This window comes from Cicer arietinum, chromosome 1, assembly GCF_000331145.2.
Source record: "Cicer arietinum cultivar CDC Frontier isolate Library 1 chromosome 1, Cicar.CDCFrontier_v2.0, whole genome shotgun sequence".
In the NCBI taxonomy this organism is placed as follows: Eukaryota; Viridiplantae; Streptophyta; class Magnoliopsida; order Fabales; family Fabaceae; genus Cicer; species Cicer arietinum.
The window spans coordinates 1,178,610-1,247,400 of NC_021160.2; the positions used below are offsets into that span (position 1 = coordinate 1,178,610).

Genomic DNA, 68,791 nt, shown 5'->3' on the forward strand with positions numbered 1-68,791 from the left:
TTATGGTGTGTCATATTCATTAATAATGTGAAAATATTTGATGATATTGCATCACTGATTTACATAAAAAACCCGGATACAACTTTTTTTTTTTTAATTTAATTAATCAAATGTAAACCTGTTTTTTTAAATCCATTAATTTTAGATCAAATTAGCAATGCAATAATTCTACATCATTAATGAATATATATATCATAAAATAAAAACCATGTGGGGAAATAAACCCACTAGAAACATAAGACGGAGAATTTGGTTTCATAAAAAAAACACCATATGGGAAAATAAACTTACTAGAAACATAAGGCAGAAGATTTAATTTAATAAAAATAACTGTAGCTTATTATATTACAAATGGAATAATAAACACAAGGAATTCATGGAGGGTTTGGTTTCATAAAAAAGTGAGGTCTAAACTCTAAAAACATCATAAGTAGTAATAAGATTCAACATAAACATAACTCCTTGAATTAAGGTTGCAACTTACATATCCCATATTCCCACACTAGGCCTCCACTTCACCTACCCCATCTCCTTATTTGTAGAATGGGTCTGCATCTATCCTTTCCCCATTTGTAACACATGACTTAATATATCTTCTCCCATATCTATATTTGGTTTATACATCTCTTTTATTTCTAGACTGGGGTCTGCTAGGTGACCCTTCCCTTAGTTCAAATGCAACCCACACACATACTGAGGTAGCATCCTTTGGATTAAAATTTATTTAATGGCCATGTCACTACTTGTAAAATATGGGAAATTTATTTATGAGTAAATTGTTTATTACGTTAAAATTACAAATAGTGTAATATATACTCTATTTTAGTAAAGAATAATACAAAAAGATACATAAAATATTCTACGGTGCAAAACTTAAACGTACTGCAATACAAAAACACAACATTACAACATGAGCCAAAAATAAATTACATAGTAGCATTAAAGTATTTCATCGAATTTTGTCAAATCATAATTAAAATCTTTTACTTTAATTTTGATCTTATAAAAAAGAATATTTTGACATGTTCCAATATCTACAAACCAAATAACTTCAAAAAAATTCACTTTTACATTATTCAGATTATTGTTAACAACATCGTGTTAACTGTTACCATAATTTTTCAAATGAAGAGTTTTATTATCATAAAAATCTTCAAGAAAAGTACGAAAGGACTACAAAGTTGAAATTAGGTGGATAATGGCATACTTAAAGTGTTAGTAGGTTTTTTTATACGTAATCTAATTTGTTTTTACAAAATCTATTTGTAAAGTGATGATTGTCTATACGGTTAAATACATTTTCATGTCATATTACATTCAATATAAGACTCTTGACATTCTTGATGTCTAGAACTGAATATCTATATTTGAAACTTGATCAAAATATTATAATATCGACGAATTAATAGTAGATGACTCAATATATTTTGACACCACTTTAAGATTTGAATTGAGTCTAACTCAATTCCTACAAAAATCAGCTTGTACGATAATAATTATACTCACTTTTAAACATATTTTAAAACCATATTATATTATATTCAATATGAGACTTTTTAACTCTTTAACCCACAATGATTTCTTATTTTTGGAGAGAAATAGGACTATTAGTTCATTTCCAATCAAAAGTATGAGAACAAGCAAAGTTGTGGCTATCGGTGCAAATAAATGAGTTACCATAATGACTTGTCTCTTTTACAAAACCAAATTAATTGTTGAAAATAAGGGTCTAAGTCTTGCATAGACTTATCAATAATAACACCATACCTCAGACTCAAAAACTCTAACGTTATGAATGTTATCCACCACACTATCTTTGCATCAAGTTCGAAGGCAAAATTGTACACATTCATTTCGTTCATCCACATGTGCAACCTTCTTTATTTCCCTACGATATTTGCCTACGCCCTACATACCTAAATGTGTATATGCAATGCAATGGCAGTCCTCGGCATGTAGGGTATGCGGCTCCAAATTTTTAAAGGTATTAACTTTTTGTTTTTATTTTTTATATACAATATAAAAAATTACATAATAAAAAAAAATTGAAATTGATAGATTATTTTTACTCATGTTCATATGGATAGATATGTTGTGTAATCATTTTTTTGATTTAATTTAAAATTTTCAATGTTCACTTATTATATTTATTTGTATATATGATTAATAAAAATTAATAACTTGTATAAAGAAATGAAACACCAAATTTAAACTTAGTACATAACATTTAAATTCTCCAAAAGCAAAATATATGGATCAATAGGAATGGAGACACTTTTAGAAGTTCATGCTAAATATAATTTTGGAACCTTGTCACTTGAACCCATATGAGAGAGGATGATGATGAGAATAAGCTGATGTGTTAAGATGATAATATTAATTTCTATTATCATTTTTTTCTATTAAAAACATAGTGTACTGGTTAAATGTTTTCTTAATCAATTTTGACTTAGTAGTAACTAAATGTGTTTATAGTTTCAAACCGTACGGAAAAATATTAAATACTATTTTTTTAAAATTGAAAATTAAAATATATTTAGAATTAAAAAAATAATAATTCTACTATCATAATTGCTCAAATAATAAAAAAAACCAAACTAATATATATATATAGTCTAGACTTTGATCCATGTTTTTAACATTTTTTATCTCCCATCAGAAACTAACTACGAAAAGTTAGGTTAAGAAAATAAATATAAAAATATTATATTGAAAAGTGGTCTATTCAACTTTTTTCATACCAACTATTTGTGTTACAAACCAAACGCATATTCTCACAATTATTATTAAATGCGTCAACTATTTTTAAGAAGACTAATCAATACAAAAATTACAACTATTAAATTACTTACATATTAAATTAATTAAATTAATACACTATTTTTTCATAATTATAAACATACCTTTATTTTAGGAGGAAACTTTTATTTCAAGACTTAATCAATTTTTATATATAATAAAGATTGTAAAATCTGGATTGTGTAATATTGTAGTAGTATAAGTTATTTGCAACATTGATTCTAATATTTGGAAGTTACAAAAGTGGGCTAATGCTTTAAATAAAAACCTAATCAGAGAAAAAAAATTATAGATATGAAAAATAGAATGTCTTTATTAGAGATGGCCAATTATTCATTAGAGATAAAATATTTCGTCTTTGTTAGAGACAGATCGATGCCTTTTAGTTAATTTTTTTTTACTCAACTTTTTGTTAAATGTTAATGAGTGGAAAAATTGATAATAGAAAGGGTGGGAAGTCTCCTCTCATTTTTTTTTTAATACTTTTCATAACTTTTTTTTACCGGAATTCTGTTTCTCTTTTTTTCCTGAATTATTTTCATAACTTATACTACGATTGACTGAGTTACGTGAGAATTGGGTTTTTTACTTATTTATTTCTCTTTCATTTAAATTAACTTTTTCAAAATGATATTGACAAAATTGAATGTTAACACAAAAGTTATCCGTTTGGGAATTTATATTTGGGACCACTTGTTAACTACATTTTTTTTAATTCAAGTAACAATTCATTAGATGAAACATATTTCACAAATTCCTATAAATACTCCAGCAATTTGAAGAAAATACACATTGGCATGAAAAATAGATTCTACTCTATTTATATCACATTGAGTAGTTGCATTGGGTTGTTAGGATCCATATTCCTCAAACAAAGTTCTCTATTCAAACTCATCAAATTAATCTCTTATACATCAAATTTTGTATCTTTGAAGATGCCAAACATTACAACATTAAAGAAATATCCCAATGGAGTTGTCCCCAACCATGTTGATGTCCCAAATAATGTAATAAATGGTAACCATAAACCTTCATTGGGTCCAATAACAAGTGACAATACACTTGGTAACCATCTTGCAAGACGTTTAGTTGAAATTGGAATCAGTGATGTGTTTGGTGTCCCTGGAGATTTCAACCTTGCACTTCTTGATTATTTGGTAGCTGAACCTAAACTTAATCTAATTGGATGTTGTAATGAATTAAATGCTGGTTATGCAACTGATGGGTATGCTAGAGGTAAAGGTGTTGGAGCATGTGTTGTTACATTTAATGTTGGTGGACTTAGCATTATTAATGCTATTGCTGGTGCTTATAGTGAGGATCTTCCAATTATCTGCATTGTTGGGGCTCCAAATTCTAATGACTTTGGTAGTAACAAGATTCTACATCACACCATTGGATTACTTGATTATAGTCAAGAACTTCGTTGCTTTGAACCTGTAACTTGTCACCAGGTAACTTACTTTCTCACAACATTATAGTGTAAAAGTTAAAGAGTGTGGTAGCTATTTACATTATAAATATTGTATTAATGTGATTATTTCAGGCTGTAATAAACCACCTAGAAGATGCACGTGAAAAGATTGATACAGCCATTGCAATTAGTCTAAGAGAAAGCAAGCCTGTATATATAAGCATAGCCTGCAACTTGTCTACCATCCCTCACCCTTCCTTCATTCATCACTCTATCCCAATTTATTTGACTCCCAGGTCAGTGTAATCTAGTCATTCATATTGTAGTATTGATTGATTAGGCAATACAATTGAAAAAATATAATAAAAAGTAATACAGGGATAATAATAATTAAGGATTCACCCGTGCAATTTTACATTTTTAGATCGGTTAAAATGTACGTTTTGTGTTGTGACTTTGTAGAAAAAAAGTATTTATGGCTACATTATATATGATAGCAAAGTTTTGCAAGCCATAAATTAAATTTGAAATCCGAAATTATATCTACCTAACAGGTTTCCATTGAGGCAACAACCACAATGACATTAACCAAATGCCAAAATGCACAAAACTGAGAAACAAATAAGAATGAAATTAGTCTCTAACAGACTAGTGGAAACTTATCAGTTATTCATGGCATAAATAATTAATATAATATCATATAGTATTAGCTAATATTAAATCCCATAGCAATTTTGTTTGAACTAATAACATTATATCTTTTAACTCATTGGGATTTGTAGATGGTGTAAGCGTCTACCAAGCGCATTCTAAGGTTTCTTTGCAACATGTTGTTGATATCACTCCATATAATAAGCTAGTTTCTACTTCTATCTTCAATGTGAAATATTAATTTTGTTCAAGAATTCAAATATAAGAAACAAAGAATGAATGGGTTAGAAATCATAGAAGATGAAACTCAAGAACAATTGCGATAACTAAGTGCAAGAATGAAATTATGAAATAAATTCAAAATTGAAAAATAAAGAAACTGACCTAAACTGAAAGCAAGGCACAACTGGGAATGGCAAGGTTCTCTCTCGCGAGGAAGATGAAGCAAAAAGGAAATATTTTTAGGAATGCGTAAATTTTTTTTTAAATTTTAAATTTTAAATTTTTTTGTAGGAATGCGTAAATTTCAAAAGATATTTTATGATCAAAACTTTAAGAATTCTTTAATGAATTTGTAATATAAAATTTTAAAATATTTTATAAATTTATAATATTAAATAATAAAATATAATAAATATATTATAAAATTTAAATAAGTAAAAACAAAACTAATACACATATGTAATTATAATACTCCTCTATAAATTGGCATATTGTTTACTAAGTGACTCTATTCATCGTTTATAGCATCCACCACCAACAACTTATTAGGATCCTCCATTATCCAAACTTCTTAATTATTTTTATCTCTCTTTTCTCCTTTGTTATTTCCTTTTTATAAATCTCTCATTTATCACTAATACACCAATAATAATAATAATAACAATTTAATAATAAAAATAACAACAATCTACTAAGTACTACCACTACTAATAAATAATAATAATAAGAGTTAAATAATTTTTTTTACTAACAATTAAAGAAATTTTTAGTCCATATAAAATTTTAAAATATCATTTTTAATCTTTAAAAAAATATTCTCAATATTTTAGTCCATAAATAATTTTTATTCAATTTTAGTGTCTATTTTAAAATATAAATTATAAAAAATAAAATTTTTAACCTCTAAGAAAAATCTCTATAGAATCAAAATAATAACGTCAAACTCTAAACGGTAGACCTCAAACCATATTAATAATAACAACAACTACACACTTAATAAGAAAAACAATTTTTTTATGAATAAAAGTCCATTTTGGTCCCTTAAAAAGTTTGAGAGACTCAATTTAACTATTGAAAAAAATAAAAGCATTTTTTAATTCTTAAGAAAAACAAATCATACCAAATTAGTCTTATTGTATCCACAATTAAAAATTTTAGTTTTTTTTTTCTGACTTGTGAGATGACTCATCAACTTGATTATTCCACATGTAATTTCTATAAAAAGGACAAATAAGTCATTAACAATAATTAAAAATAGTTAATTAAATCCCTTTTATGGACTCTAAGTTTGTTCATTTAAGACTTAATTTTTTATTATTATCAATGACTTAATTGTTCATTTTTATAGAAATGACAATAATCAAATTGATGAGTCATAAGACAACTCAACAACAATAAAATTCAATTCAATGTGTTGGTCTGGTTTTTTTTTTTTTTTTTTAACTACAAAGTGCATTTATTTTTATTAATGACTAAATTGAATCTTTCAAAATTTCTCAATAAACAACTCAAAACATAAAAAACATGTTAATTGAGAAGAATACTAACATGACAAATATAAAGAACCCAAATCAATTTTTTTATTCAACAAAAAGCATACCAACTTGGCATCAACAAAAATCAATGATAACATGAAAAACCAACAAAAATACGTCAATGTGAGGAATACATGAACAAAATAAAAAAAAAATAATGAAAACCAACAAAAAAATATGATAAAAGCTAACAAAAGCAACCTACAAGGAATACATGAAAAACAACAAAAATATGAAGAACCAACATAAAAGATGAGAAAGAAAAATAAAAACCTGACAGATACAATAAGAGATTCAAAATTTGTGGAAAGCAAAAGCATAATTGTTGAATGAGTCTCAAGGGTTTTGGTGAGGTTCTTGAATGAGAGCTATATATATTTTCAACTAAAAAGTATCACAAAATCCATTCTACTAAAAAATCCATCAAAATCCGTATGTTTTTTAATACTAAGAAACAATTTTTAAGTTGTGAAAAATCTCATTTGAATATCATCGGATTTTGTTTTTGTCTTTAGAAATCCCAGTGCAATACACACTATAAGCTTACCTGATAAGTTAATTTATTTCTATATGGATTTATTTTAGGCATAAATTACAAATATAAAATTTTAGAGCGGTCCGTTTATAGGTTTGTGTTAATATTCTGGTTGTAGAGGTTGATTGTCAGTCTCGTCTCTGCCTTATTTGTTAAGTCAGATAAACTTAAAAACTATATTTTGTAGTATTGATTATGATATTTTTGTGTTGTTCAGAGTAACAAACGAACAGAGTTTGGAATTTGGTGTGGAGGCAGCAGCAAAGATATTAAACAAGGCAATAAAACCAGTAATGATAGGTGGTTCAATGATGCGAAAGTCAAAAGCATGTGACACATTCATGGATATGGCAGATGCATCAGGTTATGCAATTGCAATTTTACCTTCAGCAAAAGGAATGGTTTCAGAAAATCATCCTAATTTCATTGGAACATATTGGGGTGTAGCTAGCTCTTCCTTCTGTTCAGAAATTGTTGAATCTTCAGATGCTTATTTACTTGCTGGTCCATTTTTTAATGATGTTACTACTATGGGATACACATTATTAATTAAAAATGAAAAATCAATTACTGTTTTTCCAAACAGAGTTGTTATTGGTAATGGACCTACTTTTGACTTCATTTCAATGAAAGATTTTTTCAAAGCACTTTCCAAAAGACTCCAACGCAACACCACATCAATTCAGAATTATCGCAGAATTTTCGTCCCTGATGGTTTACCAATTCATTCTAAGACAAAGGATCCATTAAGGATTAATGTTTTATATCATCACATACAAAATATGTTGTCTTGTGACAATGCTGTGATTGCAGAATGTGGTGATGCTTGGTTTAATACTCAGAAATTGAAACTTCCACAAGGATGCGGGTAACCATTTTTTTATTCAAATTTCATTAAGAATATAGTAATATAAATCATGCCAATATTTCATTGCTTTTTATTTTATTTTATAGGTTTGAAGCTCAACTGCAATATGCATCATTAGGTTGGTCCATTGGTGCAACTCTTGGTTATGCTAAAGCTAATCCACATAAGAGAGTCATTACTTGTATTGGTGATGGTGGTTTCCAGGTCATTCAATTTCACTCTTTCAATTGATTAAACTTTGTCAATAGTATTAATTCAAGACGACTCAGTAATATTTATTGAGATCTAAAATAAACTTTAAATCAATGTCCTTTATTTATCAGTTCGGAACTTAATTATACGCTTAATATTATCTTACTTTATTTTGAATGAGGCTTTAGAAACATATACAAATTAGTTCAATTGTAAAAATAAGGACAAAAAAGAATCTATATGAAAAAATGATATTCATTTTATATTATGATTTTGATATGTAAAAATGAATTAGACTCACTAAAAACTAATAGAAACTTAAAAAAACAAGTTAAAATGATTAACACACTAAATTTGAAATTATATTTCAGATGACCGGCCAAGAAGTCTCAACAATGTTGAGATGTGGATTAAATGTGATAATCTTTCTAATCAACAATGGTGGTTATACAACAGAGGCAGAAATTCATGAGGGGCCTTACAATGTGATAAAAAATTGGAACTATGCTGGACTTGTTGAAACAATAGATAATGGTGAAGGCAAGTGTTGGACTGCCAAGGTCAGGCATTTATCTTAAACATTAGAAAAATATTATCAAATAATCAAATTCATATATTTTTAACAATGCTAACCTTTTTATGTATTTGAAGGTACATTGTGAAGAGGAGTTAATAGAAGCAATAAGTACAACAATGGAGAAAAAGAATTGTCTATGCTTCATTGAAGTGATTACTCACAAAGATGATACAAGCAAAGAACTTCTTCAGTTGGGAAATACGATTTCTGTTCTCGGTAGTCGTCCACCTATTGATTATTAACATTATAAATATCTGAATTACTAAGTTTTTTATATAAACAAAAATGTATATATATGTATTTAGTCAAAATTTCGACTAAATATATGTAACTTTTTGTCTATATAAAAATAGAAGGAGTGTTATTTTTCAAAGTTTAACATGCAAGTATGAATTGTATGATGTGAGGGAAAAAAACTAGTCACGGTTTCTTAATCAATAGAGACAAAAAAAAATTATAGGAATATCGTAGAGTTACATTTGATTTATTAGTAGAAATTTAATGGTCACAGTTTTATTTTGTGATTAAAGTTCTTATTAAGTAGGAATAATAAGAAAATGTTTCATGCGTCTATTTTTTCATCTCTCAATTCTATTTACATTTCAATTCTAGATGTAGTGTTATTCTATGGTTTTATATCATAAAATAAAACTTTTGCTGCATGTTTTTTTGTTTCTTTAGTTAGTGTCTTTGGTTTTGAAAGATGGTTCCATTTTCCTCTTTCTCTAAGTTTTTAGTTGTAATCATCAATTAACTCTTATAATTTGGGTGATAATATATTTTCAAGGAAGAAAAAGTCTAGTCACAATTTCATAATTAATAGAGATAAGAAAAATAAATAAATTCATGAGGGTAATTGTAAGAGTTTCATTGAAGTTATATAGTAGGAATCCAATGGTCATTAGATAGAATAGTCTTAACAATATTAAGAGTTTTTTCTTTTAAATGTTATTCGAAACGATAAATTTGAGAATATATTTTGATTAAAAAATACATTTAAATTGACCAATTTAAAAATTTATATTGAAATCATAAGGAATAAGAGAAGAAATTAATATTATTATTTCTACCTATTTCCTATATTGCTATTTATAAGAAAAAGTGAATTAACAAAAGTTAATATATTATAACAATTACTATCGACTCAATTTTACTTATAAATAAGAACAAATGAAGTATGTTGTAACACCCAAAAAATTTCATATATATTATATACGTGTCTTTTTAGTAATTGTTATTATTAAATTAATAATTATTCTATGTATAAATAAATTAAATTAAATTTTATTACACTTTATTCTACCTGAATAATTATAATCTTTATTTTTATTTAATTTTTTTGACGTGATAATTACATGGGGACGATTTATGACGTGATTATTACTATTGTGCATTTTTTTATTTGATTAGTTTCGATAATCATGAAATTGATGTGTTAGATATGTTTATTTTATTTTATTATGTGTGAGTGGTATTCTTGTCTTGCTTGATTTATTTTAGTTGATAAAATATTAGTTGAATTATTTAATTAAATTAGAATCTATAAAAGTTTTATTGTTTGTTAGTGTTATTTGTGACCAAGTACGTATTTACTTTAAGAGATATTATAGAATTAGTGAAACCGTATAAATGTTTTGAAAATATTTTTGGTCCACCCTATAAAAAAATATAGTGACTTGATTCATTCTTTTACTCTCCTTTATGACAAAATTTTATGATAATTCATTGTGTTTTCTTGGTATAATATTCATTAACTCATTTTTAACATCTTTAATTTATTTTTTAAAAGAAGATTATAAATTTAATTATGAGTTTTTTTGTGCAATTAAGAGATGACAACAAAAAGACTATTATCCTTTTTTTGTATCTCATGCATTCTTCTCTTTTAAACTAAAATTATAAATTTTATTTTAATTCTCTACAAAAATAATTCTATGCAATTTTTAGTTTCGTAACTATTAGATAAAAAAATTAAAATGGCTCTAATTTATTTATTTAATTAAAATGGGTGGTGTGACACCCTGCAATATATGGTGAACTCTATTAGTTAATCCTAATTAACTCATACTCATAAATATACATGATTTCAATTGACTTTGCAACAACCTAATAAAATTAAAGAAATAGTAATTATTGGTAGCATAATTTTTTTGGAATTAAGTGCACCTCAATTTTAGACAAGAAATCAATGGTAATATTGCAACATAAATAGTCATACATTTCCATTAGGCATCTTACTGTCACACCTATTTGTCATTCGTACATTTCCAAAATAATTTTCTAAGTCATAAATCGCAATATCTATTGGTGTTGAATTCATCATTGCCTCATGAGCTATTTCTCATGCGAATTTAGGGATGTTAAGAAAGAAAGCGCATAAGGTAAGGACATTTTCTCATGCCCTTAAATTAATAGTTTGTAAGATATTGATATATGTCTTGATGTGTTAAAAGAAAAATGTTGGTTTTTGTTTGCCTTAAAGAATTTACCTATAATATTTTGTTTTATGAGTAATATGTTTGCTTTGATAAACCTAATTATAAATTTTCGATTTTTATTATCATAACATAAGTAATATATTTGATGTAAAATTTTTATTTTTGTATTGTTTATGTTATTTAATTATAAAGTTATGATTTTTATTACACCTCATGAGTAATATGTTTGTTATGATGTTTTTTAATTTAAAGTTTATTTTTGTGCTATTTCATTTCAAAGTTTTTATTTTTAAGAAATCTATATGAGTCTTGGGGAATTGGTGAAAAGTTTTAATTTTTAATTATGATAACATGATTAAGTTGATTTTTGTGATGTGTTTAATGGTAAACCTTGATTTGCATGCCTAAATGACTAATAATAGGAGAAAATGTATAGTAGAAGAAATAAAGTTTATATTTGTATGTGTTCTTCGTTATTTGAGTTTTGATGTATATCAATAACACGTATCAATAACATGTCGGTAATCCAATTTTATAGTTTATAAAATGAAAGTTATGACCCTAAGACATTTATTCATTTGTGTGTTATATATTTGGGATAACAAAATTACTGACTCTTGAGCGTCTATGAGAATAAAACTTTGATGTTATATGTGATTAAAATTTAATCTTGAATATTTTATATATGTGTTTGTCTAAGTGGTTTGGTTGGTGATTTGTGTTTTGAATATTTTATCTATGTGGTTGTCTAAGTGGTTTGGTTGGTTATTTGTGTTTTAAATATTGTCTTTCTTGTGGTTGTCTAAGTGGTTGGTGATTTGTGTTTTAAATATTGTTATCTTTATGGTTGCCTAAATGGCCGGTGATTTGGATTTTAAATATTGTTATCTTTGTGGTTGCCTAAGTGGCTGATGATTTGTGTGATTATCTAAGTGAGTGGTGATATGTATCTTTTAAGCATCATTATCATTTCATGACATATCATATGCATCTTTGTTGATGCCTGTATGACTGAATTAATTTTCTCCAGGGTGACTTCTGTGTGGACGCATGTGTGGTTGGTTATATTCCGATCATATATATTTAGGAGAATGCATAACTTCATACGTTATTTTTATTTTGATATAATTATTTGTTAAACTTATTTTGATATAATTATTTGTTAAACGGTTGCTACTTGATTTATTTAGATCCATATCAATTTCTTTAAATTTTTTATGACGAAAACATTTTATATTCATACTTTATGATTATTAATTTATTATTTGGTTTAATTTTTGATGTGGATTAACTGACCTCTACACCAACGTTTAGGTACTAATGATCTCAAAAGTTGCATGAATGATGTTTGATTGGTGTACGCGCGTGGGAAAATGGAAAATTAGACTTTTACATAAAAAAAAAATATTTTGTATTACTAAATTTTTTGTGGTATATTGTAAAGTTATTTAGTCTTCATCATTAACTCTTAATAGAAAGTATTGAGATTTCATTTGCTAGTAAATAATTGAATGTCATGAATTTTAATTTTAGTCAAGCTTCTTTTAAATTTCACTTAAAGAGAATTTATTTTATTTTGGAGCATAAATGCATATCGATCTAACAACTGGAATATAATTTTGCAAATAAATGAATAAATAATATTTTAGTAAATTGTATTACGTTTTTTTTCCAAAAAAAGAATATATCAAGTCATTTTCTGACGCATCTTCAAATTATTACCTTAAAAAAAATTATAATTATTTCTAAAAAAAAATTATTTTTAAGTAATCTTTGAATCAAAATTGAGTACGTTACACGTGAAGTATATGATTAAAGTTACAAAAAGAAAAAGAGTCATTTGAACTCTTGAATCTTATATTTCAAATTGAGTTTTACATTCAACTGAAACCAAATCTAATTTTTCTTTTGATGTTATAAATTTTAATTAAATTAGATATTTATGGTCAATAATAATTATTTTTAATGTTAGATTTTAAATAAAATGAGATTAAAATAAAAAATTTGTGTAAATGAGCCTAGATAAAAATTTGTGAATATAAATGTTACAAATTTATTTTCTTAGTTCTACTATAATTTTCTTTTCATATACTTTTAAAATGAAGTGCTAAAACATTAAAGTTAAAATTAGATTTCAAATTGATTTGTTTTTTACTATTATATATCAGGGAATAATATTTTGGGGACAAATTACAGAATTAAATTCAAACATCTTTAAAATAATTTTTTTTTCTTTCAAATTTATACTTAAAAGACACGTAAAAAATTAGTTGAAAATAGATCTTACAATATTTATTCTTTAAATTATACTTCTATTGCACATGTTAAATTCGATTTTATATACTAACGTATATTATAAACATCGTAAGTCCAGATGTGGAAGATTTAATATTAATAAAACCATATCATATAAATGTTCAAAACATTGGACTACTATAATAATTGTAAGTTATTGGACTACTACAAAAATTATAAGTTACAAAACATTGGACTACTACAAAAATTATAAATTACAAAATATTTGATTACTACAAACGTTGTAAGGTACAAAACATTGAACTACTACAAAAATTATAAGTTACAAAACATTTGACTACTACAAAAATTGTAAGGTACAAAATATTAGATTCAATTCAAACACCTTCAAAATAATTATTTTTTAAACTTATACTTAAAAGGTATGTAGAAAATTAGTTGAAAATAGATCTTACAATATTTATTCTTTAACTATACTTCTATCACAAATGTTTATTCAGTTTTATATATTAACATATATTATAAACATCCTAAGTACACAGTATATTATAAACATCCTAAGTACACACGTGAAAGATTTACGTATTAAAAAAAATCATATGATATAAATATTCAAAACATTGGACTACCACAAAAATTATAATTAGAAAACATTGGACTACTACAAAAATTGTATGTTACAAAATATTGAACTACTACAAAAACTATAAATTACAAAACATTTTAACTACTGCAAAAATTTTAAGTTACAAAACATAGGATTAAATTCAAACACCAAAATGATTTTTTTTTTCTTTCTAAATTTATACATAAAAGATATGTAAAAAATTAGTTGAAAATATATATTACAATATTTATTCTTTAAATTGTACTTCTATCACAAATGTTAAATTCAATTTTATATACTAACGTATATTATAAATATCCAAAGTACACACGTAAAATATTTAAGTATTAAAAAAACTATATGATATAAATATTAAAAACATTGGACTACCACAAAAATTATAAGTTAGAAAACATTGGACTACTACAAAAATTGTATGTTACAAAATATTGAACTACTACAAAAACTATAAATTACAAAACATTTAACTACTGCAAAAATTGTAAGTTACAAAACATTGGATTAAATTCAAACACCAGAATATTTTTTTTTCCTAAATTTATACTTTAAAGATACGTAAAAAAATTAATTGAAAATATATCTTACAATATTTATTCTTTAAATTGTACTTCTATCACAAATGTTAAATTCAATTTTATATACTAACGTATATTATAAACATCCCAAGTACACACGTAAAATATTTAAGAAAAAAAATAAATATTTAGTTTCATTTTTTTGACAAATATATAAGATTTGGATTATAATACTTTGTATTTTAAGAAAAATGAATTTTTTTTTCTTATTGTGAGAAATTATAAAAATGTACTTTCTTTTAGTTGACATATATAATTTCAAATTTGTGTTAATCAGAGTATCAAACACTGATATAATAATAGAAATAAATATTTGTAAAAATTATGTTTTTATTTAATAAATATAAAGAATTGGTAAAACATATATTGTTTAAATAAAACTTGTGTATATATGTATCCTAGTCCAACTTATTAACATTTGAAACTTAAATTTGTTGTACTTATAAAAGAAAACAAATTAAGCAATACAATTTATAAATCTTTATTTCTTTTCTATTTTTGAATTAATTTTTTGGTAACGTATCTATCATATTTAATAATTAATTGGGCATGCAAAAATAGTATATTGAGCAAAAATATGTGTCATGTATGAGTTTGCCTAATATAAATCTCTCAAAAAGAGTCAAAAAGTGGACATAAAAAAATAAAATAAAATATGGGATTGGTCAAAAGAAAAATTTCAATGAGAACATTCAATTTGAAACCATCTTCAATTTGTTAGTGAACAAATCTAAAAGTATAGTCTTAAATATTCCTAAATTATCTAACTTAGTTTATATTACTTCTGTCTCTAAATATCTGATTCTTTTTAGATTTTTTTTATTCCTTTATATAATTTCTATTTCAATTTTTCAACTATATTAGTTATACTTTTACTAACTTATCTCTAAGTATATTACATAGTTTTTCGCATCTTATAATAAATCATACAAAATCATAAACTAATTCTCACTATTTAAAGATAAATGAGTTAAATATTTCATATAACCAACAAATTTAATATTATAAATAATTTTTTAATTATCATGATTTAGCAAATATAGTCTTATAAAAAGAGATAATGGTAGTATCTTATTAAAGCAAATATTTTCAATACCATATAAACAAAGTTGTTACTCCTTCCGTCTCTTAATGAATAACTCATTTAATCATTTTATTTTTATAAAAATAAAAATAAAAAGTATAAAAAGGAGAGAAATATATTAATTTTACTAAATCATTTTTATCAATTATTGATGTGTTTACTATTACTATTAATGATGTAAAGTGGAAGATATTGAAGAATAATGCGTTAAATATTAATTGTAGTGCACTCATTGCAAAAAAAAGTACTTCCTCTATCCCAAATTTGTATGTCGCTTTTGCCATTTCACACGACTTAACAAATTTAGTTAATTTGCTTTGAGAAAGATAAATTATAATTGATTTTATATAATTTCATTAATAGTATGAGACAAAGAAACTAATAGATTCGTAGTAAAAGGTATGATAAAAAAAGAAACATTAACTTCATTGATATTGTAAAATGATATATATAATAGAACTATTTTTGTTGTTGCAAAGTCACATATAATTTGAGAAAAAGAGAGTGACTAATATTACAATAAAAATTAAAAGGGTCCTTACACATTTTTTACAAATAAGTTACACATTTTTTTACAAATAAGTTACACATTTTTTTACAAACAAGTGACTCACTCATCATGAGTTTGGATTTTCTTAATTTTAAATTCCCCCAATCTTCTCTATTTATTTAAATTTTACTTTTTTTTTTCAATTTTGTTCTGTATAATTAGAAGTTTATATGATATATATAGTGTTTCACAATCATTTGATATATTATTAAGACTTACAAAATTTATTAGTGTTTATTTAACATACATATTACATTAATTTTTATGTATCTTAACAATATATCAAATAATTTTAGATTTGTATAAAATTTAATATGCATGATCTATGTAATAGAAACTTTAAGTCAAATAAAAATTAAAGAAAAATAAAGAATATTGAAACAAATTGAGGAAAATTTATATCAGATAATTCAAACTTCCTTTGTTATAGGAGGAGAGAGTATTTACCATATATATATATATATATACACATATATATATATATATATATATATATATATATATATATATATATATTCGTTGTTTCTTAATTTAATTTCAATTAACGTTTTAGTCTTTTATCTTTTTTTTTTCTTTTCGATTTGATCATTTATTTTAAGTGACAATTTTATTTTTTATGTTTTAAAATATCAACATTATCTTTTTTTTTTGCAAGAATTCAAAAAATTCAAACAAAATCCATAAAATTAATTATCATTATCTATATAATGCAAATTTCATAAAATTCATAACTAAATCTTTAAATAAACTCATATTTGAGTTACGATTTTGATGAAAATTGTATTATATTGAAGAATATAATTAATTTTATAGATTTTATTTGAAAATTTTAATAAATTTTTTGAATTTTTGTAATAAAAATGATAACATTATTGACATTTTAAAACAAATCAAATTATCACTTAAAATTAAAATAAAGAACTATATCAGAAAATAAAATTAAAGACTAAAATGTTAACGGAAATTAATTATGGAATATTTAACTTTTATATATATATATATATATATATATATATTATTTGCATTAAAAGCATTTAAATATAAATTTTAAATGCTAGAATCGATACCGCGCAGGTTTTCTAGTGGAGCTTCATTTTGCAACCGTTGTTTTTAACAATTATTAAAATGGATTGTCTTAATATCATTATTAGATGAGATAAGAGCATCTCCAACGGGAGTGAAAATGAGTTTGTCGTGTAACTTCCAGTTTTTTGTGGGTTCACATTTGGAGTTGTGCCAAGGTGTAATCACGGTTCAGAAAGAAACAGTGCTTCGTAGCATTTACTTTTTTTTTTTTTTCTATCTACTTTCACAATTTAATAATAATATAATTATAACCGCTACCTTTTATTAATTTATTAATAATAATAAATTTATCTTTTTTTATTAATTTATAACTGTTAACTTTTTTATAATTTATTAATAATAATAAAAATAATGTATAATAAAAATAATATATAGATGTTAACTTCTTTTTAAATTAATTTTTTATTTTAAATTAATTTTTTTATTTTAATTTTAAATTAAAATAATGTATAATAATATATATGATTTTTTAAAAGTTAAAATGTAAAAAATGAATGAGTTGATTTAGAGTAATGTGACATAGTAGAACTTGAACCAAGTTGAGTTCACCGTTGGAGTAGAAAAGGAGTGAATTGCTGATGTGTCACAGTGGACCTCATCTAAAGAACTCATATTAAATTCACCGTTGGAGATGTTATAAATAGTGACAGGTGTAACTTTTGTGAACGAAGGATTGTGAGTGTTTGTTGCAAATAATGTAAATATTATTGTATTTATATAAATATAGATATAAATATGGACAGATAATAATATATATGTCCAAATTAATAAATTATGGATTTTAGATCTCTAAAAAATATGTAGAAGATTCTATGTTGGATTTATTATTATTATTATTATTATTATTATTATTATTATTATTATTATTATTAATTTATAAAACACATTTTCTATTTTATTATATAATTTAATTACAAAAATATAGAAATAAAAAAATAAAAAAGACATAATTCCAGTTTTCGTGATTGAGTTTGTCCGATTTCATCACAGCCTGTAAAATAATAACATAATTCCAACCATCCCCATATAGAGTTCCTCCTCTCTTTTAATCTTTTATATATTTTTCGTTTTGATTCATGATTAAAGTTACTTTTCTCATACCCAGTTGTTCAAAGTAGTTCCTGATCTCATAGTTTAAAAATTTAAGGGTGTAAAAATCATTTAAATAATAAATACACTTTAACAGTAACATTTTTTATAAATATAAAATCAAAAAATTCTCTTATATATAAAATTGAATGGAGTATGTAATACAAAATATTATATATAAAAAAATTAGCAAAAATGTCGTTTTTTTAATTAAAAAAAATCCTTAAATAACTATTTCATAAATAAATTTTTAATATGTATACAAATATAATTTATAATATATCATAAATTCAAATTTTAACTTTAGACACCAAAATCCGAAATATCCATGCATTCAAAGCTATAATGTTAAAGATGTAAAAGTTATGGTTTGAATAAAAACTTGATCGAAAATAATATGTCAATATAAATCAAATGGACACCTTCAACAAGAAAGAAAATCAAAACACAATACCAAGACGGGAAATAAAAAAATATCGCACTAAAAAAAAAAGAAATAACAAAAAAAAATTAAACATATGTGAAATCACTTATTTAGAGAATTGAGAACAAAACATACATGATTTAGATAAGTAATTTTAGACCACTAAATTACCCATTTTATGTGAAGAAAAGAAAATAAAAAAAAATAAAGAAAAGAAAAGAGAACCGCGCTACTTTATTACTAGAACCTAACTCATAGTTGCATGTTGAACTTGGAAAAATAACACACTCGTATTTTTTATATAAACAAAAAAGTTAAATGTATTTAGTCGAAATTTCTACTAAATACATATATACCTTTTTATTTATATAAAAAAATTGGAGTAGTATTCAGATATTTATAATCTTAGTAATCTATAGGTGGACGGCCACCAAGAACAGCAAGCTTATTTCCCATTTTAAGAAGTTCTTTGCTTGTATCGTCTTTGTGACTCATCACTTCAATAAAGCATAGACAATTCTTTTTCTCCATTGTTATACTTATTGCTTCTATTAACTCCTCCTCACAGTGTACCTTCAAATAGTAATACATTAAAAAGTTAGCATTGTTAAAAATATATGAATTTGATTATTTGATAATATTTTTCTAATGTTTAAGATATATAAATGCCTGACCTTGGCAGTCCAACACTTGCCTTCACCATTATCTATTGTTTCAACAAGTCCAGCATAGTTCCAATTTTTTATCACATTATAAGGCCCCTCATGAATTTCTGCCTCTGTTGTATAACCACCATTATTTATTAGAAAGATTATGGCATTTAGTCCACATCTCAACATTGTTGAGATTTCTTGTGCTGTCATCTGAAATACAGTTTAATATTTAGTGTGTTAATCACTTTAAATTGTTCTTTTTTTTTATTGATCAATTGAAAGAGTGAAATTGAATGACCTGGAAACCACCATCACCAATACAAGTAATGACTCTCTTATGTGGATTAGCTTTAGCATAACCAAGAGTTGCACCAATGGACCAACCTAATGATGCATATTGCAGTTGAGCTTCAAACCTATAAAATAAAATAAAAAGCAATGAAATATTGGCATGATTTATATTACTATATTCTTAATGAAATTTGAATAAAAAAATGGTTACCCGCATCCTTGTGGAAGTTTCAATTTCTGAGTATTAAACCAAGCATCACCACATTCTGCAATCACAGCATTGTCACAAGACAACATATTTTGTATGTGATGATATAAAACATTAATCCTTAATGGATCCTTTGTCTTAGAATGAATTGGTAAACCATCAGGGACGAAAATTCTGCGATAATTCTGAATTGATGTGGTGTTGCGTTGGAGTCTTTTGGAAAGTGCTTTGAAAAAATCTTTCATTGAAATGAAGTCAAAAGTAGGTCCATTACCAATAACAACTCTGTTTGGAAAAACAGTAATTGATTTTTCCTTTTTAATTAATAATGTGTATCCCATAGTAGTAACATCATTAAAAAATGGACCAGCAAGTAAATAAGCATCTGAAGATTCAACAATTTCTGAACAGAAGGAAGAGCTAGCTACACCCCAATATGTTCCAATGAAATTAGGATGATTTTCTGAAACCATTCCTTTTGCTGAAGGTAAAATTGCAATTGCATAACCTGATGCATCTGCCATATCCATGAATGTGTCACATGCTTTTGACTTTCGCATCATTGAACCACCTATCATTACTGGTTTTATTGCCTTGTTTAATATCTTTGCTGCTGCCTCCACACCAAATTCCAAACTCTGTTCGTTTGTTACTCTGAACAACACAAAAATATCATAATCAATACTACAAAATATAGTTTTTAAGTTTATCTGACTTAACAAATAAGGCAGAGACGAGACTGACAATCAACCTCTACAACCAGAATATTAACACAAACCTATAAACGGACCGCTCTAAAATTTTATATTTGTAATTTATGCCTAAAATAAATCCATATAGAAATAAATTAACTTATCAGGTAAGCTTATAGTGTGTATTGCACTGGGATTTCTAAAGACAAAAACAAAATCCGATGATATTCAAATGAGATTTTTCACAACTTAAAAATTGTTTCTTAGTATTAAAAAACATACGGATTTTGATGGATTTTTTAGTAGAATGGATTTTGTAAGCATCACCACATTCTGCAATCACAGCATTGTCACAAGACAACATATTTTGTATGTGATGATATAAAACATTAATCCTTAATGGATCCTTTGTCTTAGAATGAATTGGTAAACCATCAGGGACGAAAATTCTGCGATAATTCTGAATTGATGTGGTGTTGCGTTGGAGTCTTTTGGAAAGTGCTTTGAAAAAATCTTTCATTGAAATGAAGTCAAAAGTAGGTCCATTACCAATAACAACTCTGTTTGGAAAAACAGTAATTGATTTTTCATTTTTAATTAATAATGTGTATCCCATAGTAGTAACATCATTAAAAAATGGACCAGCAAGTAAATAAGCATCTGAAGATTCAACAATTTCTGAACAGAAGGAAGAGCTAGCTACACCCCAATATGTTCCAATGAAATTAGGATGATTTTCTGAAACCATTCCTTTTGCTGAAGGTAAAATTGCAATTGCATAACCTGATGCATCTGCCATATCCATGAATGTGTCACATGCTTTTGACTTTCGCATCATTGAACCACCTATCATTACTGGTTTTATTGCCTTGTTTAATATCTTTGCTGCTGCCTCCACACCAAATTCCAAACTCTGTTCGTTTGTTACTCTGAACAACACAAAAATATCATAATCAATAAACTACAAAATATAATTTTTAACACAGGGTGTTAAGGTTTTTGCCACATGACTTAACAAATGAGACAGAGAGTATCTTTAATATTAATCTAAACATGTTTAAGTCAACTTTCTTGATAAATGAATTTTAAAAAATGAGACGATGATAATTTTGTAAATATGTGAAATGCAGTTATTTAAATAACCGATCTAAGTGGAGAAAAAATAAATTAACATATCATTCATGTTTATTAAAATCGTTTGTCATATTTTTAGTAATATTTGAAACTTCTTTAAATCGAATTTAAGAACCACGTTAACAAACAATATGTTTGTTAAGTCTTTTATTGTTAAATGAAACACTCGATTTAAAATTTATATTTTAACTGACTTAAAAAAGTAAAATTGCACTTGTGAATCTTTAATTATTATCCCTATATTACTTTTTATTATATTTTTTCAGTTGTATTGCTAATTAATCAATACTACAATATGAATGACTAGATTACATTTACACTGACCTGGGAGTCAAATAAATTGGGATAGAGTGATGAATGAAGGAAGGGTGAGCGATGGTAGACAAGTTGCAGGCTATGCTTATATATACAGGCTTGCTTTCTCTTAGACTAATTGCAATGGCTGTGTCAATCTTTTCACGTGCATCTTCTAGGTGGTTTATTACAGCCTGAAATAATCACATTAATACAATGTTTATAATGTAAATAGCTACCACACACTTTAATTTTTACACTATAATGTTGTGAGAAAGTAAGTTACCTGGTGACAAGTTACAGGTTCAAAGCAACGAAGTTCCTGACTAAAATCAGGTAATCCAATGGTGTGATGTAGAATCTTGTTACTACCAAAGTCATTAGAATTTGGAGCCCCAACAATGCAAATAATTGGAAGATCCTCACTATAAGCACCAGCAATAGCATTAATAATGCTAAGTCCACCAACATTAAATGTAACAACACATGCTCCAACACCTTTACCTCTAGCATACCCATCAGTTGCATAACCAGCATTTAATTCATTACAACATCCAATTAGATTAAGTTTAGGTTCAGCTACCAAATAATCAAGAAGTGCAAGGTTGAAATATCCGGGGACACCAAACACATCATTGATTCCAATTTCAACTAAACGTCTTGCAAGATGGTTACCAAGTGTATTGTCACTTGTTGTTGGACCCAATGAAGGTTTATGGTTACCATTTGTTACATTATTTGGGACATCAACATGGTTGGAATTTTTCTTTGATGTTGGAATGTTTGGCATCTTGAAAGATACAAAATTTGATGAGTTTGAATAGAGAACTTTGTGTGAGGAATATGTATCCTAACAACCCAATGCAACTACTCAATGTGATATGAATAAAGTAGAATCTAATTTGCATGTGTATTTGCTTCTAATTGTTGGACTATATATAGGAATTCGTGAAATATGTTTCATCAAATGAGTTGTTACTTGAAGAAAAAAGTTGTAGTAGTTTTGTTTTCTTTTTTCTTTTTGACTTAAAAAAAATTGGAAGTAGATATCAAGTTGTCCAGAATATAAATTCTTAATTCAATTTTGTTAACATCATTTTGAAAAAAATTAAGGATAAATAATATTCGTGGTCCTTAATTTAATTTCAGTTAACGTTTGTCTTTTATCTTTATTTTTATTTTATTTGGTCATTTATTTTAATTTTAAGTGACATTTTGATCTTTTACATTTTAAAATGTCAACAATATGTTATTCTTATTTTTTTGCAAAAATTCAAAAAATTCATTAAAATTTTTAAACAAAACCCATAAAATTAAGGTTAAATAACACTTATGGTCCCTTAACTTAACTTCACTTAACGTTTTAGTCATTTATTTTTTTTTCTTTTCGATTTCGTTATTTATTTTAATTTTAAGTGACAATTTGATCTATATATTTTAAAATATCAGCAATGTTAAATTCAAAAAATTCATCAAAAATCTCAAACAAAATCCATAAAATTAAAGCTAAATAGCACTCATTTGGTTAACGTTAATTTAATTTGAGTTAACGTTTTAGTCCTTTATTTTTTTTCTTTATTTGGTCATTTATTTTAATTTTAAGTGACAATTTGATCTTTTATGTTTTAAAATGTGACAATGTTATCATTTTTTTACAAAAATTCAAAAAGTTCATCATAATTTTCAAACAAAACCCATAAAATTAATTATATTCTTTAATATAATACAAATTTAATCAAATTCGTAACTCAAATATTCAAAAAAACTCATATTTTTATTATTGACATTTTAAAACATAAAAGATCAAATTGTCAATTAAAATTAAATTAAGTTAAAAGACTAAAACGTTAATTCAAATTAAGTTAAGGGACCACAAGTGCTGTTTAGCCAAATTAATTTAAATAAAAAAGAAATAAAAAAGAACTCTAATTTTCTTGTAACTCAGTCAATATTAGTCTAAGTTAGAAAAATGACTCCAGTAAAAAAAAACTATGAAAAGAATTAAAAAAATGAGAGGAGATTTCCTTCCCTTTTTTATCATTTTTTTTTCCTTCATTAACGTTTAACAAAAAAGTTGAGTAGAAAAAATAGTTAAAAATGGCATGGATTTGGGGTTTTATATTTTAATAATCTAATTTTAAAAAATTATCAATATATTTCTTTTTAAAAATTATATACTAAATTATATATATTTTTTATTTAGTTAGAAGTTGTCATTTGCAAAAACAGCTTTTTTAAAGAAGTTAGAGTTTACAATGCAACTTCTTTAAAGATTCTTTTTGTTTTTTCGGTAGACATTAATGAGCTTTAGAAAATCGTCATTCAATGTATCTTTGAAAATTCGTCATTCCAAAAAACAATTTGATGAAGAAAAATTTTTTTAAAAAATTACCTTTGCAAATTTAAACTTGTTTAAGATGTCTTTTTGTAAATTGTAACTTCTAACTAAATCAAAATATATATATATATATATATATATATATATATATATATAATTTGATATATAATTTTCAAAATAAAATATATTGATAAATTTTTTTTAAAAACGGTTATTAAAAAAACATAATATTATCTCTAAATGTTTTATTTCTAATGAATAATTGGTCATCTTTATTTATATATACATATATATAAAGACAAATCCTTGTCTTTTTATTAAAAAAAAAATTTGTTAAATGTTAACAAAGGAATATAAAGGTGGAAGTTTCCTCTCTTTTTAAATATTTTTTTTTTCATAGCTTTTGTTTTATTCTTTTTTTACGGGAGTTCTTTTTCTAACTTAGATTTTGTTAGCGTCTTTGGTCTTGAAAGATTTTTTGCTTTTTCTCTTTCTCTAAGATTTTAATTTTAATCATCAATTAACCCCTATAATTTGGGTGATAATTTTTTTTTATGTCTTCACTGGCTTCTCATAGGAAATTTAAAAAAAAAATTGCATTTCATTAAGCTACAGAGTCCAAAAGGACTTGATGTACAATATAGCCTAGAACCTCTTTGATCTCATTGGATTTGATATGGGCAAATTGGGTCATTAAATGAGCAACCTTAAGTATTGAGAGTTTACATTTTAGATTGAGACTTACATTTCATTTCATGTGAAAGCAAATTTAATTTTTCTTTTGAATTTATAAATTTTAAATAAATTAAATATTTTTTATCAGTAAATATTTTTTTTTTAAATTTAGATTTTAAATAAAATTATATTAGAATAAAAATCTGGGTTACTATGTCTAGATAAAAATTTGTGAATATACATATTAAAAATTTATTTTCTTAGTTCTACTATAATTTTCCTTGCATAAATTTTAGAATGAAGGGCTAAAACGTTAAAGTGAAAATTTAAATTAGTTTATCTTATAATTTCTATTTATATACCTATTAAAAATTTATCTATGAAATAATTATTTAAGGATTTTTTATTTGGTAAATACTCCTGTATATTTTCTTTTTAAAATGTGTCTATACTCTGGTTGGTGATGTAGCTTTCACCTAATCTGCATCTCTATTGATGATATAATGGACCTTCAATATATAATCCTTACTCTTTCAACTTAAATTAAAAACAGAAAAGCAAATTGTTTCTTAATGTTGTGAAATACAGAGATCAATGGATAATTAAATCAAGATTGTTCTTGGTTTTGTACAGAAAAATCTAGTTTGATTGAAACTGAAAAGGGAAGATTGATCAGATTAATGTCAAATAACGTTCTTCGTTTTCTGACTAAAACAAAAAATGATCAGTTTAAACATAATTTAAAGTTTGTAATGTTAAAATGAACACACAGAATTGTTAACTTAGTTCATAGTAAAACTCATACGTATGAGGAACTGGATCCGACTTCGAATTATCACTAATATGAGATTAAAATGATTACAAACTAACTTTTCCTGTTTTGCTGCCAAAATTGATAAGTGTGTAAAACTTAAGTTTTCAGTTTTCTGCACTTCTACTTATACATTGGTTTGTTACAAAAGTTAGTTACAACTAATCAACTAAAATAACAGTACCAAAACTAGATTCTAGATTGGCTTGGATATAACATATTTGAGATAGTAATATCAGAAAGATTATGTTATTGTCCTTGTGATGAAATCATAATTACTGCTAGGAAAAAACAAGCTTGAATCATATGTTTCATAGAGTCACATGTATGCAGCTTCTAATTAATCAGAAATACTCCTTTATGATTGGTGTGTATGAGCTCAATTCCAAATTATTCATCTCTTCTTTTCAATATTAACGATAAATCTTGACCAATAGATATATTATTGTCAAGAAATTATTGAATAAGTACTAAATGCACTTAGGAGTAACATTAACTGATCAATGACTTGACAAATTGTTGTAGATTGGAGAGACTTGGATTACTATTACTCCCATAATGGTACATGAGAGGGACCATTCTTGCAGCATTAAGACAAAAATTGATAAAGGATGATGGAAATATTGGATTTGGGTTTATGATTTCTTGATTGAGACGTTTCCATTCATTTGAAATCATGTTAGCAACATGTCTTTGTGCTTCTTCACTTGAAATATCTTGGTGTTCATTAATATAGCAATCAATATATGAGCCATCAAGACCATTTTGATCTCCACTCTGCATTTTATGTTAATAAATATATAATAATGTTTGTTTCAAAATGTTATAAATGAATAATATGAATTATTTTACCTTAGCTCCTTCTAAATCATCAGAAAGACGAAGAATTTTAGCCACTGAATATATGATATTTGGAAATTGATGGTCCAAGATAGCAATAGTTTGTTCCTGAATAATGTGATCGAAGAGGAAGAATGAATGCACAAGTACAAGATGGACTCCTGTACTAACAATTCCATTCTTCAAGTATTCATCTGCCTTTGCCAAGTAACCAGAATTTAACCAATGTGCTTCTTTCAACACAGAATTTAAAAATCTCTCCCACTGTTTCACACAAATTAATATGCTAGCTTCATTAGAAATATATATAATAATAATCTCTTGTTTCTAAAAATAATTTATATGGTCAAATATCATATCATATCATACTATATATAAACACACTTGATTTGTTTACCGATTTTTTAAGCGTGTCTATGGGGTTTAATCCATGCTTTTTGTAGACCTTTTCCGCGAATTCATTGGTAATCTTATAAATCAAACTTAAACAATTTTTCATGAAGTCTGGAAGTTTCTCTGTACCAGCCAATTCCCATCTGAATTCATACATTCAATCATTAGACTGATATATCAATATATATATATGTTATGCTAAATTAAATTCATTTTATAGATAAATATGCTATACAAATTTTGTAGCAAATTATAAATCTCACTTAATTTTATAAACCTTATATATGTGTGTTAGAAATTACTTTTAATAAAATTTGGTTTATAAAGAAAATATATATACCTTTTAGCAGCGTCCGTAAATAGAGTAAGTTGATCTAATGTCCCATGAACATCAAAAATGTCATCAACAACATAAATTAGAGAGATAACTTTGGTGAGTTCAATCCTTTGCTCTGAAAAGTTTGGATCTGTAAAGCATGTCATGGGCCACATGTACCATTTGAGTGGTTCATACATAACAAACTTGGCCTCCTTGGACATTCCTAGGTCTTTCCACCATCTATTTTAATTTTAATATAAAAAGTATTTATTTAATTGTAATATAAAAAGAAATAAGTAAAATAACAACTTTTTTTAGTTAGGGAACTAACTTGGAAACTTCAATGATCTCATTTTGATTCATGATTCTAACTATGTTGGAATTGATATTAGCAAGCTCCTCTAAACAAGTCCATTCATTATTGGCCTTCAAACCACTTAGGAATATGTTATTATTGTCCATGAACCTTGACAAGCCATAGTGAAGTGGATATTGAAGAGTGTTTGCAACATAAATAGCTTCATTGCAATTTTGATTTCTTGACAACCATGTATGAAGAAGCTCACTACTAAAATTCCCTATATCTTTTAGAATATCTTCTCCTTCCATACTTAGTTGAGATGCTTCGTACATAGCAATGAGACCCTTCATATCATTGCCATATTTTTCTCTTAAATTTCTTTTGTTACACATCAAGCTGTCAAATAAATCTGTTCACCAATTACAGTTGGTGATTAGTAACTAACTTCTTCAATATATATAGTTACTATTTAATTATAATTTCTATTAGGGGTGGCAATAGCAATCTATTCATTAATCCATATTGATCCGATCAATCCCTTCATTTTATAGTAGAATAAATAATGATGCATCAGAGTTTTTTCTAAATCCAAATGATTGATTTAAATAATAATACAAATTCAAAGGATTAAAATAATCAATAAATAATTTATTTATAATATTATTTTAAAAATGTAATATATATTTTTATTTAATAAAATGCCAATTGCATGCCACCATTAGTGGCGGCTGGCCGCCACCCTATGTCATTGTATCTCTGTCGTTGGCCACCACCAGCATGATCTATCAGCTGCATCCGACCATAACTTCTAACAATTCTTATTAAAATTATTAATAAATAAATAATTTGAATAATTTATAATATTTGAATTTTTTATTTTAAATAATATAAATTATTATTTTATAATTTATGTTTATGAATAGGTTGAATATCCATTCATTGAAAAAATATAATGAAATTATTAAATAGTTTTATTTTTAGTGAATGGAATGAATGTTTTGATACATCAATTACAATCAATATGCCCATCAATTTTTCCATCCCTAATTTCTATCATTAGCAAGTATGCAATATTTAGTATTTTAATGATGCGTATTGTTTATATTACTTAAATAGTTTGCACATTACAAATTTTTATCTTATGTGTGCTATGTATAACCATTTAATAAGAGGAAGAAAAAAGTGAGTAAATCCGCCAAACAATATTTGAAAAAAATCTAACCTGGATTAACATAATGGCCTCCTTGTCTTAGCAAGCGAAATGTAAGTGCAACATCATATAGTTCATGGCTCTTGACAAACTCAATGGGATTAATGTTGTTCAATATCAAATATTGTTTTTCAATCTCCTCAGCAAAGTGGTGTTCAATTCCAAGCCTTTGGATGATGTCAATCATATACAAACTCTCCATTGGATCCTCACCACAAGCAAATTTTTTATATACTTTCTTGGCTTCCTCCAAAATCAAAGCTTGTTTGACATAGATAACATCCTAAAATGTAAGGCAGTTTTAATTAACATTGAAATATTAAAAGATGTTATAGTATTAGAACATTGTATATTTATTTGTTCTTTAACACACTTACCATGTTGGAATTTTTCTAGTACAAAATTAAAGATATCACTTTAATTTTACAAAATTTATACTTTAAAATATTTGAGACTCTCCTTAATTGGAACATGTGATAATATTGATTGTCGGTAGGGATGTGAATAGGCTCGACTGAACGACAGAGGTCTATGATCTAGTCTACGTCATGTTAGACTTTTATCTTAAACAGATAAGGCTAAAATTTCTGAAAATATATGTTTAGTTAAAAATGTCACGCTACAGATCACATAATAAACCTTTTAAGTGGTATATTTAAATAAATATAAATAATATTTTTTATTACTATAATTATTATATTAAACTTTAATTTTTTGTTATATATTCAACTTTTAATAATTTACGCATATTAACCTTATTTAGTTTTTGATATATTTAAATGTATTATCATAAAATATAATTTAAATATAATGTATATAAAGTCATATTCTTTAAAATTTTAAAATGTAGTGTTAAATATCAACATAGAACTTAACTTCATTGACATATTAATTGATTAATCTATTTAAACATACTTTTATTACTTATTCAAAAATGTTAAAATGAAATAAATTTTTAAATAAAATAAAAGACTATCAAACTCTTATCAAAATCAGACATATGACTATAAAATAAATATATTATATAACATATAGACTAAATTTAAATCTTTAATTTTTTGGCAAACCACAACTAACAAAACTTAACTCGATTTAGTCTACTCTTAGTGTCTTACCTCAAAATTTGCCGGAACTATGCACGATTACTATGTGAGCTCGTTGTTTTTATTTTCCACATTTTGTTTTCTATACCATGAATTCAGTGAGCACATTAATTTACAAGTTGTGGCAATTGATAAGTTAAATTACGTTGTTGAAGTTTGCCCACGTAATACAGTCTAGAAGAATTTTTTTCTTTATTAAATTAAAAGTCTAACTTCCTGAAACCGAACAACCTAGTGTAAGTCTCCTCATAAAATAGTTGTACGTGTCTGTCAGATATAAAACTAAAAAACCTCAAAATATATAAATATTTCATTTCAATGTGTCTGTCTAGGTGACAAATTATATCTAATACTAATAGATTGATATCACTATAACGGCTAAGTATGTTATAAGCCCAATTGTAATAAAATATCAATTAATTCTCCGTTTTCTTTTTTTAAGTACAAAAAACATTTATTCACATAAAAACATCTTACAACGTATACAACAGATGTGACTTATATATAAAAATTATTTTAAAATCTTTGTTATTGTCGCGGCCTAAAATTTCGAGTTTTCCTCGAATTTAATATGGAGTCGCCACCAAAATTTATTTTAAAATAGGGAAAATATTGGAAAACCCTTAAAAATGTAAAAATGGTCTTTGAAACCAGATTTTGAGTTCGGGAGTCTGCGTAGGGAAGGTATTAGCACCCTACGACATCCGTTAAAATACGGTTACCTTTAATTAATTGTGTAAAATTATATCAACTTAAATATATTTATTTTTCTTTATTATTAAATATGAATATAAATTGTTTTTTATAAATGTGATTTTTTGAGATAAAAGTGTGTTAAAAAAGAGTGGGAAAAAAAAAGAAAGTTTTTATTAGTGTGCTTGACAAGAGTGTGATCTTGCTCCTACGTATCTCTCGGTGCGATGGAGAAATCAAAGCTACGTAGTTCTTGGTAGAAAATGTGAATGCGTTGATTGATTTTAAATAAATTGTATTTTTGTTATAAAAAAATGCTAAATTTGACGAACTTAAAGAAGACTTGCTTGATTTGAATAATTATTTTAAAATGTGAGTTTTAAAACGATCGAGTTGTACAACTCGTGTCTCAAAACTCAAGGAGATTTGTATTGTGCAAATCAGGGATTAAAATGTCATTTTTAATTTATTTGTGAATATGAGATTTAGAACCATCAAATTGTCACAATTTGTGTTCTAATAACTCAAAGATTAAAAAGATGTCACATCTAGTTAATTTTTAATGAAATATTTGTTTGTTTTTTTTAATTTTAATTTTATAACTTTTTTTTAGAAAAAAAATAAAATTGATACTACATATTAAATAAGTTTTAAACGATTTTTTTGAAATAAAATAGTGAAAAGAAAAATATATAGACTTGTAACTTAATCTATTAAATAAATAAAAAAAAGATTTTAATACTAATTATAAATGTAACCCTCTTTTAAACTATTTTTTCTAAAATTTAATAAATGAAGAAATAAAATTCATTTTTAAAACTAAATAGCATAAACCAAAAAAACTACTATAACTTAAAATAAATGATATTTATCACCTTTTAATTATGTCCATCATTAAAATAGAATTATTATAATTAAAAGAAATAAATACTGAAAATAGTAGAAACAGATTTAGTACAAAACTAACTCAATTACACATCAAAAATCTCAACCAAAACTGTATTCATACACATCAAAAACAAAAATTCAATTTTTCAATAATATACAACAGCAAACCTATGAATGAGGAAAATACCCTTTTTCCGTGGCGTGGTGGTGGGTTGATTCTCGTCCTCTGTCGCTTGTTGGTAGTGATCGAGTATGTTTAAGATTAAGGTTATGGGTTGATGAGAAGAAGTATGATGGCAGATTCTTCTTCTTTGATATTGCTCTATTTCTATTGTATTTTGAAAACCAGAATCAGAAAGAAAGGAAAATCCTCAATTTTATCGTCTGATCTTTTTTTCCCTTATTCAATTTTTGTTTCAATATATAGACCAAAACGAGGAAGGGTTGTATCCATCGTATAAATTAATTTCTGGATTTTAAACTGGTTTGGCAACTACATCAAGCAATCTGCTACAATTTAAGGGGGTGGTTGTTGTTCTAGATTTTAACCTGGTTTGGGTTGTTGTTCTGGATTTTACACTGCTTTAACTCTATGTGGAGACGCAACCTCATATGGAGACGCACCGTACACGTCAAAGTTAGCACACGGCAAAGCAGAGAAACAAGGACTCTTTTGTTTTAAGTTTATTTCTTTTTTGGTTAGTTTTATTTATTTATTTATATTAAAATTTAATATAAATCTACTACAATTTTTTTATAATTTTTAGACAAACATATTTTTATTTAAATTATTTTTATTTTATAAGACAAAATTGAGATACTACAGTTATATACAATTATTTGAGTGTATAACAAATATGATTTGTATGTATAATAATTATTTTAACATATTTGCTAATTGCTATATAATTTTCTTGACTATTGGTATAAATTTTATTAGTCAAATAAGTCACTTATTGTAAAACAATAAAAAAAAATACTTGTTTTAATTAAAATTGAGACTTTTATTAATTAATTTTTATTTTGACAACATTTGTTAACAACTAATAAATAATATTAACACAATGAAATTTGAAAATAAAATGGGATCCACGCGTTGCGTGGGCTAGCTTAACAATTTTTTATGTGTTTTTTTTAAATAATTTTTTTATAACTTAAATTTTATATATTATTTATGTATCTAGTTTATAATTATTGAGTCAAACAAATTTATAATTCTTCAAATATAATTTATAGAAATATAATATGTGTGATGATAACATGTAAAGATCTAGTTAATCTATTTAAAAAAATGTCAAGTCAGACTAGGTCGAAAAAAAAATCTACAATTCAAAATTTAAGTTTAAAAAATTAATCGTATGTCAAATTCATACATTTTAAAGTATAGTATGACATATTCTCACTCCTAATGGTGACATGTGATAAGCGACAATCACATATTCACGTTGATGAGAAATTGATATTTATTCTAAATATAAGATGCAAAAAATTAAAAAATTTATTTATTTTTAAAAAGTTTAAGGTATACATAACAAATTTGAAGAATTCATAATTAGAAGTTGATTGTCAATGTTGTGATTGTACACATTAATAGGTAGGGGTGGGCAAAGTTCAGTTCTGCACTAGAACCATTTGAAAATTGAACCGAACTGTTTTTCAGTTTGGAAAAACCGAACTGAACCGGTTTTCAGTTCAAAGAACTGAACCGAACCGGTTTATAAAAGTGGTGCACCGGTTTACTATTTTGAACCAAACCGAACTGGTTTAACTTAATTTTTTTGTTCATATAGGCCAAAATTTTCATAATTACCCCTAATTACGACTAAAAAAAAATTCGGTTCAAGTTTTTTGAAATAAAAACCGGTTCGTTTTGGTTTTTTTAAACAAAAAACCGGTTCGGTTCGGTTTTTTGAATTGAAAAACCGGTTCGGTTCAGTTCTGGTTTTACAAAATCAGTTCGAAAACAGTTCGGTTCTTAAACCAGTTCAGTTCAAAAGCAGTTCGGTTCGGTTCGGTTCGGCAGTTTGGTTCAGTTTTTGGTTTTTTTGAACACCCCTATTAATAGGCTCTATAAGATAACATTCAATATTAAAATACACTGAATAATCTACCTTAAAAGATTCAATATTTTTGCTAATTTTATGTATAACTTTTATTAAAAATGAGCATACAAACGATAAAAGAAAATAAGATATTTCTTTCTGTGGATTTATTTATATTCTGCATGGCAAAACCAAAACCATCCGTTTTGGGGAGACACTAAATGAGACAAATTGGCACTACTCTGCGCGTGTTGAAGTTTCAACTTTAAAAATTACAATTACAAAAATGATTCCAATGGATTTCGATTTTTTTGTTTTCATCCTTAAAATTCACTTTTTCTTTAATTTTCATTTTTAACTGATGGTTAAGATTTTAATAGACCCTCGTATCATATGAGATGATTCATTTTAAACAAGATTAAAATCTTTTAACTAATAAATACATTTTAAAAATTCAAATTTTTTATTTTAACTTATTTTACACCAATCATTGATTTGCAATTCCAAAATACTACTACAACATTTATTGATTATTTTTTTGACTAAATATTTATTTATTATTGCTACAGCATTTGTGGAGATAGATACTCAATGGTTGTAAAAAGGCCAAATGTCAAATGTTTTGTATAAATAGGACGAAACATATAACCACACATGTCATACTCATTTTTCCTCCCATCCCATCATCCACCACCACTTTGTTTTTTTTTCACTAAAAATATCCTTCTTTATTTACACGAATTAAAACATAATTTTTTGTTAGCCCTTGTGTTCTTCTTTTTTCCTTCTCATAATTAAAAAAACATAGATAAATTAATCACTCTGCAATCTTGAGTACTTATCATAGATATTAAATTTTAAGAAATACTTACAAAAATATTTATATTATCAACTAATGAGATTATCATGCTAATTACGAAAATTAAACTCATATTCTTACAATATAGGCTAAATTACATTTGTGATCCCTTAACTTAATTTTAGGTAACGTTTTAGTCCCTTATTTTTTTTTTCCGATTTAGTCCTTTATTCCTAATAATATCAAATAAAGTATGAAAATATGAGTTTTATTTGAAGATTTGCATTACGGATTTGATGAAATTTGTATTATATTGAAGAATATAATTAATTTTATGAGTTTTGATTGAATTTTTTTTTAAATTTTTGTTTAAAAAATGATAACGTTGTTGAAATTTTAAAACATAAAATATCAAATTGTCATTTAAAATTAAAATAAAGGACTAAGTCGGGAAAAAAAAAAGATAAAGGACTAAAACGTTACCTGAAATTAAGTTAAGGGACCACAGATGTAATTTAGCCTAGAATATATGAGCCAACTTTGTACTAGACCATAATTTGTATTTTTCGTTAATTAATTAATTAATTAAACACATAAAAGCCAAATCCTCCTAATAAGGAAGTTGAATTTTTGTCTATCATCAACGAAGAATGTTTCTATGACATAACAAAAATCAATAATAAACTAAAAGAATTTTAAAGTAAGCTGAAAAGGAAAAGACATGCATGGTCAGTCATGATACTAAACTATCAATGTTTTTACTTATACATACATTTATTTATTTATATAATCCAATTCCAATCCAAAGTTGAAAAAGAAACAAGAAACTCATAATAACATCATTCACTATTAATACTCTTTTTACTTGAGTATATCCCATTTCATCACAGCCTGTAATAATAACATAATTCCAACCATCCCATGTGGGGTTCCTCCTCTCTTTTAATCTTTTATATATTTTTGGTTTTGATTCTTAGTTAAAGTTACTTTCCTTATAAAATTTTATAAACAGTACATTCTGTGAATCTGGTTTTTTTCCATTCATCCAATCAAGCATGTGGGAATCAGAGAGTGATTCAGCTGCAAGACATGAATATGGTGATGGAATTCTCACTTCAAGCAAGCATGGTGTCCCAACTGAAGGATTTATTCAAAGAGGTCACTCTTGGTATGTTCAAAATGCTGTAGAATTAATTATTTAATAATAATATTATATAGTATGCTCTTTGATGGTGCTATTAACTTATGCAATATCCTGATATTAGGGAGATATAAATATAATTATAACACACTCACAAAACTGAAGCAGAGAGAACAGAGAGATTTTCAGCTTAGCACTATGTTTTCATAATTGGGATGGATGCATAGTTGTATTCGAACCACGACAGAAATAATCATTGACCAAACTTTACTTAACTCCGATCGAACTTTGAATTATTACGGCTAATGACTACTTTCTCCTGAGAACTGAAAAGTTAACACAAAAAAAAATGCAATATCCATTTCACAAAAATGCTTAAGAATCTAGTACCTTTTTATGCAGGTATGTTGCAACTGATATTCCAAGTGACATTCAAGTTCAAATAGGAGAAGCTAACTTCCACTTACACAAGGTAGCTATCTAATTTTTTTTTATTTTTTTTGGTTTCCTAAAGTTTTCAATTCTTTTAATCTATGGTTATAATTTTGGACAAAACTTAGGTAAAGTTCTTTGGACATTGTTCTGGCTATTCTTCACTTAAAATATAGTATAACTGTTGAATTATATGTGTTAATTCTTTCTCTTTGTTGTTGTGAAAGTATCCTCTTATATCTCGAAGTGGAAAGCTGAGTAGAATCATATACGAATCGCGCGAACCGAATTTGAATAAGATAGTTATGGATGATATACCTGGTGGATTTGAGGGTTTTGAACTTGCAGCAAAATTCTGCTATGGAATTGCTGTTGATTTAACAGCAGGAAACATCTCTGGTCTAAGATGTGCTGCTGAGTACTTAGAAATGACAGAAGATTTAGAAGAAGGAAATCTTATATTCAAAACAGAAGCATTTCTTAGCTATGTTGTTTTATCATCATGGAGAGACTCAATAGTAGTGTTGAAAAGTTGCGAAAAGCTTTCGCCTTGGTCTGAAAATCTTCAAATTGTTCGCCGATGCAGCGAGTCTATAGCTTGGAAAGCTTGTGCTAATCCAAAAGGGATAAGATGGTCTTACACTGGAAGAACAGAAAACATTTCAAGTCCAAGATGGAACAACAATAACAATGACATAATCATCAAAGATACAAGTCCAAATAGGATTCGTCATCAACTTGTTGTTCCTCCTGATTGGTGGTTTGAAGATGTTTCAATCTTAAGGATTGATCACTTTGTTAGAGTCATTACTGCTATTAAAGTAAAGGGTATGAGATTTGAGTTAATTGGTGCTGCAATAATGCATTATGCAACTAAATGGTTACAAGGATTAGTTACTGACACATCAATTTTATGTGATGAAAAAACAAGTAATTGTAGTATTAGTAACAGTAACAATAACAATAGTACTACTAGTAGTAGTGGAAATAGTTGGAATGAAAATGGACTTCACATGATTCTGGTTGGAACTAGAGATGAAAATTCAAATCTTCAAGCTAAAGAACAAAGAATGATCATTGAGAGTCTTATAAGCATTATTCCACCTCAAAAGGATAGTGTTTCATGTAGCTTCCTTCTTAGGCTTTTGAGAATGGCAATAGTGTCAAAAGTTGCACATGCTTTGGTTACTGAATTAGAGAAAAGGGTTGGAATGCAATTTGAGCAAGCTACATTATCTGATCTATTGATTCCTTGCTATAATAAAGGAGAGACATTGACAATGTATGATGTTGATCTTGTTTTGAGGTTACTAGAGCATTTTCTAGTACAAGAACAAACTGAAAGTTCTAGTCCTAAAAGAATGTCATTTTCTGAAAAACATATGGCATGTAACCTTAATGCTAAAGCAAGAGTAGCAAGGCTTGTTGACAGTTATCTTACAGAAGTGTCTAGAGATAGAAACCTTTCTTTGACAAAGTTTCAGGTGCTTGCAGAAGCTTTGCCTGAGTCAGCTAGAACCTGTGATGATGGACTTTATAGAGCTATTGATTCCTATCTTAAGGTAATTATTTCTTGTTTCTTGGAAAGAAAAAAACATAATTGTTTACTTATTTAGTAATTCTATAAACTAAACTGACCTTCGTATCAGCTTTAACATTTTTTTCATTGAATTTATAGTTCTAGAATTCTAACATGTGAAGTAACACAAACAGGCACATCCAACACTTTCTGAGCATGAAAGGAAAAGACTCTGCCGTGTAATGGACTGTCAAAAACTCTCAATTGATGCATGCATGCATGCTGCACAAAATGAAAGGCTTCCATTAAGAGTAGTAGTACAAGTTCTATTTGCAGAACAAGTTAAAATAAGCAATGCACTATCCAACACTTCCTTAAAAGATGTTAATGAATCTTTCACACAACCAATGGTTATAACAAACAGAAAAACACTTCTTGAAGGGACACCACAATCATTCCAAGAAGGTTGGACAGCTGCTAAAAAAGATGTCAATACACTAAAGTTTGAGCTTGAGAGTGTGAAAGCCAAATATTTGGAGCTTCAAAATGATATGGAAAATTTGCAGAAACAATTTGATAAGATGTTAAAGCAGAAACAAAGTTCTGCATGGAGTAGTGGTTGGAAGAAATTGAGCAAACTTACAAAGATGACAACTGTACAGAATCATGATGATGTTTTACCTCATAATGTTGAAGCTTCTGCAGAACAGAACAGAAAGACTACTAGAAGGTGGAGAAATTCAATATCTTGATAAAAGATTATGAGAAATTGTTTCTTATGTGTTACCACTTTTTTCTTTCTTGTATCTTGTCACCAAGTTAATCACATTTTTCGAGTGTGAATTTTACTGTCACTTCAATCACAAAAATGATTTTGCTAAGTTACATGTAATCTTTAAATGTGTCTTTAACTAGTGATAACCGTTGTTTATACGTCATTTTTTATTAATTATCTAATATTATTTTTAATAGCAAAGCTCATTCAAATCCACTTACATGTGATGCTATTTTTCTCTTTAATTTGCATAAAATTAATTCAATTTCTACGATACCATTTTTCTCTTTTATTTGAATAAAATTTGACGAGTTAAATTTACACCCCTTGAAATTTTTGAAGTTGTGGATGTTAATAAAGCTTGAAGAGATGAATGAAGTTAAAAAAAAAAATAGTAGTTGTACTACTATTCACACGTTAAATTTGATGTTTCATACCATTGCTTTATGTCAACATCAGAATTGTTACTATCAATTATGTGGGAAACACTGAAAAATTGGGGAACCTTAGTTAAATAAATTAAAATTATTTTCATACAAATACATTTCACTTTCAAAATGATGGAGGCTAATCTAAGCAGTGCCGCACAACACAATTACTTTTTTTCCAAAATATTTTTATAGCCTGTTTGAGTGGTTTTTAACTATTTTTTTCCCCTTTATGTTTAATTCAAGTGTACATATGTCTAATTTTTTGGTTGATCGGTTGAATTAGTCCGTCTAATTTCATGTTTTAATGTAATCTCTTACAGGAGAATTAGACATTTGAGTGAATCTAACAAATTTTAAATAGACTCTAATATAATTTTAGAATTTGAAAAATGAGAACTTTTTACCACTTATAAACACATATTCGAGTCATATCGCATCTAATATGAGACTTTTATCAATAATAAAAATGTTGTTTGGTTAAAGGAGTTGTATCAATTTGTAATGAAGATGTAACTACATCACTAATCAAACTATACTTCTAAGGTAGTTTATGTTTTTTATCCTTGTAATATGGTCATTTTCTGGTTTTAGTCACTCGGAAGAAAAAAATAGATCTAGTCCCTGTAATTAGATCATGTATATCACAATTCAAATAATTAGAACACTCGTATAAATGTTGTTACATTTACTTATCTAATTAAGAAACATTTACTTCCATCAAAAGTAGTAGTACACAAGAAAGCAGAGGAAATTAGCAACCATGGATTCCTAGTACACATGTTCTTTAGATATTAAACATTCACAACATATGGATATAGTCATGGTATATCAAACACACAAGACAACCAACATAGAATAGACAACTGCCCCAACATTGATCCTTCAATTATTCACACAATCACTCAACCGACAGATACATACATCATAGCATCATGAAAATGAAACCTTGAATTGAATGGAACACTCAACAGAGACACATACACCTCTCAATGACAACAACGTAGAAAATGGAATTGCCTATGATTCCACTCACAACAAACACGTAAAACAAGGATAACCTTAAACCACAAATTCTATATTCAATTCAACAAAAGGGTCCCATTCATTAATTCATGATGAAATGAAACACCACGCTCCCCAACATCAGAAACTTTCTTGCCACTTTATAGTCTACGCCAGAATGAAAAGGAAGGTGGAAAGTGGGACCCCAGTTGTTACCTTAACGCGCATGCATATAAATTTCAACACTTGTTTTTTTAGGGAGATAAAAAAACAAAGTGTCCTCATTTACAGCACAACCATCCACTAACCATTCTACTGTCGATTCAATCTGTGACCCTTTATCTCCCAAAGCAAAAAGATAAAAAAAAAAAAATTGGTCAACTAATTGAAATTCGAACTCCAGGTTGTGCAGAGTCACAAGCTCGTGACCGCATGCAATCAGCCACATCTGAATTGTCTAATCAAGATTGGACAGTCCAGGTTTCAGTAAGATATTGAGCTTGATGATCTGGATGTAGCTGACTGCATACAGTCACATGGCACACAATCCAAATCCATATTTCTTCATTTACATTTTACAGTACTTGCAGTACTATATAGTATATATACCTACTTTTGCCTCTTTATTGCTAAACCATAAATATACCTTGAGAAAGAAGAAAGCATGAAGCTAAGAACACAACAAATACTACCTTTTCAACTATTCATGTGTCCTTCAGTGACATATTATTAGTGATGATATTTCACCCCAATCATACCAGTTTGGGACATCAAAGATTTTAAGTAATCAATAGTTTCATCAATGACTAACAGCGGATGTTTTCCTTTTGCTCCAGGAGTTATGTTCTCAAGAGCTCTCAACGTTTTACGAATTTTATCCTTTTTCAATTGAATATCACCAACTACTGAATTATCTTCTTCAGTTCCCCTGGCAGAACACATTTGGCTGCCAGAATACTTCGATTCGGCATCACTAACACACTCGCATGGTTCATTTAGTCTTACTGAACCAGCACTGTCCGCAGGCAGTTGTAATCTCATGTACCCACCATCAACTAACTTATGCCTTTTGTTTGGCCGATCAGAGCTAGCGACATCCTCCTTTGTGTCCTCAATTTGTTCTTGCATCAAATTAGTCTTTTCAGTAGCCAATGGAGAATGGCCTGTACTTGTTACCTCGTCGTCATAATCATCAGAATCATAATCACAATCATCAGAACAAAGTAATGCATTGATTTCTTCAGTGTCTTCATGCATTTCACTTTCTTCATTAACTACATGATCTTGATCTTTCTCTGATTCTTCCGGAAAAGTGTATTTTGGTAAATGTTTTTGAGCATAACTAGTTGCCCTTACTTCCCGATTTACATCATCAGCTTGAGCAAATTGTTTAGTAGTAACAATTGGACTCTGAACAAGTGGGAAGACAGGACTATAAAACAACCTTGTCTTATTACCGGATTGGTCAAAAATAATAAACTTCTTCTGCAAAGATGCAGGATTTGCATTTTGCGTAGCTCCGCTAATATGCATTTCTTTCAAACACGGCTCTGTTTTGGGATCCTGAATGAACCCTTGCACTTCGTTGGTCTGATCAGTCCGCAGGCTTGGGGTAGCATGAGCTGTGAATCCTGGAAATGCACTGACAGCAGGAAAAGTGGACGCACTAGGATTCAGATATGATGAATGACCACACAAACCGTGATCCGGCGCACAATTCATATAAAGTGATGGCCAAGCCACATGCTGTGGACAAGGCCAAGACTCATAGTGCTTAACCATCCAACCCAAAAGAAAGACCCTAAAGAACAATCAAATCAATCACTCAAAGCTTTGGTTCTTCGATATAGGATCTTTAATATCTTGCTGCTTTTCTTTGGAACAAATGACAGAAAAAGAAAACTACAAATTCCAGCTTTTAACAAAAAGTGAATGTGCAACAATTACGTGACAGGCTTAAGCAACTGACGAAAGTAATCGGCCTGCAAAATAGAAGATAACACACATCACCTGTGAGCTCATAGAATTATTAAACAACTGATAACAAGCTTTGTAAATAAAACAAATACATGAATAAAACTTTTATTATACAACTAGCTTAATAATCATGTCAAAAGTTATAAAAAAAAAATACAAAAAATGGAAAACACCTATGAATTAGCAACACAACACATTACTGACCTGACAATCATGCAAGGGTTGAAAACATGCTATCACTCTAACAATAATTGCTGGTTCACCTTCAATTCCATTCCAATGTTTTAATGCCCGAAATCTTGTTTGACTTGCTGCTTGGCCTACCATAACTTCTTCTGCTCCTCAGTACTCCTCCTCACCACACTACTCAGTCAATCTAAATCTAATGCACACACCAAAAGAATGTCCTGGAATAATGATTTACAGTATAACTTTACAGTATAAGTTTAAGCGTATAATTTGGCGGAATACATCAACTGAATGACCCAACCAAAGCATGCTGATTTGTTCCTCTGTTTGCTGAGATGTCCAGAATTACTTAGAGCTTCATGCAGATATTATGCCCTCCAACAATTTTCCTGAAACAAGGTTCATATCATATGAAAGAAAATTCAATTTTTTTTTTTTTGCAGATAATAATAATAATGATAAAATTAAATAAAAACTAAATAAATAAAAGAAGTTTACTATAAACCAAAATCCTATTAATAACTAATCCACGGCAACCAATTTAACCTAAAAAATAGCAATAAATTATAATAAGTTTGAATTTCAAATCCATGTTCCATAACGAAGATCCTATCCCCAAATAAATTTAAGGAATGAATCAATTTTGAGAAGACTTACGGGAAATTTGAGGAGAAGAATGGAATGGAAAAGAAAGTGAATGCAAGTTGAAGAAGAATTTTGAAAATGTTGAAAAGAGGTAATGGTACTTGTGCATGCTCACACTATATACACAACTAAATCTCCCTTTTAACCCAAAACTAAACCCATATTTTATTTTTACTTTTTTTTTTTTCAAAATAAAACTTTACTCCATCCTTCACTTATTATAACACTTTATCACAAAATATACATATTCAATTATTTCAATTTAAAAAAACTTTTTTATTTTTTCATTCATAATAATTCATTCCCAATCTGATGAGCATTCAGTAAAACAAAAAGTGATAGGTTTGCTTAAAAATAAATGAATTGATGTTTTTACTAAAAAAATGAATTCATGTTGTTGGTGGCCTGATTAATTAATTGGTGATTATCAAAGCATGAGCATACTTATCATACGGTTGAATAGTCATCATAATTATAATTAGAATAATTATGATGACAATAACATTGCTGAAACAGGAGTCTAAGTTCACAAGAGACATATACATGTGCCATTCACTCACGGATAATTTAGTATACTCAATTTTTTCTTTTTATAATTTAGTAATACTCATTTATCAACCTAATTTGTTGTTAATTAGCAATAGCAATTGAAATTCAACCAACCGAAGGGCCCAATTGCCCCCACTTAAAGTGAGTAAATTGGCACGAGGTACATGGAATGAATCATGTATTAGACTGACAATAAAAATAAAGAGAAAATTATGCAAATGCTTGATCCATCAATTGCAATACAAATTTTAAGCCCACTAACTACAATCATACAATCTAATATATTACACCCGTGCATTTCTTGAAAAGCCAAAAGAAGATGAAAAAGACTCCAAATTTAAAAGAGACCAATAGTATCCCAATAATTTTTTATTTAATAAAGTTTAGATAAGTTGAATTATTGATTTTTTAATTTATATACATTGTTATTATAAATAGTGTGTGGACCGTTAATCAATCATAATTGTTAGATTATTTAAAGATTTTTTACTTTTATCATAATTAAATCAAAATTTTGTTGTGATGTACAATTAGTGTAAATTTTTTTACAATAGGAATGCATGACAACTAAATTTTTTGTCAGAAAAAACTTATATAAAGTACATATTGTCTGTTAACGAGATTCACATATCAACGACATAATTCGAACACATATTTTCATAAGATATGAATTGAATATTTATCAACTGAATCAACCTAGATCGAGAATAGCACTCTAATAATTCTTGTATAATATGTAAATTATATGCATATGGTGCAAAACCATTTTGCTTGGAGTGGAGGAGGACACAAACACCAAATACCAAAATGTATGATGAGGTCTTCCCTTTCGGTTACATATACACCAAAGTGCGGTTGGATTTCAGAGGCTAAATGCTTGAATTCAGGGATTCCCTTTAAACCCTTTTATTTATCAATACTATTCACTAAAGAACATTGATGGAGTTGATTGCTTTCTGATTATATTTTCTTTTTTAAAGGCAAAGGTAAAATAAATGCACGCCCTTTTGGCTCAGCTATTTTTTTCTTTTAGTTAGCTTTATCTGGAGCACTTATAGTAGTTGGTCACAAAATAGATCTAATACTAGTATAGTAGGGATATAACCTACAAAAATGAGTACTAGTAGTCCTCGCTATGCTTCATATTTGAATTGATATTACTCACATAGACACATTCCGTCAAAGGATAAACCATTAAGATAAGGGCTTTAAAGAAAAAAGACTTTTAAAATATTTTTTATAATGTAAAGGCTTTTAACTTCAAATTTAGAGTATACCACTATTATTATACTTTTTTACAATGTAGCGAATATATGTTAGAATAATTTTGATAATCAATTAAAAATTAATTTCATTGTATTTTCTAAAAATCATAAATAACATCTATATTAAATTTTATTTATGATGTATATGTAAAATTAATAAGTTTTTATTTATTTATTTATTTTTATGTTGTAATTTCAAAATTAAAGATAATTTCATAATTTCATTGTTGTTATTTCGGTTCAGGCTTCCGAATTTGTTGAACAAGTCCTGCACATAGGTACCACTAGTCATGTTTTAGTAGATTTTATAATAAATTTTCTTTCTGCATTATAATTATAACTATGTATCAATGGATTAATAAAAAAAATTAATTTTTTTTTAAATAGTTAATGTTTGTAATTAGTTATAAATATTGTTAGAAAAGACTAATTGAATCTATGAACTCTGTCACACCAACACCACAAAATCACTTTTTTATTTGATCACAAATATTACTACATAATATACTGTAAGAGCTCTAGTCTTTATTTCTCAAATTGGTTCAATAACTCTTTGTTGTGTTTGCAAAATGATTAATTTGAATTCTATGTAATGGGTTGAGGAATTCCTTATACTTCTCATTAATATCATTTTCTTATAAAAAAAGAAGAAAAAAAACTAAGTACAAGAACAAGCAAATAATCTAAATCCCTAAGTGATAAATGCAGCACCTCTACACCAAAAAATTTAAGACATCCACTATTTGCCACATCTCTTATATATTAATTATTTATCCAATTTTTATTTGATGTGACAGTCACATTTAAGTTCCTAACAATTCTATACTAGTACAAGTTCACATTGCATGAACTAAGACTTTTGAAAATCCTTATGTATAGAATCACATTATTAAAAATTTGTTTGATGAAATTGGTATAGATTATGATATTTGTACCTCAAAAACTTTACGCCAAAAAACTTAGTGAGAATTGTGTTTGAATGTATTATCTGATTGTACAACTTGAAAGTAATATTTTAGTTAAAATTACATGCAAATATTATTCTTTTTATAAGCAAATGCGAATGGCTAATTTGTTACGGGAAGCAGAATTTGTTAGCATCAAAAATTAAACCCTGACCTCAATTTTAATACTACTTTAACACCTTCAAAGATATCAAACAAATATTATTAGAGTTTGTTCAGATCTAGTTAGAACCCTTTCTTTTACAACAATCATGTCTTATACTTAATTGAACATTGGCTAAAACTAATAAGTTTTGAGAATTGATATAAAATTTGGTTTATTAAAATAATCATGTGTTTGGCTGATGCTTGAAAATGTCAATGTATGGGCATAAATTTAGTATACAAATGTGCCACAAAGTAACCATTCCATTGCCTCTCTACTAACGTTTTTTCTGTTTAGGTTTTACCCCTCCTGTAGGCTGTAGCTCTAATTCCTATTTGGCCTCCACCAAAACCACCCGATGTAGGTGATTGTTTTTCTTTTGGTAGGATCGTTGTTACTGATAAGAAATTTGAAAAACAAAGAATTATCAACCATCAGATTAAGAACTGCATGAGACGAAGTCTCGATGTCTGAAATAGCAACATGTCAAAATTGCAGAACCATCAGATTAGCATTTGACTTTTAGAACAGCTCCTAAAAGAGCTTATACAGAACCTTATTCCATGAACTTCTACATTGTCAGCTTATGTAGATGCAGTTCTCAAAAAAGCTTATGAGCAAGTATCATCCAAATACACAATAAGCTGATGTAAATGAAACTTTTCACATTGGATTTTCAAGGAAAAATATCTTCTCTTATATGCTGTTCTAGATAACCTTTTTCCGTACATAACATTAGTAAAATATTTATTAACAAATATGCAAATCCCGGTAGCAATAAGTCAATAATTTGTAAAGAGGATATAAATTCATTAGCAGAATGCAGACCAGATAATAAACTTGGGATGACTGATAAGTTAAAAAAAATTCTTCAGGATCCACAAATACCATCTAAAGGCTTTCACTCGGAAACAGAAACTAAGACCATGCATTGCCAAATAACATTTGATCAGCAAATTGATAAAGATAAAGGGGAAGAGGTATAGTAAACAGTACCAAATATAAATACTGGAGAGTTTGAGATCAGTGAAACTTTATTTAGAATTTAAGTTCAACAACTCAACCACTGTAGATATAACTCAGTGTTATACATGTCGACAGAAACGCAGGGTACTATTCATAATAACAATTATTGGTAGAACAGAGTACAGAGGTTTTCATTGTGCACTTAAGACCTCGATCTCAAACTCCAAGACAGAGTTGGGCTGTATTCCCCAAGCAGGAAAGCCACCAGCACCATAAGCATAATCAGGAGAGCACTGCGAGATTATTATCAACAAGGTGAATCATCAATAAGGTGAATATCAGGTATTATTCAAATGGACAACTATTAAGCAAAATATCAACAAATAGTTTTAAAAATTTGCAAAAATTTATAAACTTGACATACTCAATAAGAACATTTAATTGAACCATAAAATTTAAGATTTAAATCATATAAACTATCACTGTAAATATTTTTTACATGGTCAATCAACCATAATAAAACAAGCAGCAAATGAAATCAAATAGATTAGTGAGTAGGAACAATATAATAAGTAAGAGTATAAAATAGATATAATACCCGGAGACGAGCAACTTCGCCTATTTGCATGCCGATAACACCCTCATCCCATCCTACAAAGTACAAACACAGACAGTTGGGGGAAAAAATCATATAGTGAATCATGCTTTGAACAAATCTGAATGAACATTGTATGATGCAGCATTATATGTGTAAATGGAACAGAAATAAACTTAAAGTGCTAATAATAATAATATCATTGGTGCTAGTTTCACCCTGATTATTCTGATTACATCCAAATATGTTACATTTCCGTGAACTAAGTAGCAAAAGTGTAATAATAATTAATAATTAATAATAATATACCTTTGATGACAGAACCTTGGCCGATTTTGAAAGAGAAGGGGCTCTGGCCAGGATCCTTTGTGCTGTGAATGAATGAAAGAGGAACACATTATTATTATAGAAAGACAAAGTAATTTTATTTATTTAATAATAAAAAATAAAATAAAAAAGTGGAAGAAAGGGTAATATAGTAAGAAAAAAACCTCCAGAACTTCTGAGAAAGGTCACCGTTTTTCCCTGTTGATAACAAAGAGAAACAGAATAAGAAAGAATTAGGTCATGAAAAGGGTGGATCTTATGATCCAGTAATGAATTGAAATTGTAATTTGATAATATAAATGAAATTAGGTCATAGGGTTTATAGAAGAATAGAAAGAAGTGAGGGAGAACGAACCGTAACCGGTGCAGTGAACAGTAACGTTTTGACCGGGAAGTGGCTTGGGACCGGTTCCAGGTCTCACAACTTGCTTCTCCACTCCCATATTTCTTTTCTCTCTTCACACACTTTTCTAATTTCCTCACTATCACCGCTCCCCTTTTATTTCTTCATTTACACCCTACTATTCTATTACACCTATTAAAAATAATTATTTTTTTTTATTATATTATCATTCTTAGATATTGCATTGGATTTAAACGCTAAAATTGCAACAACAAAATATATTAGAAATTAAAAAAGTTTTTTATTTTATGAATTTTTTTATTTATAAATGAGTAAATTGAGATGAATGGATTATTACGCAAATGCTAACAACTAATCTAAAAGCACATGCTAATAATCAAATATTTTATCAGCATCAAAAAGTCAAATGTATTTCATCTTATTACTATTATAAACAAACAAAAATTATATTTTGGTTACTATTATAAATAAAAACTAACTACTTTTTTACTATTTAATTTTCATAATACATTATTCTTTTAAGCAAAAATATAAAATTTATTTTTTTCAAAATAAAACTTTCATTTTTTATTTCTTAATAAATTCTCTTAAAACACTTGTTAACAAGAACCAATCTAATAATATATCTTTAATAACAAGAGATTTTTTTTACTTTTTGTTCTTTGTCCTTTTAAATAAGACAACTCACAAAATTCAATATGCATTAACGATTTCTTTATAAAAATACTTCTAATTAATTTGTCATTGGAAAATGTAACTTATTTTTCTCTTATGATATCCATAATTATAGAGAAAAATATGTAAAATTAACATATTTTGTATGACTTCTTTTTAATATATATTTAACTAAAACTGTCGTGTTATGCAGCACAAAAAAATTAATTCTACTAGGTCAGACTATTTAAGTAAATATATTTTTAATACTATTATTGTTTATGTATTAGATTTTGAACTTTGGGTATAATTTTATTAATCTTCAAGTAATCTAATCATATTAGTTTATATTCATTTTAAAAATAATTAATTGTATTATTATAAAATATAATTGAAGTATAATGACGTATAAAATGAAATTTTTTGAATGTTATTTTAAATCTAAAAAAAATATTTAACTTTATTGAATTATTAACTTGTTAGTTTATTCAATGATATGTTCCATTACATATTTAAAGATGTTAATATAAAATAAGAGTTTAAATAGTCTAATAGATCATATTAAACTTTTTTAAAGGTTAGTCTGGTACTTAAAAAATAGTCTAATGACAAACCAGAGATCACACTTAAACTTTAATTTTTTGATAATTCAAGTTGAATCCTTGTTGATCGGCCTAACTTATACTCATTTCTAATGATTCTCTAAAATATCTTCTAAATTAAAATTATAGAGAAAATTACAATATAGTAATTATAATTTATTATAAAAACTATGATAAATGGTTATTAATGATTAATTAGTTAAAAAATTAATATTTCACTTATCAATTATATAAAAGACAAGCATGTGTATGACTATTAGGGTGTCTATCAGTTTTTTTAGATAAAAGTGTGCAGGAAATTAAAATAGTCGGTTATAATTCATTATATAAAGCATATTCAAGACAAATATTTGTTACTAATTAATTAATTAAAATATGATCATTTACATGTGGATTATTTAAAAGAGATAACTCTCTTAAGAAAATTAAAATGCACTAATTATAATTTACTATAAGCATATACGAGATAAATGGTGATTTACCAATTATCATTGATGCACAAAACAAGAATATGATTTATTGTATAAATCGAACAAGACAAATATTTACCATTGATAAAATAAAAAGTTTTTATATGAAACTTGAGTGAAGTGAAAGACATACAAAATAGTAATTTGAATATTTAGTAGATAACAATGATATTAATACTTATCACAACTATTATATGTTCTCATTTTATAAAATTAAATTAACATACAAATGGAAAAAAGACTAACGAAAAAACTCTAACAAGTTTAAGGTAAGAGATTTCAATACTATCATTAACTAAAATGATATTCAAATCATCTTGTAAGAGTTTTGGGAGAATAAAAAGCTCACAATTGTTCATACTAAGATTATAGTTGGCTAGTCAATGGCACAACAATTTCCTTCACGTCAATTATAGTATGTGTTGCACACTACGCCAAAAATAGTATTTTACAGCGTTTTTTTTAAGTTATTTACAGCACTTTTTCAAAAAAAAAAAAAAACGTTGTAGAATCAAGCGCTGTAAAATAATACAACAGCGCTCTTTAAAATAAAAAAGCGTTGTAAATCCCTTCTAAAAACGCGCTGCTTGTTGTACAAGTTTTACAGCGCTTTTTAAAAAAAAGCGATGTAATAGGTGCATTCCTTTATTTCAGTTAGATCTCTTTCTAGGATTATATCAACAATTTCCTTCATGAATCGCAATATATAGGATCCGCAGTCTATGTTGTTAGTTTGACGAGGGCACTATAAAATAAAACATATAAGTCAATAAATATTTGTGTATTGATTGTTAATGAAATTTTAAAGGCATATATTTCAAACCTTTATTGGAATCCATGTGATTTATTTGACTTTTGCTTCGACACTGTAACACCCATTTGAGCTCGGAAAACTTGTAAAACACTATCAAATAAATGTGATTATTAGTATTAACAAACACATTATATATATATATATATATATATATAAGAAATAAATGAATAGATGAATACAATACCTGAAGAGTGCGAAAAAATACGTAGGGTTTGTAGGGTTACGGTTTCGTTTAAGAAGGAACAACGAGAATGCGCAGAAATACGAACGGTTCGTAGGACAGAGTAGGGTTCGCAATGAAAATGGTATGTAATAATGTTCGTAGGGATAGTAACAAATATAAAGATGGTTTGCAATGGAGATGGTTAACAATATGGTTCGTAGGGACAGTAGGGTTGCCAATGAGAAGGACACTGAAGCGTAGTGAAGTTTATGTAATGAAGAGAAAACTTAAGGGTTTAATGTTATATACAAAATCCTATTACAGCGTTCTTTAAAAAAAAAATAAGGAAGTCTTTTACGGCGCTCTTTAAAAAAACGTTGTAATAGGCTTTTAAAAAATAAAATAAGGATGTCTTTTACAGCGCTTTTTTAAAGAGTGCTGTAAAAGACCACCTTATTTTATTTTTTTTAAAGCCTATTACAGCGCTTTTTAAAGAGCGCTGTAAAAGATCACCTTAAATATTTTTTAAAGCCTATTACAGCGCTTTTTTAAAGAGCGCTGTAAAAGACCACCTTATTTTATTTTATTTTAAAGTCTATTACAACGCTTTTTTAAAGAGCGATGTAAAAGGTCTCCTTATTTTATTTTTTAAAAGCCTATTACAGCGCTTTTTTAAAGAGCGCTGTAAAAGACCTCCTTATTTTATTTTTTAAAAGTCTATTACAGCGCTTTTTTAGAAGCCTTTAAAGCGCTTGTTCAAAAGCGCTGTAAAAGACCTCCTTATTTTATTTTTTAAAAGTCTTTTACAGCGCTTGTTCAAAAGCGCTGTAAAAGACCTCCTTATTTTATTTTTTAAAAGTCTTTTACAGCGCTTCTCCAAAAAGCGCTCTAATAGTCCTTTATTATGTGAAAGCGCAAGCCTTTTACAGCGCTTTTTTTATAGCGCTTGTCAAAAAAGTGTTGTTGTATTCTCCGTTATTTTTTAAATATCATACAACAGCGCTTATATTTAATAAACGCTATAAAAGGCGCACTATAAAATGTCATTTTTGGCGTAGTGACAATTATTGTATAGTACGTGTTGCAATTATTGTATGTGTTGGTAAATTGTGAATAATTATCAAGTGTAAAATAATTTGACACACAAGTCGTGCTAAATGCGTCAACTCACCTATCTTGACCAGCCCTGCCACCAACTCGTCTAAAATGTAGAAAGCGTGGATGCATGCCGACTATGGCAGGTGGATTGAAAATCTCATCTTGCCTCTTGCGAGGTGGTAGGTTAGTGGATTGATTCGTCAATAAATAACCGAAAAATTAAATTGGCTCGACGAGCTAACCTATCTGTCTGTCATCGTCCTATTTTTCAACGAATTTAGCAGGATGATCGGATCAACTCACCCTATCTAAAATTATGAGTAGGGGGATTGTCTCGTCAACATGGTTGGCCATCCCTTCAATTCATCAAGTTTCCATCCAAATTACATCTATTAATTGTTACTATATGAAATCGTCATATTGGATTGAGCAATTAGGTGTGTCAATAGTGTCTTTGGAGCTGGATTGTAAAACAGTGGTAGATGGCATATTGGATTTATCAAGCACTCACTCAAATTTTGGAGCTATCCTACGATCGTACAAAGCTATTATGTCGAACATGCCAAACTTGAGGATTAATTTTATTAAGAGACAAACAGATAGAGTCGTTCATCACTCACCGAAAGCGTCTATATTGTATGATAGTCGTCAGTTTTTTTATTGCATTGGATATTGTATTGAACCAGCTATATTGAATGAAATGAGTTAAATTTGTTTATGTCAAAAAAATAATATTGAATAATAATGTACTATTAAATAAATATTGGTGAATTATGCATTTTGAATCAAATATATCACAAAATTTATATACGATTAAGTCATTCGATACAATCTAATTTAATACAAAAATTAAAGTTATAGAGACCAAGCCATACTATATCAAGTCATCCAGTTCAATTATATAGTTCGATGAACGATGCAATAGTTCTAGTGATTTATTGATTCAATACCTTCATTGAGTTGTTTTTAAATATATAAATATATATATATATATATATATATATATATATATATTAGCAAAACAATTATTAAAATTCAAACCACGGTATATATATATATATCTTTATTGAAATTGTTGTTCTGTTCCTATCTTGTTACGTAAATACATGCAAAATAACACAATTCTTTAAATATATTTCCAACACTAATTCTATAATTTATTTTATGAGAGAGCTAGCAATGCACTTTGTAACATATAATTTTTAAAATTATCTCTTTGATTAGTTAAAATTTACGTAGATTTCACTAAATCATATGGATCTTATATGAATTTGGTGAGACTCGTGTAAATTTTAATCAATTCAAAAAAATGTATTGGTAACCCAATGTTTATTTTATTTTACTATAACCATAACTACCTTTCGAATAGAAAAGCAATCGCCTCTCATAACCTTGCAAAGTACAAAATCAAAGGACGGTGAACAATAAAAGTGTTTTAAGGACTTGTGGTTGAAGGTGGTGAGGCAAAGAATGGGAAAGGGTTGGGAAGTGGAGGAGAGTTAAATTCTGGAATTGGAACATTAGAAGGAAGTGGGGGAAAGTTGAATTTGGGGAATGTTGGAAAATTAGAAGGAGGTGAATCTAAAGGTGGTAGAGATGGGATAATGGGGAGTGGTGGAACATTAGGCAGAATTGGAATTGTAGGAAACAATGGCACTGTTGGTTTTGGAAAAGTTGGAAAGATCGGAAAGGTTGGTAGTTGCAAAAGATTGCGAGCACCTAGGCTCAAGCTCATACTTGAGAAGGATAGAGCAAGAAGGAAAATTATGGTGAAGGATTTTCTTGAAGCCATGACTAAGAATACCACAAAATATGTGAAAAGGAAATGTGCTTCGAGATTGTATGAGAAACTAAAGGAGAGTGTTTGGTCTTAAATAGAGTTTGGTACGGATCACAAAGAGGCTTGGGCCAATCTATCTAGTCAGCTTCGTAAGTCTTCTTTTTTAAGGTTTAGGGTAATGACACAAATGTAAGTGAGATGACATATGATGGATGTGTGACAAATTGAGTTTATTAATTCAGTTATTAGTTATTTTGTTGACAAAAGGAGACTAATAATTGTGAGGTGTCAGATTCGAATCGGGACAAGATGATAAATCTAACAATATCGACATTTGTCAGTTGAGTTACGGTTTAAAGATTTTAAAATCTAAAATTTTAGTTTCAAATTCAAGATTTTTGTTGATTATTAATGTTTAACCTAATCACGTATCATATTCATTAAATGATATAACATTGCAAATTTGAACAAATACTAGTGGACCAAAAGTTCTATTATAACATTTTATTTTAATTTTATTGATCAAATATAAATTTATTCTTTCTAACATCTATTATATCCGAAGTGAAAAAAGAAATCAAGGTTAGTCTATTACAGACTTAAGACTTAGCCAGCTAACAAATCTAAAGACTTAACAAACTTGTGAAAATTCTTAAATATAAATAATGTATTAATACATAAGAGAAGATTGGCGTTCAAAGGGGGCAAATGCTAGTGAACAAAAATCAATAAGCATTTAAGATAGCTATAAATTAGGGTTAGGTATATAAATGTTCATAAAATAAATTTAGAAACGGAAAGAAAGGGGAATATGGCCCATGACTTCCACCCTCAATGTCCATCTATAATAGATACTAGCTCTCACATTTTTTTTATGAAAGAAATATTTTCACTTGTTTTCGACATCAATTATTCCTTTTCTATTTTCCTTCCAAAAATAAAAAATTCCTTTTCTATTTGACACGAAGCACTGGACATACTTTTGTGGTACTCACAACTCACAAAAGAGGGGTAGATATTAGGGAAAATTTGATAATTGGATAATCCTATGTGCTTTTTTATTTATTTTTTGATTTAATTTATATATACGTAAAAAGTTTTTATACTTTCGTCAATCACAACCGTTAAATTATTAAAAATATTTAACTTTAACGATAATTATCTCCAAAGTTATATTGGATGATTGTCAATTATTTATTTGTATAGAGATGAGTAACTCCATGAATTATACACTAGGTATATACTAACCGAAATTGTATTAGTTGAAGATAATACATATTTCCTTATTACAAAAAATAAAAAAACCATATGAGAGGTTTTTAATCTAATTTAGTGTTTTAAATAGACCGTTAATCTTATTTTCGTCTCAAATTAGTTATTTTTCATGTTAAAAATTGATCATTAAATTTTTAGTTCATCTTTCAATAAATTTCTAGTTCATCTTTCAATAAATTTCTAGATTGTCTTTTTATCTTTGTTTCAATTTTTTTTCTAGTACTATAAGTTACTCCTTCAATTCATCAAAATAATATATAACTTACATAATGTCATATTCAATACCTAATTCATCAAAATTAATTAACATAGTATCTTTTAGTTTCGAGGAGTTCTAGCAACATATTCTTTAATATACACATTTCTAACATTTTTTTTTATTGATTAAAATTTACATAGATCCCACCAAATTATGTGGATCTCATGTGAATTTAATGAGACATATGTGAATTTTAACCAATCAAAAATAATGTGTTGAAAAATTTGTGTTAAAAAATATATTGTTAATATTATATATATATATATTAGGGGTGTTCAAAAAAACTAAAAACTGAACCGAACTGGTTTTAAACTGAACTGATTTATAAAAATTGAGAACCGAACTGTTTTCGAATTAATTTTATAATAATGTATGGTTTAATAGAGCGTTATTTGAAAAATGGATTAATGTAGAATTGGCTCACTTTTAAATTTTGATATATTTCAAACCAAATTCATCATTGTTATTCCATAATTTTATTTTAATATATTATATTTTTAATCAAACCTATTATATTATTGTATTTGTGTAATATTAATTAATAACTAATATTTTGTTTAACTGTAATTTAAATATTTAAAAATAAATCTATATTAAATTGTTTGTAATTATTTTTAAACCGAATTAAATAGCATATAATTTTATTTTTTAATAGGATGATTTATTATAGAATCAGAGTGTCTTACAAGTATCTCTATTATATGTAATTGTTCAACAAATGTGGCTGTAGTTTAGTGGTAAGAATTCCACGTTGTGGCCGTGGAGACCTGGGCTCGAATCCCAGCAGCCACAATCATCTTATTTTTTGTGTTATTAAAATAACACTGTTTCACCAAATATTCCTTTTTATTTTTATTTTTTTTCTATACATTTTTTTCTTTCTATACTTTATCTCACTGTTTTTTCTTTTACAAACACTTATTCCTCTGGTCTCCCATACATTTTATATTAGTATACAAATATTATAATGTCTGGTACAAATTATATTGAGACAAATATCAATTAATCAAAAATTGATCTTTCATGAATTGATAGGTTTAAAAATAAAGTTGTATTTTATTAGTGATATGTCTCTTGAATATTCTCTATATAAAAATGTGAAGTTGTATTTTATATTCTCTATATACAAATGTGAAGTAAAATTCAGCACCTTTTTATTTATTAGATGAAATTTATGAAAGTCTACAATATTTAAAATGAGTATCACATAAAATAAAATAATGAAATCTACATGAATTTCAAATTAATGTTGACAATTATAAAGAATAGTATGATAGCAAACTTGTTAGTGTTTTTTATAAGTAGATCAAATTATATGAGGTTTTTTTTCATTTTTATTATTTAATGATATATAGTTTTGACTTTTGAACTTCACCTCTAAAAATATATTAATAGAGTCTCATTTTTTAGCTATGCTTTTTATGGATAAAACTTGAATATAAGATATTATTTAAGGGATTCGAATCAAGTTCCACTCAAACCAGAACATTGTTGGTAAATGTCAAATGCATTTCATTTTTTAAGTAAAAGAATATACGGTAGATTTATTAATGTACCTCACAACTTTCACTTTTGACTAAAATTTAATATTTACTTTTAGAGTTACTAGTCAAGTTCTCAAAATTGTATAATTGTTACAAAGATTTTTCCGCTATTGAAAATTATAATTCTATTAAAATGCATAACTATTTGGTGTCATGAATTCTAATCACCTAAATAATATAAGTTAATTTTTTTAAGAGTTTCCTTTTTTGGATGTTATCATTCAATAATAAATATTTAGGTAAACATTTTTCTTCCAATATTTTTTCTGCGTCAAGTCAATTTGTTACACAGTTTAAGTGTTTCTAATTTTACAGTTATTTGGACCTTTTACTATGAACAATTAGTATGAAATTATTTATCGTCGATTATGGGAATTTCAAAACAAACAATAGGAAATAGTCAAAAATTCTTGTAAGGTTAATAACTTCTAAAATCTCAAGTAAAATCACATCATATGCATCGATTTATGTTTCAAGCTGATTAAACATTTTTTATAGTTTAATAAAACGTTATGTTACGAACACAAAAGTAGTTATTGATGTAACGTAAATTAGTTATAGTTTATTGATGTAACATTTTTTATAGCTTAATAAAACGTTATGTTAAAAACAATTATCAGTTAAACATGGTATAGAGGTTGGTGTGAGAATTGTGCTATTACCCTATTAGTCTTTCCATGTACTTTTATCTGTGAGGATCAGATTTTATTGTTATCATTTCATAATCCAACATTTTGCTATGTTAATTAGTTCTTTTTATTTTATGGTTTATTTATACAACTAAATATACAAATTGATATTTTTTTCACCCATTCAAAAAACAATTATTCTTAAATTAACCGAGTAAAATTTTAATAATAATAATTTTATGACAACTTATAAATTATAATATTGGGTTAAATAAGTTTTTAATATATATAAAATTCTGAAATTTCCATTTTAGTCGTCAAAAAGAAAATTATATTTTTTAATCTCTACAAAATTATTATACAAGTATTTTTAGACTGGGTTGGAGCATCAACATGTATTTTTGTATACATATGTACATCCATTTAAAAAGTTCCAACGCAAAAAAATAAATTCAAATCTCAATTTCTAGGTCAATATTTTAAGGACTTTTATCTTAAACATATGACATTTAAAATTCATATTTAATTCATTATAAGTTAAAAAAAATTTAAATTTGTTTAGATGACTTTTTATAAAGTTATAAATATACTTACAAAATATAATTCAAAACTTTAAAAGTTGAAGGATGTTTCTTTCCACCAAGGACTAAAACAACTTGTAAAATAATTTTATAGAGATTATAAAATATAATTTTTTTACATGAACTAAAATTTCAAAATTTAATAGGGACTAAAGACTTATTTAACTATATAGCATTTATCATTTGAAATATAGAAGATGAATAGGATAAATATTAGGTATTTAGTGATAACCATAATCTCCTTCACTCCTTGTACATAACTACTAGGTTATGAAATCTATGACATGATGTCTAATCTTAAGAACTCTTTTATTCCTCTCTCTCTTTTTTTTTTTTTTTTTATCATAGCAAAATGGTGAATTATGATTAGTTTTTGATATGAAATTATCTTATTACATCGGATTTTTTTAAATCTTTTTTATTTAAATAAATAATTTATTTATATAGATTTATTTTCTGCCTCTAATGTGTCTCTATTTATAGAGAAATTTTTATTGAAATAAAACAACTCCTAAAAAAGTTTGTAACCCTTAATAACTTAACACATACATTAAATTCAATTATTATTATTATTATTATTATTATTATTATTATTATCATTATTATTATTATTATTATTATTATTCAACGAAGTGATACATTAAATTATTTAGTTTTACTATATTAATATAACTAATAGATAATTTTATATATATTCTGAAAATTCCATCACATATCTAGTTGTAGTGTTAGATGGTAAAACATCTTATAATTCCGGAATATTTAATTCGTTGTTACTTTCGCATTCCCTCTACACTCCAATAACAATTTGATGAAAAGTTAATTTATTATATACCATATTATAATATATTTTCAAAATTTAAAAGAAAATAATTATTTTAGTCCACGGTTTTCCTAAAGAGAGAGGTTAATTTGAGCAAGACAGACATTAAAACATGAACCTACAAAGTCAAGTTATAAAAGTAATAGCTCTCACCTATTATATTTCAATCAATATAGAACTCTAAGCAACCTAACCCAAATTTCATTAGTATTTATTCACTTTGTTCTTGGGGGTTAGACTGATTGGTAGGGAATTGCAACAAGGAGTGGAAATATTGGAGAAGGAGTGCATATAAAGGAAACTTAATTAATTGGGCCAAAAAACACCAATTTTGAAAATCACCAAGAAAATCGATGACACGATAGAAAAGAAACAAAATAAAAAATAAAGTGTAATTAAATCAATATAAAATATTACTGTTAACTTTCACAAGAAGTTTTTGTAGATTTTAGTGGTATTAATTAATCCCACGTTGTGGCCGAGGAGTCCTGGACTGGAAGGATAATGTTTTTTATTTCCCAATAATAAATAAGAGATTTAAATATATTTTTAATTTATTTTGTTCAACGTTAACTTTTAGTTTTATTATTTTTAAAATTTGGTTTTTGTCTCTGTTTTACAACTTTTAAAATTTTGTTAATCTCCTTTCATTTTTAATGATATTACACGCACATTAATAATGTAATAGTGATATAACTCAACTGAATTAAATAAAATTAAATTTATACTATTAATTAATAATTATTTTATTATATTTTATTTGACAAAACTTTATAAATATCTTTCTTTTTGTATCCATGTAAGCACAGGTTGTGAAGGAAAAGAAAAGAGCGGTCGTTAAACATGATTTTGTTATATGTAATGCAATTATGCTACATCATCAATGAACGAGCCATATCCTTAAAAATGGAATGGACTAACAAAATATTGTAAAATATGGGGACTAAAAACTTAGTTTTAGAAATAAGAATATTAAAAATTAATTTTGAGTAAAATAAAATTTCAATGATTAATTGTTCCGGTCAATTCACCTTTTTTATAAACAAAAGGCTAAAATGTAGTTTTAATCTTCTATTTAAGTAAATTTGCAATTTTACGCTTTTCATATTTCTTCCAAAATTTTGATTTCTCATTTTAAAAAATGTTAGTATTGTGACAATAACTCAATTGATGTGTAGAGAGTTTCACATTGTGATATGGAAAATTAGGGTAATGTAGAATTTTAATTTGATTTTAAATTACTTATTACCATTTAAATAACTTTTGGAAATTGCTTATTACGATTTAAAAAAATATAAGGAGATTTGAAACTTTTTTCAAAAAATTGTTTTTCATAAAACTCCTGATTTTTTTCCATAAATTTTTAAGACAAAGAAAAGTAATTAAAAATATTTGATAGAGATTTAAAATAAATAAAAATAATTTTAAAAAAATTGAAATTTTTTCCAAAAAAATTTAAAGCAAAGAAAAGTAAAACATCTCATGCAAAACACAAGTTACGTACACAACTACTAAATTTTATATTGATCAATATAAAATTTGGCGTTTTATATTATAATTGCAAAAAATATCAGATTAGCAAGAAGTGTCAAAAAGTAAGTGGATTTTCCAAATAGTATGTGTGACAAAAGTTTAATTTCTCGGTTGGTCTTTGAACTTTAAAAAAGAAATTAAAATAAGTCTTTGAACTTAAAAAAATTGAGTTTTTGAACTTGTCAATAATATATTATCTTTTTATTAATAAAAAGATATTCATTCATTTAAATTTATAAAATACATCTAAAAATCAAAAAAGGGTGAATCTATAAAAATGTCCAAATTAATATTATAAGAGCAAATTGTCTTTAAAATTTTGACATCATCAAAGTAATCAAAATATTCATGTCTTAAAATCCGTAGTGTTAACGACCAAATAATTGATTTGACAATTTGAACCACATATAGTGCACAAAATAATAATAAAAAAAATGTCGCACAACGACGAACAACGCCATACATTGACAACAAATTCAAAAAAAAAAAAATGCAAAAAAAAAAAAACAAAAAATCTATGTGGTTATCACTTATTTAAAATAAACGATGAAAAACACAACCACTAGTAGAATTTAGTATTTTTAAATCAGTTAAAATGTGCATTTTCAGTCTGTTTCGTGTTAGAGTTAACAGCAAACGATTTAAAAAGTATGTTATTTTTTAACTCGTTTCATGAACCGACTTAACAGAGTTTCGTCCTGTTAAGTCGATTCAGCTTAACCGACTTAAATATCATAAATTTAGTTTAGCAAATCATCTTTTAAGTCGGGTCTTTTGATCAACTGACTTAATAGATAAAATTAAAATAATAATTATTTTTTTTATTTATAAATTTCTCATTTTGTTTGTATGTTCCTGATCTATACAATATTTCATATTAAATTTCAAAATTTAACATAACCACACTTTTATATAACCATTTAATAACCAAAATATACGATATCTTCGTACAAAAGTATATAAAGTAAAAAGAAGATGTATCCCATTTCTGACTAACAAAAAAAAAAGTTTAGCAATACTCAATAGATAGGATTGTCATTTTCTTCAATTAATTTCAAAATAAAATTCACACAAGGTTTTCGAACTTCTTAATTTGATGAGGATGAAATGATCTCGAGTCATCAAAGATCCGGAGAAAAAAAAAACACACAATCATTATCGACTGAATCCTAATTTTTTATCACACGAATATTAAAAAATAATAACAACTTGTAAAAAATTATTTACATCCATGAATCAACTTTGTTACAATGTCCAACACATGTAACATGCCATAGTAGTCACACTCATACGTTTGTCATATTTAACAAATCATCATGTCATATCCGTTTTGTATAACTATGTTTCACAACAAATAAGATAATTTCTTATACAAAATGTAATCGATTCTATTTAAACATTAATAAGAAAAGTAAAAACTTTCATTCGTTTTTATGAATTTTTTAAGCAAATTGTAAAAATTTATCCACACCTATACACGTCACTCAAACAATTGGTATTCATTCAAGTACGACCATAACTATTTTTGTTTAATAAATAACGTATATATTAAGGTAAAATAAAAACTAAAATATTGTCTTTTACTTTTTTATTTACTATTATACGATAACATATTCTTAATTAACTAATAGTAATCTAATAATAATGTACTATTTTGTTTTCTTCTTTACTTTTATTATTATTTTAATCATTGTTTTGCTCTCTGCCATCTATAATGGAAAATCACTTACATGTATAGAGTGCTAAAAATAAAAAATAATTGTCATTTTTTATTTTTTTTTAATCTTCTTTCTCATAATACATAATTATCTTTACTCAAATAATACGTTATATATCAACCGATTATAAGACTAAAAATTATAAGATAAAAAACTTCAACTCTCGGGGACACTGTCGCCACCTCATTTTATTGAGCCCTAAAATAACTCTAAATCAACTTTATAAAATAACTCCAAATCAGCTTTATAAGGTTGTCAATAATTCATTATTGAATCCTCAATTTTAATTAAGTTATTGAATTATTTAAATTATTAACGTTCTCAATCCACAAGTGAAACGTTTATGCGGTAGTGTAGATTGTAATTGACTAATAATTTGATTGTAAATGTGTGGCGTTTAGTAAATTGTCACATATATTTATGTCATGTTAAATTATGTCAACTGATAATTAAACCAATAAGTTAGGAAAAAATAAACATACATACATTATGAAATATATAACATTTATTTATTACAGTCTACAACAATATATCTCCAAAATACATATATGAAGTAATGAAATAAGTAAGGGAATAACATCCATTTGCATACAAGTGTAAAGGAAAATGAAAAAATATAACAGAAAAAGAAAAAAACTAATATTCCCAACAACAAAATGAACATAATGTATAATATGGTATATATATATATATATAAATAAAGCATTACATGAACTGCAAGAAGAGTAGTACGTAGCTATATAGCTCAATTAATTTAGGGGGTGGTTTTTGAAGGTGGTGGAGAAAAGAAGGGGAACGTTGGCATAGTGATTGGGATTGTGGCAATGTTTGGAAGTGGTGGAAGAGTGAGCTGTGGAATAGTTGGAATGGTAGGGATTGTAGGAATAGATGGTTGTTGTGTAGGTTTTGGTAAAGATGGAAATGGTATATTTGTAGGCAAAGTTGGAACATTTCCCTTAGGTAATGTTGGAATTGTAGGCAAAGTTGGAACATTTCCTTGAGGTAATGGAATTGTAGGCAAAGGTGGTAAAGTTGGTTTTGGAAGATTTGGTATTGATGGAGTTGTTGTTTGCAAAAGATGGCGAGATGCTAGGCTATTGTCTATGCTTGAGAAAGAAATTGCAATGAAAATTGCTAAGATGAAGGAACTATAGGAGGCCATGGTAAAAGGCTTAATTAATTTGCTTTGTGATTAATGTTTAGTAGATTTGCTTTGAGTTTGCTTGTGTTGCATATTCTAGAGAGTAGTGATGGGTCTTTTATGGACAACACAATTGAACTTTTTCTATGTTAGCTTAGCTAATTAACATTCGTTGGTGGTGGTTGGCTTGTATAAAGACATTGGTGTGAGTCAAAAGTAGGACATCAAACGTTTTGAAATGTTGGTCATTAAGGGTATAGGAAATTACATTAGAACACACGTTAACTAAATATTTTTAGTCACAAAAATTTTTAATATAAGAAATTGATCACTAAAATCGAACTCTATTACCATAGTTGGATCATGAGAGATCCAGATAATCATCACATTAAACTAAAAGCAAATGCATAAGTAAGTCACACGCAATATCTTTACTAAAAATCTTAAGATAATAAATATGTAAGTAATCTCTCTTGTGTAACATTAAATATCTATTTTTTTCATTGAATTGAATGTCCAACTTCTTAATTTACACTTGTAAATTAACTAACACTTGTAAAATAAGCAAATTATACATTTCCTTTCCTTTCCTTGTGGGTTTAAAATGTGTTTGGTAATCTAACAATGAGAGAATTTATGGAAAAATTATTTAAGCACTAGTTTAATTAGAAGTATTTTGGAGCGGTTCTACATCTATATTGAGTAAAGATTTCAAACACAAAACAAGTTCATTAAATAAAAAAGATATTAAATAGCAGTTACAAATTGTTAAATTTTATATCAGTCAGAAGTTTCATGTTAATGTATATGTCAATGTTATTTTTATAATTTTATTTTTTTGGTATAATGCTTGTGTTATATTTCTAACTATAATAATGTTTTTTCATAAAATAAAAGTATATAATAATAGCTTGTAATACTCACATGATTGATTGAAGCTTTGGGGTCCAAGTAGTTTGTTTTTATTTCTCTAGCTAAATTATGAGAAAAAATCATTTTGTCTCGTATTGAAGAATGGTATATATAATGCAATCACGTGAACAGGAAAAGGTAGTTGTCTTTGTCCCTCTATGGACAACTACAAAATATACGTGAATTTTGTAGGAGTTTGTCATGTGATTGTATTTTGTAGCCATGTGGCTAAATATGTTAATTAACCACATAAATTAACTTGTTGTGAATTACTTTTACTACAAATTTGGTGGTTTACTTATTTTCATGCCTTCCCTAAAATTGATTATGTTAGATTTGGTCCTCTAAAAGTATAAACAACATCAAATATACTTATAGGTCTTTAAAATTATAATTTTACCACTAAATTTTAAAGTAATATCAAATAATTAGTCATTGTAAGTTAAAAATGATTTGACACTGACCTACTTTTTTAATATAGAAGTTTTCAATCTTCTTCGTCGTTACAATTAAGAGTGTGATTTAATTTGACTAAACAAAGAAAAAATGAATATACACTAAATTTTGAAATACATATATTTATTTTTCTTAATTTTGAAAAACTAATAACGATCAAGTCAATCTCTTAGACATTAAAATAAAGAGGACCTTAATTTATACTTTTGAGAACCAATTGTAATCATTGTTAATATTTCAAACACTAATTTGCTTTTTTAACATAGAAGTTTTTAATCTTCTTCGTCGTTACAATTAAATGTGCGACTTGATTTATGTTAATTTGACTAAGCAAAGAAAAAAAAATATACATTGAATTTTAAAATAATCATATTTGTTTCTCTTAGTTTTGTCAAATTAATACCGATTAAGTCACTCTCTTAGATGTTACAATAAAGAAGACCTTAATCTATATTGAGAGTCAATTTCAACCATTGTTAATATTTCAGGTAATTTTCAAATATTAATCTACCGTAAATCATCTAACAAAAACTTATCATGAATGAATCCTACAACTCAACCGAAAAGATACATGAAGTTAAATATATAATAATCAATATAGATGAATTAGGCCAAATTAGATGATACAAATGACAATCAACGATATGTTACATTATTATTCAGGGAAAAAAACAATATGTTACATTAAAACTGAACACAACATATAATTCAATAATACATAGTCATAAAGTACAAATAAAAACACCCTCAAATGACACAAACAAATTTTAACAAACACATAATACAATACAAATTACTATAAAGCAAAATAGCTGAATAGTAGATATATAGAATTCATGAAATTTTTAGGCACTTATGGTTTAGGCACAATAGGTAACTCTGGCTTAGGAATTTGAGGTATTTGAGGCACAGTTGGAATTTGAGGAATTTGAGGGATAGTTGGTACAACAGGAATATCAGGAATTGGAACACCTAAATTTGGAATTGGTGGCAATTGTGGTTCTGTAAGTGGCAATGGAAGAGTAGGTAGTGGTGGCAATGGAAGAGTAGGTAGTGGTGGCAACTCAACTTTGGAAACTTCAACCACTTTGTGTAGGTCACGTGCCCCTTCAACATTTGTCATTGATGAAAAAGTTATGAGTAGAAGTGGTAAAATGAATGACCAGAAATTGATGGAAGCCATTTTTTTGGAGCTAGAGCTTGATATTTGTGTATGCTAATAGTTTTGATATGTTTGAGGTAATGCACCATGTTGTGTGCTTTTATAGAGAAAAAAAAGTAGATCATGTGATTGTGAGGATTCCTACTGTAGATAAGTTATTGGAGAAATTTATTAGTTTGTTCAGTTTTCCTAATTTTTTAAATTATTATTTGATATCGTAAAATATTAAGTTCAAATTTCGTCGACGAAAATTATAAAATAGTTATTAATATGACTTTGATTAATAATTTTTTTTTTATTTAAAAAAAATTATTGTTTGGCTAGCAAAAGTTGCAAGCTACATGCATGGTTAGAGATTTTGATTAATTTAACTTCTTACATATACATCATGTCATTGTAAATACAATTAATTATTGTTCACTTTTGCAAGGACATATAGTTGTATGGCTGCAAAGAAATTTTTACTTTTTTTTTTCCTTCTTATTTCTTTCATTATTTTCTGACATATAAGTTTTTTTCCTTTTCTTTCACTCATGTAATTTATCTAGGGCTAGATATAACAAATAAAACATAAATATGACATGGGGAAGTATGTGAAATGATATATAATTGTTAGTTTGTTACAAAGATTATCAATCACAGTAAGATTTTAAAGCAAGTTTACAACTGCAATTTAAAACAAGTAAGATGTATCATTTATATATTATTAAGATTTTTATAATACCAAATATTGCATTTTAAATGTGGTTAGTTTGGGTCCTAAGATTAGACAAGTGCAAAATCAACTACAGCTACCACATTCCCATGTTCATTTAAAATGTACTATTTTAATTATTAAAAAAAAGAATCATTGGAGAAAAGTATCTTTCATAAAGCTATAGCCTATAATTATTCTAGATTTTCATTAAAGCAGGCATTCATATTTAAATCAGATTTAATTTACATGGTTAAACAAATCAATGAAATTCTATAAATGTACTTTGACTGATAAAATATTACACAAGTATTTAATATGTTTTGGGGTGAATTTCGTGACTGAAATATTTTTAAAAAATAAGCCAATGAAGCCACTGCTATGGATCTGGTACTACTCTACTAGTATGGAGTAAAATAGATGATTCCATCATTCTAATATAGTATAAAATTCAATTGATTGAGATTCCTTGTCTGCTTGACAATTTTTTAAGGGAACCATATCTTTTTGCAACAAGAAAATAAATAATGTAAGAATCATAAAAGAAAATATCTCATTAATCAAATTATATGTATAAATCCTAAAATTAGCTGGAACTTTTGTTTTTTGTTTTACAAATTATTTGCTTTTACATCATTGATTTAAAACATTCAATAATGATTGTAAAACGACAAAATTAATTTCGAAATATTTTGGTGTTCTTATGTAAATTTGATTTAACCTCGAAAATAATTTCTAATTTGAAGTTTTTACCTACAAAGTTCAAACATAATTTTTAACTTAAAATTTATTGTTCAATTCAACTAAAATAAATTACATTTTTTTATATTGTTATACTTTTAATAAAAATCAATACACTCAAAATTATTTTTATTTTTTTGTTATACGTCACAAAACCACATACAAGATTCCAATGTACCCAGCTCATACTTTGGCTTTAAGTCATGTGATTGAAGGAACTGTGCCCAGCTAGCAACTATTATTATTTATTTTTGTCAAATAATAATTTACATTGAAGTGTAAGCTCTTGACAAGATAGCAAATATAGATAGATAAGAACTCTTCGGCTCTAGTTTCTCATTTACAAGTCGATAACATGAAACTTTTTGTCATATTAGAGGCTTGGATCAACACAATGAGGCTGGTATGTAATAATCCACATGAAATAGGTAAGATGGGTTGTCATGTTATGGACAAATTAACTGTGTGGCTTGTGTAGAAGTTATTATCATGATAAATTATTTTAAACTCATGTAGACCCACATGTAAACTAGCCTATGAGGTTTTTCTCTGCTGTACAGAGCTACATTTGTCGACAAGATACATTGAATTGCTTTTCAATTTAAATGAATGTTTGTTATATTACAAGAAATTTCATGCTTTCTTTAAAATAATTGTGAGTTGAGTATATTTAAGATTCTCTCTTCTTCGTTTCATATTATGTATTTTTGAAATAGGTTTAATTGCAGTTTTGGTCCCTCTATTTTAGTTGAATCGCGAAAGTAGTCCCCTCATTTTATTTATCTCCAGTTTTAGTCCCCAAACAGAATTTTAGTCCAAAACTTGATGAAATTTTATTTTTTAAAGTCGTACTACACCATTTATGATCATATATTTCAGGTACAATTGTTGCAAATGAGATCTTGAGACATGATGTGGCTTAAATAAATGCAAAAAAAGAAATGAAATTTCATCAAGTTTTGGACCAAAATTCTATTTGAGGGACCAAAACTGGGGAGAAACAAAATGTGGAGACTACTTTCGCGATTCAGCTAAAATAGAGGGACTAAAACTGCAATTAAACCTTTGAAATATTTATTTATCTCATATTATTTATCATTTTATAATATTAATATAAAATTTATTATTTTTTTATTGTTACCCTTATTTATTAAAGTAGTTATATGTGTATGTTGGACAAATAATAAATTAAGTACAAGAATATTTTACTTTTAACATATTGCTTTAAATTAAAATTAGTGTAAATAATTATTTTCTTAAAAATGTACATATTGAAACACATTACGAGGATTTTTTACCCATATATCCTATTTTTGAAAAAACTTAACCAAAATACCTCACTTTCAAAAACTGTTACCAAAATGCCCTACTTTTTAGGACAAGAAGGAAAACTCTCCCTGGGAGAGCGATACACCAAAGGAGCAAAATTTTTTCCCCTAGTAGGAGGTCGATGGCCGGGGATGCGACCTCCCAAAGGGTTTTAAAAAAAAGTTTTTAATTCGTTTTTTGGTTTTAATTAATTGTTAATAATTTAATAAATATTTAAATTAATAAATAATTATATTAAATAATAAATTTATAATTAATAATAATACTACATAAATAAATAATTATTATTATTGTTATTATTATTAAAAATTGTTATAATTAAAAACTATTAAAATTAAATTAAAAATTATTAAAATTATTAATTATTATTATAGTTATTATTAATCTTATTATTATTTAAAATTGTTATAATTAAAAATTATTAAAATTAAATTAAAAATAATAATTATTATTAATTATAATTATTATTAATTATAATTATAATTATAATTATTATTATTGTTATTATTATTAAAAATT

The 68,791-nt window shown here is 26.7% G+C and overlaps 8 protein-coding genes, 2 long non-coding RNA genes and 1 other non-coding gene across 11 annotated transcripts; 3 read left to right on the forward strand and 8 right to left on the reverse strand.

Moving 5' to 3' along the window:
• The first annotated feature begins 3,577 nt into the window (after positions 1–3,577).
• LOC101493012 (pyruvate decarboxylase 1-like) lies at positions 3,578–9,366 on the forward strand. The gene is made up of 6 exons (XM_004485545.4): positions 3,578–4,253; positions 4,346–4,509; positions 7,374–8,024; positions 8,111–8,228; positions 8,588–8,776; positions 8,868–9,366. The coding sequence occupies exons 1-6, from the start codon at positions 3,597–3,599 to the stop codon at positions 9,033–9,035; spliced, it is 1,947 nt and encodes a 648-aa protein (XP_004485602.2). The 5' UTR covers positions 3,578–3,596; the 3' UTR covers positions 9,036–9,366.
• On the reverse strand, positions 3,667–5,378 carry LOC140919435 (uncharacterized). Its single transcript, XR_012162054.1, has 2 exons — positions 5,249–5,378; positions 3,667–4,520 (listed from the first exon to the last, which is right to left on the reverse strand). It is a non-coding gene; the product is annotated as an uncharacterized lncRNA (long non-coding RNA).
• Positions 9,367–19,165: 9,799 nt separating the features above from the next.
• Positions 19,166–22,985, reverse strand: LOC101505047 (pyruvate decarboxylase 1-like). The gene is made up of 6 exons (XM_027336082.2): positions 22,482–22,985; positions 22,226–22,389; positions 20,079–20,729; positions 19,875–19,992; positions 19,598–19,786; positions 19,166–19,496 (listed from the first exon to the last, which is right to left on the reverse strand). Exons 1-6 carry the CDS (start codon positions 22,983–22,985, stop codon positions 19,329–19,331), a joined length of 1,794 nt encoding a protein of 597 aa, XP_027191883.1. The 3' UTR covers positions 19,166–19,328.
• A 3,490-nt stretch (positions 22,986–26,475) lies between these two features.
• On the reverse strand, positions 26,476–29,470 carry LOC101505365 (neryl diphosphate diphosphatase, chloroplastic-like). The gene is made up of 7 exons (XM_012712672.3): positions 29,460–29,470; positions 29,095–29,365; positions 27,903–28,281; positions 27,593–27,811; positions 27,257–27,395; positions 26,872–27,123; positions 26,476–26,796 (listed from the first exon to the last, which is right to left on the reverse strand). Exons 1-7 carry the CDS (start codon positions 29,460–29,462, stop codon positions 26,512–26,514), a joined length of 1,548 nt encoding a protein of 515 aa, XP_012568126.1. The 5' UTR covers positions 29,463–29,470; the 3' UTR covers positions 26,476–26,511.
• A 5,935-nt stretch (positions 29,471–35,405) lies between these two features.
• On the forward strand, positions 35,406–38,632 carry LOC101493345 (root phototropism protein 3). The gene is made up of 4 exons (XM_004485546.4): positions 35,406–35,775; positions 36,151–36,220; positions 36,408–37,742; positions 37,894–38,632. Exons 1-4 carry the CDS (start codon positions 35,663–35,665, stop codon positions 38,449–38,451), a joined length of 2,076 nt encoding a protein of 691 aa, XP_004485603.1. The 5' UTR covers positions 35,406–35,662; the 3' UTR covers positions 38,452–38,632.
• A 1,124-nt stretch (positions 38,633–39,756) lies between these two features.
• Positions 39,757–42,888, reverse strand: LOC101493666 (transcription factor bHLH143-like). Its single transcript, XM_004485547.4, has 3 exons — positions 42,731–42,888; positions 42,089–42,462; positions 39,757–41,889 (listed from the first exon to the last, which is right to left on the reverse strand). The coding sequence occupies exon 3, from the start codon at positions 41,687–41,689 to the stop codon at positions 40,637–40,639; it is 1,053 nt and encodes a 350-aa protein (XP_004485604.1). The 5' UTR covers positions 41,690–41,889; positions 42,089–42,462; positions 42,731–42,888; the 3' UTR covers positions 39,757–40,636.
• Positions 42,889–46,665: 3,777 nt separating this feature from the next.
• LOC101493980 (peptidyl-prolyl cis-trans isomerase FKBP12) lies at positions 46,666–48,046 on the reverse strand. Its single transcript, XM_004485548.4, has 5 exons — positions 47,886–48,046; positions 47,695–47,728; positions 47,513–47,574; positions 47,207–47,259; positions 46,666–46,901 (listed from the first exon to the last, which is right to left on the reverse strand). The coding sequence occupies exons 1-5, from the start codon at positions 47,971–47,973 to the stop codon at positions 46,800–46,802; spliced, it is 339 nt and encodes a 112-aa protein (XP_004485605.1). The 5' UTR covers positions 47,974–48,046; the 3' UTR covers positions 46,666–46,799.
• Positions 48,047–50,004: 1,958 nt separating this feature from the next.
• Positions 50,005–53,133, reverse strand: LOC113784440 (uncharacterized). The gene is made up of 4 exons (XR_003470507.2): positions 51,434–53,133; positions 50,619–51,373; positions 50,444–50,524; positions 50,005–50,365 (listed from the first exon to the last, which is right to left on the reverse strand). It is a non-coding gene; the product is annotated as an uncharacterized lncRNA (long non-coding RNA).
• A 2,596-nt stretch (positions 53,134–55,729) lies between these two features.
• On the forward strand, positions 55,730–55,801 carry TRNAH-GUG (transfer RNA histidin (anticodon GUG)). The gene has a single exon. It is a non-coding gene; the product is annotated as a tRNA-His (tRNA).
• Positions 55,802–62,299: 6,498 nt separating this feature from the next.
• On the reverse strand, positions 62,300–63,088 carry LOC101494612 (uncharacterized). Its single transcript, XM_004485550.4, has one exon. The coding sequence runs from the start codon at positions 62,997–62,999 to the stop codon at positions 62,592–62,594; it is 408 nt and encodes a 135-aa protein (XP_004485607.1). The 5' UTR covers positions 63,000–63,088; the 3' UTR covers positions 62,300–62,591.
• Positions 63,089–64,976: 1,888 nt separating this feature from the next.
• LOC101494925 (uncharacterized) lies at positions 64,977–65,590 on the reverse strand. Its single transcript, XM_004485551.4, has one exon. The coding sequence runs from the start codon at positions 65,527–65,529 to the stop codon at positions 65,200–65,202; it is 330 nt and encodes a 109-aa protein (XP_004485608.1). The 5' UTR covers positions 65,530–65,590; the 3' UTR covers positions 64,977–65,199.
• Positions 65,591–68,791: the final 3,201 nt, after the last annotated feature.

Coding starts and splice junctions, on each gene's coding strand:
- LOC101493012 (XM_004485545.4), top strand. CDS start 3,597: ATGAAAAATAGATTCTACTCTATTTATATCACATTGAGTAGTTGCATT. Junction 8,229..8,587: donor TTGGTGATGGTGGTTTCCAG/GTCATTCAATTT, acceptor ATTATATTTCAG/ATGACCGGCCAAGAAGTCTC. Junction 8,777..8,867: donor GCAAGTGTTGGACTGCCAAG/GTCAGGCATTTA, acceptor ATGTATTTGAAG/GTACATTGTGAAGAGGAGTT.
- LOC101505047 (XM_027336082.2), bottom strand. CDS start 22,985: ATGCCAAACATTCCAACATCAAAGAAAAATTCCAACCATGTTGATGTC. Junction 19,993..20,078: donor AAACTTCCACAAGGATGCGG/GTAACCATTTTT, acceptor TTTATTTTATAG/GTTTGAAGCTCAACTGCAAT. Junction 19,787..19,874: donor TTGGTGATGGTGGTTTCCAG/GTCATTCAATTT, acceptor ACTGTATTTCAG/ATGACAGCACAAGAAATCTC.
- LOC101505365 (XM_012712672.3), bottom strand. Junction 27,812..27,902: donor GAGATCATTGAAGTTTCCAA/GTTAGTTCCCTA, acceptor AAATTAAAATAG/ATGGTGGAAAGACCTAGGAA. Junction 27,396..27,592: donor TTTACGGACGCTGCTAAAAG/GTATATATATTT, acceptor GTATGAATTCAG/ATGGGAATTGGCTGGTACAG.
- LOC101493345 (XM_004485546.4), top strand. CDS start 35,663: ATGTGGGAATCAGAGAGTGATTCAGCTGCAAGACATGAATATGGTGAT. Junction 36,221..36,407: donor CTAACTTCCACTTACACAAG/GTAGCTATCTAA, acceptor TTGTTGTGAAAG/TATCCTCTTATATCTCGAAG. Junction 37,743..37,893: donor CTATTGATTCCTATCTTAAG/GTAATTATTTCT, acceptor TAACACAAACAG/GCACATCCAACACTTTCTGA.
- LOC101493666 (XM_004485547.4), bottom strand. CDS start 41,689: ATGGTTAAGCACTATGAGTCTTGGCCTTGTCCACAGCATGTGGCTTGG.
- LOC101493980 (XM_004485548.4), bottom strand. CDS start 47,973: ATGGGAGTGGAGAAGCAAGTTGTGAGACCTGGAACCGGTCCCAAGCCA. Junction 47,729..47,885: donor TGTTCACTGCACCGGTTACG/GTTCGTTCTCCC, acceptor TGTTATCAACAG/GGAAAAACGGTGACCTTTCT. Junction 46,902..47,206: donor GCGAAGTTGCTCGTCTCCGG/GTATTATATCTA, acceptor ATAATCTCGCAG/TGCTCTCCTGATTATGCTTA.
- LOC101494612 (XM_004485550.4), bottom strand. CDS start 62,999: ATGGCCTCCTATAGTTCCTTCATCTTAGCAATTTTCATTGCAATTTCT.
- LOC101494925 (XM_004485551.4), bottom strand. CDS start 65,529: ATGGCTTCCATCAATTTCTGGTCATTCATTTTACCACTTCTACTCATA.